This window comes from Pezoporus wallicus, unplaced genomic scaffold (genome assembly GCF_028554395.1).
Source record: "Pezoporus wallicus isolate ANWC-B61680 ecotype Strahan unplaced genomic scaffold, APGP_CSIRO_Pwel_v1 scaffold_7107, whole genome shotgun sequence".
Lineage (NCBI taxonomy): Eukaryota > Metazoa > Chordata > Aves > Psittaciformes > Psittacidae > Pezoporus > Pezoporus wallicus.
In genome coordinates this window covers 497,558-565,003 of record NW_026642114.1, presented here as the reverse complement: position 1 = coordinate 565,003, position 67,446 = coordinate 497,558, and the positions used below count along the sequence as shown (strand labels likewise).

Below are 67,446 nucleotides of genomic sequence, written 5' to 3'. Positions count from 1 at the left end.
GACTTGCCATCAGCCTGAGCTCTGGAGCAGTGTGGGTTCCACATGCTGTGCTCAGCACAGAAACAGACAGAGGGGCTGCTGGCTATGAGACACAGGGAAGGAATGGGAGGAAAGTGTATGGGGCACCTTCTGACACAGTCAGAAGAGGAAGGTGATGGTGTTCAAAATAAAGTGTATGGTGGGCAACAGGAGACCTGAGAGGTGTAAAGGAGCAGCTGTACTTTCCAGAAGTCTGGAAAGTACTGGGGTAAGGAAGGATCAAGGGCTTGTCTGGCTGGCCTGTGGGTGAGAAAATACAAGAGCTCAGGAGTTCAGCTGTGGTAATTACTATTTCTCATGAGCTTCTGGGTTACAATACTGAAAGTTTTACAATGCTGTTGAGCTGTGTGTTGAAAAAACAATCCTTCAGCTTTCAACTAATTTAGTTACCATCTGTAAGCTGTTTAAGTAATTCCCTTCGTTTCACTTTCCTCATTTAATTTTGCTACGTATACCTTTTCTTCATTACATGCCCTACATATGTATCTGTATGGGCACAGAGTAGGACATAGGTGTGTAACTCTGGATTTTCCTTAGAACTGGAAGACACAATTGTCACTGATGTGCTTTGTGGGCAGAACAGGATAATGCTAGTTTTCTGTAGCCCATCCACAGATTGTAGGCATTTTGCTGTGGGGACCTGTGGTCTGTTCCTCACATGTGTATTTTAGACAGACACAGAAACTGTGAAACACATAAATAAAAAGTGATTTCTCCTACAAAATTTCAACATCGGCATTTGTGTAGATGTTCAAGTTTTATTTTGTGCCTTCTGTATGTAACTCAATTTGCTATTGGATTTCCAGTTTCAAAGTTAAGATACTGAAGTTGTCCTTAGTTCACCCAGCCCCAGCTAAGTATTCCATCTCATATGGTTCATGGGATTTCTCTGGAACCCAGGAGCATATCAATTGTCATGGCAAGGCACAGCGAGGTGAATTAATTAATAGCATTCCAACATATCCTTGGTTTATTGGCTAGTGGTGAAGAATCCCAGAAGAAGAAAAGCACTGTAATTGTGCCAGGTCCATCCAGTGTTTCCTATATTTCCTTTCTTGAAGTTTTTTCATATACGTTATATAGTCTCAATGCCAGTGCTCATGGTCTCTGAAATTAAAAGCATTACTCATAAAGGGGATTATGAGATTAAAAATATTGCTCATAAAGAACACATTGATCCTCACTGGGAGGATGATAGACATAAAAACATCAAATTACTGATGTCACCAAATAAAACTAATTTAGGAGATAACAGTGCATTTTTTAAGAAATAATGGGGATGTGTTAGATTTACAAACTGCAAGAACTTTCCTTCCCAGCATGCTCATTCTTCATTTATCATTTTTTAATAAGAAAACCCCTTAAACTTAGTCTCATACAAATGTCACTTGCTAGCTTTCTTGCTAATCCAGAGGAAATATTATCCTAGTGGTCCCTGAGGTCCAATGTCTAGGTGTTGGATACATGATAAACTTACTTGAAGCTTTCTTAGTGAGATATAGCCCTCTGGAGACAGCTGTGGATTTAATTTTTCAAGCTTTAGTACAGCCAAACCCCCTAAAAATAAGATTTAAGTTTCCCTTGTCAGGTCGTTTAAGAGTTTCTTCTTTTACTTTATTCTTTCTTTTTTTTTTTCCCCCTCCTTTGCTACTTGCCCAGACTTCTAATCTGCAGCCTCTGGAGGAAACATTTAACCATCTCAAACTTTTCATGTCTTGATTATTTTTTGGTTCCAAAGGACAGCACACATGCATTTGGCTTTTGAAAGGTTCTAGTCTGAGAGCTCAGATAGAAATTGTTCATGCAAAGCAAATAGTTTCCAGCCTTGGTAATTTAGGGTTCTACTTTCAGTACAGAGTGAAGTGTTTTTGAAAATTTTGAGCCACTCCACTGTGTAAGAGCAGTATTTCACAAGAAGTGTGTTTATAATCTCTGCAACCCATGTCCCTGTGTGTTTGTGCTGTCCAGGAGTTGGACCTAATCTAGTTTTCTTGCCTCTTGGTACTTACCACTTAGTTTTCCAGAAACTGAGTTGAATGTTCCAAGGCATGCACTGAATTTAATGCATAATTCCTGGTATTGCGAACTCCATGCAAATCAGAGACAAATTAAGGGTGAAGGCTATCGAAGTAAGCAATGTCACAGATAAACTGTATCTGAAATGCAGGGGGTAGTATACTTGTGATACTTACACTGATCCACTGAAAATGCTGCTTACAGATCTGACCTCCTGCAATTTCTCTGATGGGCAACCTCACACTTCCAGTTTCTACCAGACCATTTGTTGTCAGGAGCTAAAGGTGGAAGAGGCCTTTTGAGGTCACTTGTCAGATTTGTACCCTAGAGTCAACATCTCTTTTTCATATCACTTTGTTTTCCTCTGGCTTCCTCAGGAAATTAGTTTTAACTTGCCTTGCCTCTCCATGCATTCATCAGGTCTCTTCTTCCTCCCTCTAATAACTTTATGACATGCACACCAAGTGCAGTCACCATTGAAAGATGTGCACAGAGTTTGAAAGTTAATTGAGTTTCAAGAGGTGGTGTGGTCTGGCTTCCAGGTAGATGAGAGAGACTCATGACGGGGAGTGATGAGGGAGAGTTAAGTAGAGTGCAGCTCACTGGCAACAGGGAGGAGTCAGGCTTTCTGTGCACAGGCTATCCAGACAGCACCGATGAATGGGCTGGCCAAACTGTCCTAGAGCTCCAGACCAGCTGCAGCACAGGCAGTTTCTTGTCCAGTGTGTGTCTTTACCCACCTCACCAACGTGTTTGCCATCCTAGCCAACAGCAAGGAGGGATCCACAGAGCTCGAGATCTGAAAGCCTGGATCTTTACATCTCAGCCTCTCTAATATGAGAGGTATATTGCAGAAGGCTAAATGGTCTCTCTAACCCATGGTCTAACCATATCAATTCTTTCTACAGATCTGGTGTTACCCATTGCACCCTCTACTTCCTCAGAGTGTCTGTTTTGTCTTGATGTTCACACTCCAGAGAAAGGCTGTCCCCTCCTGGCATCATTCCACTTGCATGTCACATCATTAGTGTGTGCCCCTGTATGCTCAGGATGGGGGCCTTCATGTCTGGGCCTTCAAAGAGTTCAAGAAAATACCTGGTCTGTCTCTGTGTGGGAGCAGTATGTAAGTGCAAAGAACTAGCCAAAGCACATTTCCTAGCTAAAGGGTTTAGAATGTTTATTGCAGCTCTTTGCTGTCAGACACAAGATAACTGGGCAGGATATTTTTGGTCTGAGCAGATGGGTCAATCATATGCGTTAGGTAGTAAGAATCCAGCTGAGAGGAAGTGGAAAGGCATGTTTTTCTGGCAGTGTTGTGTGCAGAAGGAGCTTTGATGGTGTGAGTTGCCATCTTTCTTTTGCTTTGGAATTACAAATAAAGCCTTGAAAGACATTTTACCAAAGCATTTCTGGCAGTTGCATGCCAGAGCTGAAAGACATCAAGACTTATCTCCCACTTGCCCAGTTCTCCCACAGGCTTTTCTGTATTGTTTTTCGTGCTGTTTCCTGAGTGTGCAACATCCTCTTTATCCTGGCTCAGCAAACCACTATCCCCTCTGGTCACTCCTTAAAACTCTCTTCTTATGTACAGTCCACAATGACTGAGACAGCCAGTCTCCAGACCCCCTTCCAATTTGGTTAAAGAGCTGTGCCTGCATTCTTTAACACAGAGCTATGGGGGGATATGAACTGTACACATACACATGCGCAATGCTACAGCTAACTTGATCCTGCATTTTTCAAAACCCACAAACTCTGCCACTCAGCCAGAAGGAGAGTTTTGTTAGCTTCCACCTGGAAAGTGAGTTTTACCATGTGCTTGAACCAACAGAGGGCAATATATGCAAAATTCAATATTGAGAAAAAATACAATTAAAAGATGACTCTGAGCAGCCCAGCCCTTACTGTATCTGAAGTCACATATCACGGTGAAAGGCAGCATTCCATGCTGGACCTAAAACCTTCTCAGGCTCCATCAATTAAACCACCACATATGGGGTGGAAGAGACTCAGCAAGGAACTCTCACTAGGGTTCAATGAAAACCAGATGTTGTGGGCACAGCTGTCATGCTTCTTATCAAGAACAACAGAACAGCCCCTTCTGCAGTTTCATCAGGAACCCTGCCCTTCCTTCCCTTCAGCCCCAGCCCTACTGAGAGTCCCTAACTAGGACGAAATAAAATCCTCATGGCCAAAGCATGCAGGAGTCCTCCCCAGATATTGCTATTTACATTAGCATACTATTTATGGATCGCCAAATCAGGGTCCCACTGTGAGTGTCACTGTACTTGAGGCATGATGAGACAGGCTCCCACTCCTACCTAAGAGTGGCTTCACTCACTCAAAAATGTAATTCAGTGTCGGCTTCAGAGCTTGAAGTATTAGAGGGAAAGAACTGTGTATTCCCTCTGTCGGGATAAAGCTCTGGCCAATTTCATTTACATGAATTATAATGTATTTGCCCATAGGGCCCACATGCTATGTTTTGTTGCTTCAGATGGAATTCCAGATTGCTACATTCCATTTGTATAAGTGATAACAGATTGCTGCTATGACTGCACCCGTGAAAGCACAGGGGAATTGTGCAGGATATGCCCTGAAAGACATGAGTCATCCTGACCTACAGACAGTGAACTTTGCTTTGGAAATGTGGCTCAAAGCAGGGTTTCTCATGAGAGATCAGAAGTCCTATCTAAAGGTTGGGTCTTTGCCCAAGGACCTGTTCTGCTCTGCATTTCCTTGGGTCGTTTTGCTGCAGAGGGATTTTGCAAGACTGACTAGCTTACTGGTGACAACAACATTATTGTTGTTTGCACTTGTGAATGAGACACTGAAACCAAATTTACCTAAGTTTAGTTACAAATAAACAAATAAAGAAATGGAAGAAGGGAAATAAATAGCTCTGCAAACAAAACAAAACTTTTTGTTTGGCCTGACACAAAATTTTTTTTCGGGTGAGAAAAGAGAAATATTTCAGTTTCTCGTCAACCCAAAACACTGTTTTTTCTCAATTCCATACTCAACTCAAAACCAAGCTGTTTCCACAGTAATACTTCTAAAGACTGCTGAGTCTAATTAGACCCATGTGCAGAGTTAGGTGGGCGAGGAGTGTAATTAAGAGTTCTGGACTTCAACAAGTCAGACAATTAGTGCACCCATTGTCATATTGCTATTTCTCAGCTTGACACCCAGACACTGCTGCTCTGAATAAGCCACCGAAGCTGCAGTCAGAACAATACAGGCAGTTGCTTTTCTGGCTGCAGCAAAGTCAGTTGTAAAGGTTACCACCTGCCATCCAACCTGCAGCATTTCTTCACTGCCCTCATAACTGTGTATGTGCTCTCAGCCTGTGCCTCTTCTATTAACATGACCCTGTGGTTTTCAGGAACTTTTAAAAACTTGTTGTCAAAGATAAAAATTTCTTGCTTTAACCAGATGTATTCCTGGCAGCATATGCCAGGTGTGAGTGTGAGGGAGAAGAATGAATATAGAAGTCTTTTTAAGATAAAGAGACATCTTACAGCAGTCCTGATGGCTTGTCCATGTGGAATTTAGATTGCATACCAGGTGTTTTCTAAGCAGAACACAGTAATTTAGAGGCAAAACTGACCATCTGTGACCTGCTTGATATGTAGAGCTAGTGCACATGTTTTCGCTCTCTTTGCAGCTGATGTGTTTCAGAAGTAGGGTGTGCAGATCTGATCTGCAGAGAGGTAGTTACCTACTATTATAAAGGTAATCCAAACATTTTTAAATACCTTGATGTTCCAACAAATAGATCTACCTTGGATCTTGCAGTGACTCATTATAAGCCATCTGATACCTTATTTTAAACCTGCTACTCTCAGGTGAAGATCAGCTGCAGGTATTTTAACAAGAAGCCACTCAGGCTGATCCTTCGTTTTATCTATGCTAAATGTGATGTCCTAGAACTGATTTCAAGGAGAAGAATATAAACTATTTGTTTACCCATATAAATTCAAACACATTCTTACTTTAGACCAGAAGCTTTTCGAGGCAATGACTGTGTCTGCTGTAAGTTTAGTGTAGGGCTTCAGTTTACCCAAATGTACAGATTCTCCAGTGTCCCTGCTACCAACAAAAAAGATGGCTAGCTGGCTTCAACTTCAGAAAGATCAGATGGCTGTTTGGGAAAGGAAACTAAAGTTGAGAAGTTGGTTTACTCACATTTCAGCAGTGATCCTGCAAGTAGTATAGGTGCCATTTTGCCAATACTCAAGCTCCATACTTCTTTTCAATGGAGATGTAAGGTATGTAATAGTGCTTGAATTGTCTGCAGCTTCTGGGTAGACCAGTACTACTCCTGTTCAGAAAATGGGGTTAGGAGACAATGTGAAATAGTTGTGAGTTGTACTTAGCAGAAGACATTAAGATGCTGCTGCCAACAGGCAGATAATATACCATCCACTTTTTGGGAAAAACAAACAATAAAACCAACTGGTATTTCTGTGGACTTTTCTAGGCACTTTTGAACACAAGTCTATGTTTTTGCCTAACCTTTGACAGCAATAAGAAGTGCTTTGAAAGTGATTTAAAAGCCTTCATGCTGTTGTTATTCACCCACTTAGCTGCACTAGTATCTGAGGCCTGAGTGTGTGTTCACACTAACTTTTAGGCTATAGAGCTATTTGGAAGAGGGACACAGTCTTGATCATGTGCAAATAGAATAAATAGAATTATGATGCCTTCTGTAGATCTTCACCCTTTTTTCGTGGGGCAGGACTACTGAGTCAAAACCACCACTAAGTTATCAGAGAGCCTGAAAAACTAATCCTGTGGACTGTTGTTTCTGACACATTTGTGTTGGATGGTTGGGAATGGTACCTTGGAAAGACAACTGCATATGTACCCATGCCTGTCTATCCTCATGAGTTTTATGGGGTTTCAGAAGAGCAAAACTGCCTTTGCTGAGTGACACCAGGATGAAACTCTGTCATAGACAGAGACATACACAAAATGACTGCACTTATCTTTTTTCCTAAGGAAAGTGGGCTAAGAGTATGTTATGAAATCACTATCAGGGCATTAAAATGATAGGGAGTGACTCTGAAATATGCTTGGCTTCCCATGTGTATGTATTAATTGTAATTGGCCAGATTCTCAGAGGATGTAAATTGAGAGAGCTTCACTAGAGTCACAGTAACTCAGGCATTTTGTAAGCACTGGGGAACCCAAATGCACAACTTCAAAGAGAGTTAAGCTCCACTTTGTGCACAGAAGGCTGGAGAAACAGTGTTCTTTTCTGCTTTTGCACATCCTCCCATTGAATGTAGAAACCCAGCCCTTGTGGATCTCATGAGTATCAAAGCTATGGGGAGCCCTGGAGCTGTGGTCCCAGCACCCTTCACAGTGCTGTCCCAGCATTTGACTCCACTAGGACACATCAGGGCTTAGGTTTCATCCTTGGAGTCACTGCTACCTCTAAGCAGAGGTCACTTTGCTATACAATGGGCATTGCCAAAACTACAGCCATGACAAATTGAAATGTGGTGACAAATGCAGAACAGGTGGGCTCTGGGTTCCTAGGGGTATCTTTTGTTGGTGGCAAAGTGAGCTTGTGCAATGTCTTTCCAAAGCATTAACTTGCTGTCTTGATGCATCTGTTCCTGGTGCACTAACTGGCAAGTGGCTGAAAATAGATAAGCAAAGAGAAAGGGCCAGATTTGTGAGAAATAATAAGAATTAAACTTGGCTAGAGGTATTAAAGATAACAGGAAGGGATTCTACAGGTACATAGCAAATAAAAAACAGACTAGGGAGAACGTAGGCCCCCTCAGGAAGCTCTCGGGAGAACTGGCTACACAGGATTTGGAGAAGGCTGAGGTTCTGAATGACTTCTTTGCCTCGGTCTTCACTGGCAAAGGCTCTGACCAAACCACTCTTGGAAGGGAGATGCAGGGACTGTGAGAATGAAGACCTTGTGCCCACTGTAGGAGAGGAACTAGTTTGAGACCATCTTAAAAATCTGAACGTGCACAAGTCCGTGGGTCCTGAAGGAGCTGTCAAATGAAGTTGCTAAGCCACTGTCCATCATATTTGAGAAATCATGTCAGTCAGGTGAAGTTCCCAATGACTGGAAAAAGGGAAATATAACCCCCATTTTCAAGAAGGGGAAAATGGATGAGCAAGGGAATTACAGACCAGTCAGTCTCACCTCTGTGCCTGGCAAAATCTTGGAGCAGATTCTCCTGGAAGGCATGCTAAAGCACATGAAAATCAACAAGGTGCTTGGTGACAGCCAGCATGGCTTCACTAAGGGGAAATCCTGCCTGACCAATTTGGTGGCCTTCTATGATGGGGCTACGGAACTGATGGACAGGGGTAGAGCAGTTGATGTCATCTACCTGGACTTGTGTAAAGCATTCGACACAGTCCCACACGACATCCCTGTCTCTAAATTGGAGAAACATCAATTTGATGGATGGACCACTCGGTGGATAAAGAACTGGCTGGATGGCCGCATACAAAGAGTTGTGGTCAATGGCTCAGTGTCCGGCTGGAACTAGTAATGAGTGGCGTCCCTCAGGGATCGGTGTTGGGACCGGTCTTGTTTAACATCTTTGTCACTGACATGGACAGTGGGATTGAGTGCGCCCGCAGCAAGTTTGCCGATGACACCAAGTTGTGTGGTTCGGTTGATACGCTGGAGGGAAGGAATGCCATCCAGAGGGACCTTGACATGCTTGTGAGGTGGGCTGATGCCAACCTCATGAAGTTTAACCATGCCAAGTGCAAGGTCCTACACCTGGGTTGGAGCAATCCCAGGCACAGCTACAGGTTGGGCAGAGAAGAGATTCAGAGCAGCCCTGCAGAGAAGGACTTGAGGGTGTTGGTTGATGAGAAAATGAACATGAGCTGGCTGCAGTGTGTGCTTGCAGCCCAGAAAGCCAACTGTATCCTGGGCTGCATCAAAAGGAGCATGACCAGCAGGTCGAAGGAGGTGATCCTGCCCCTCTATTCTGCTCTTGTGAGGCCTCACCTGGAGTATTGTGTGCAGTTCTGGTGTCCTCAACATAAAAAGGACATGGAACTGTTGGAACAAGTCCAGAGGAGGGCCACGAGGATGATCAGGGGACTGGAGCACCTCCTGTGTGAAGATAGGCTGAGAAAGTTGGGGCTGTTCAGCGTGGAGAAGAGAAGGCTGCGTGGAGACCTCATAGCAGCCTTCCAGTATCTGAAGGGGCCTATAGGGATGCTGGAGAGGGACTCTTCATTAGAGACTGTAGTGATAGGACAAGGGGTAACGGGTTAAAACTTAAACAGGGGAAGTTTAGGTTGGATATAAGGAGGAAATTCTTTCCTGTTAGGGTGGTGAGGCACTGGAATAGGTTGCCCAGGGAGGTTGTGAATGCTCCATCCCTGGCAGTGTTCAAGTCCAGGTTGGACGAGGCCTTGGGTAATGTGATTTAGCATAAGGTGTCCCTGCCCAGGTAGGGGGGTTGGAACTAGATGATCTTAAGGTCCTTTCCAACCCTAATGATTCTATGATTCTATGAAAACCAAGACATACCCCAGGATTGTATATGGGCCCAGATATTGCAAAATTAGTTGGAGAGAGCCTGGTGTTTCTCTGGTAAACCAGGAAGAAATCTGAAACCAAGTTATTTCAAGGGATGGCTGAAATGTCTAAGGTTGCATGAAGAATATTGCCCTCTGTTGAAAGAAGGGCTCAAACTTTGGCAGTAGAACTGATCTAACCATTGCCATGATCCCACTCACCCCAACCCATCCTCAACTTCGCATTTCTGCCTCCTTTCCTGCACTTCTCTGGCAGTTGTTAAGCTCTGCGCTGAACTGGTTCACATTGCTGGCCAGACAGAAAAAGCCAACTTATGTATCAAGCTGAAATAGCTCTGCAGAGACCCCAGAAGGGGGAATGCATGAGCAGGGAGGGGTGGAAGTGTAGAAATGTATTTTTTAGTACTTAGATTACTTTTGGCTCTCATGGAACCCACTGTAGCACAGTTCTCTGACAGGAGACAGGGAGGAGGTCTGCATTATTGGTAAGGCCACTGTGTATTGTGACTGTATGGCTACGTCCTCCACACTGCCATCTCAGGAAGCTGTTCCAGCCCCTGTACTGTAGCACATGAAAAATTCCCTTATGTCAGCTGTGGGCTGGACTGGGGAACTGGTCCAACTCGAAAGAAAAATAAGTATATTTTTCTGAGTAAGATTTATTCACTGATATGTTCACCAGCACGTTTGCATAGTCATGTAGATTGGAACCTCTGGGGAAGCAGTGTGCCAGTGCAGTTAGGTGAGAATGAGTAGTACAGGATGGTAGTTGGGGAAACAAAAAAGGCAGTAATACCCAGGAATGTTTTTTTCCCCTGAGTACTTTTAATAAGTAATATCAAAGTAGAGATAAAGAGATTGACTGCTCCAAGGAAGCGAGTGATGTTGGAAAATATGCTTTAATTGATGCATTTCTCAATGTTGCTTAGCCTCATGTGTAGCTGAAGTACTAGTGATTTTCCTCAGTGGAGGCTAGGTCATCTTTGTTCTGCTCTCAGAAACTTAATCAGATGTTTATTGGGAGTTTCAGTACTGCTCAAGACATATGGCAGCCCTTTTGTTTTGGAAACATCCAACTTTCTGATCATGCATTGCTGCGTTATAGTGTGCTTACACTGCAGACAGCTGGAATAAAGAGCTTGTAAAGCAGATACTGTCATGGGCACAGTGTGTGGAGGTCAGTGAAGTTGATACAAAGCCTCCGTCCCCTTGCCGGGTACCTTTGTAATTCAGGAGGCTTGAAGTTGTACCACACCGAATGCCTGACCTACCAAGGGGCAGAAAAGGTTTTGAAGCAGTACCTGTCTCTCCTTGTCCCTTGAGAGCCTGATAATCCTCAGGGATGGGGTATACTTAGGATATACATCCTCCTTCATGTAGTGGTCTGAACCGCCTTCTCTTTGCCAGCCAATATGTTTGTCCAAATTTGTTAAGGGCAGTTTACCTCATTTTGTTCTTCTGTATATTTTATTAGCTGAAGCAAAAAGCTGTTACCCTTCCCTGGCTTTATCGTTCCTGTGCCCTCAGACAGTAATTTCTTCAAACTAGCCTTTGCTGATGAGATAGTCTGTACCATTTAAACAGATTAAATGAACCTGGTATATAGAGTGGTGTGCCCTGGCCATAGACAGTGGCAAAGCATGAAACTGAATCTATTGCTTTCTCTTTGCTTGCTATAATCACAGTTTATTAGGACATACGGTAGTGTATATGTAGAGGCATGTCCATGTTCTGTCTTCTGGCCTTCCTCTTGAGTGCCCCAGACTGAAAAACAAATAGCAAGGGAGAGACAGAGAAACAAAATCACCCTGTGAGATATAAAAGAAGGAGATGGGAGATCCTGGATAATATCAGAGTTCCTTTGAAGTGAAGGCTGAATAGATTAGGAAAAGTGTAATTGAATTAAAGCCACTTTCTTGGAATAGATATACTTTTACCCTGGCTGAGCAATTTCCTGCTTGAGTTCTTTATCACTATCAGCACCTGCTTGTTTCAGAAGGCGACACTCCAGAGATTACTCTGAGCCAGTGCCAACAGCCAGCATTTCTCACTCCCCTCTCTCCCTCCTCCACCCCCTGCACTGCTCTGGACACACACCCTGATATAGAATGACAGCGCACTGCCACAATTTAAACAACGCTGCCTCTGCCTCTTCGGAAGGACAGGTCCTCCAGAGAGCACCAGCCACAGCAGCTGTCCACCCTTGCAAAAAACATCTTCATCATGGCATATAAAGCAGCACATTTAGCTTTTAAGTCACGCTGGCATAAGACAGACGAAGAACTCTGTCGGCACAGTATGTCCTTTGTCTTGCATAAAGCAATCCAAAATGACTTCTTTCAGAGTTACCTTTATCTGCTGGAAAAGCTTCCTCTGGGTGAGTAGCTGGTGTGTAGGAGTGTCTGTGTACGTGTGTGACTGTGCTCTAGAAATGTGTATAATGTTAGATGGTAGAGTGCAGGCACATTAATGACAATCAGTAGTCGTTTTGAGAAGCCTGGCTAGAGAGACGACAGTGCTAGCTAAACCATTTGGTAGTCTCTCTCAGCCCTGACTCATTCAGTACCCTGCTGTTTTACTTAAATACTCCCCAGATTGTTAGAGGAGGGCAAGGGAAAGACCACAAGAGTGAAATAAAGTTGGGTTTCTAGCTGATGGTTCCTTTTTTTCTGACCATTTAATTAAAACTTTCATTGACCTGTTTGGAACTTGGAAGGACAAATACAAAACTAGCAGAGCTGACATGCCTTACTTTCTGTTGCCAGATAACTGATTTTGTTATCATTCAGTGTGTCCTTAGCCTTGCCTTTTGCATTGTTTTGGACAAGTGCTTGAAAGGTAATGATTTAATTTTTTTTTCAGGTGTTGTTGCAATCCTTATTTCCACAGCAGGCTGTCTAACCTCCTGTTTGTTAACTGGAAGGAAAATGCTTCCAAAATGTTTGCTTATAGCTGAATTTCAGTGACAGCCTCTGGTCCAGGATGCCAAGACAATTTTTTTTAGATGCAGAAAATGAATGTTTATTTCTCATGAAAATTTAGTCCTGAATAAGAAACAAAATTTCCCCAGGACAATATAGCTAAAATGCAGATTTGACTTGAGTCTGTATTACATTAGCATGTCACTTTTTAAGCAGAATTGTTCAGCCTACAGTCAATATTAGAACTGTAGGAATTTAAGATGGAAAGGATATGTCAGTGGAACCTGTTAAACTACTCTTCTCAGTGAATTCTTGAGGCCTCCTTCCTATTTGAATGATCTATTTAGGCGAGTGGATTGTTTTATCTGATTGTTTAAAGTTACACAGACCCCAGTGAGAACTCTGCTCAGGAAGGTAAAATTCGTAAGTTCTGTAAAGAAAAAACATTTTTGTGTTATCTAAGTTTTTGATGTGGTTTTTCAAATGAAGCAATATCTGCAGCTATTTAAAATGAAACATGGAAGATAAATACTCCTATCCCTAGTGGTAGGTAGCTGTGAACAATGGAAAGGAAAGAAAGATGGAAAGGAAGGGAAGTCAATTATAGGTTGATGGAATCTCAAGAAGTTTGTGAAAATGTTATTCTTTCGTTTGTTTTGAAAATAAACACAACATATTAGAAACTGAGCAGGATTTCTTACAGTGTTAACTGTTAGTGTAAGTACTAATGGATCATTTTAAAGCTAGAAGGTACCAGTATGAACATCTAGCTTAGAATTTCATGTAAAAGTTCGTGCAATGTGCTTATAATGTATGACTGGATCACAGTGTATGTTTATGAAGGCAAAAATGCCTTGGTTTAAGGACTGCAAATTACTGAGAATCCATCAGTCCAGCATTAAGCTGTTTCCAGGCCTAATTGCTTTATTCTTGTAAAAATATATTTTTTCTTTGTAGTCTGAATTTTAATTGAATTTCCATTCCCAGCCAACAAACATTGTAAAATGGTCTTATCAGATTAAAGTTCCCCCCTCTGCCAGGCTCTTCATGACCCACATCATTAAAACTTAGCTAAATAGCTTCCAAGCTTGTTGCAATCTTAGAATCATAGAATCATAGAATAGTTAGGGTTGGAAAGGACCTTAAGATCATCTAGTTCCACCCCCCTGCCATGGACAGGGACACCTCACACTAAACCATATCACCCAAGGATCTGCCCAGCCTGGACTTGAGTACCACCAGGGATGGAGCATTCACAGCTTACCTGGGCAACCCATTCCAGTACCTCACCAAATTATCCAAATTATCTTTTTATCCAAATTAGTTTGACTCAATGGAAAACATACTGTAAATCCAGCTTTCATGTGAGCATACAGCATGTCTGTTACTCCATGCTTGTTGTCATGAAGTAAAAGTGTTCATAAGGACAGGTACTGTGGAGTAGCTTGCACACTGTGAATACACACGCAAGAAATTTCACAGCATGCTAGGATGTCATGGTCTAGAGGGGTGGACAATCAGGTGTTTAAAATGCTGTTGGGTGATCAGACTCATAAAGTCATGGTCAAATCTTGAGGTCAGAAGAATACTGCAAGAGTCTGTCCTGCGACCTGTCCTGTTTAACATCTTTATCAATAACCTGGGGGAGGTAAAGGACTGCTTGCTCATCCCATTGGCATATTGCGGCCAACTGGCAGGACTTGTCTACAAATTCTAGGTCAGGGTTACCATCCAGAGGCACCTAAACAGGCTGGAGGAAAGAGACAGTTGGAACCTAGTGAAATTTTAATTCACCAAAATTCAAAGATAAATTCCAAGTCCTGTACCTGGAAAGGAAGAATCTTTGGCAACAAGAACATGAGTGAGGCAGTGGCTGGCCAGGGAGCAGCCCTACTATTAGGGCTTTGGTAGATAGCAACTGAACATGAACTAGCAGTGTGTCCTGGCAGCAAAGGTGGCTGTATTAACAAAAGCATAGCTAGTTGATCAAGAGTAATAATGATCACCTTTTATGCAACAGTCATTAGACCATATGCATGTACAATTGAACTCCCAATGCAGGAAATGACACAGAGCGAGTTGAAAGACCTCCAGGGTGGTGAGGGAACTGAAGCACATGCCTTATGAAGAGACAGAAATAGAATGGGGCATGTTCAGCCAGAAGAGACAGTTTCAGGGAGACCAAGTATCAGTCTGCCAATACCTACAAGACCATGAAGAAGATGGAGCTGAGCTCTGTACAGTGGCGTGAGGCAAGAGGACAAGACACAGTGGCCATAAATGGAATCAAACGAGGTTCAGCCTGGCTCTAAGGAAAAACTCTTTCCCCATGAGGACAGTCAGGCATTGGAACAGTTGCCCAAGGGGGGTTGTGCAATTCTCCATCACCTAACTGAATAAAGTCCTGATGAACCTCCTCTGACCTCATGTCTGTCCCTGCTTTAAGCATGAATTTAGACTACAGCCCTCCTTAAATCTCTTCCAACCTGAATTATACTGTGAACCAGTACTTTCTCTGACGTAGAGAACAGAATGTGGCAGGTCTGAACATCTCTGCAGAATGACATTTACCAGTTCAGTTCAGAGTGGAACTGAGCAGAAATGAACTGGACTTCTCAAGCTTCAGGACTACATCTGGATAACTCTGTGTAAACAGCATTAAACCAAAGCAACAGCAAGACTGTGACTAGTCAGGTAGTTAAGAGCGTGCTTAACCCTGAATGTGAATAAGAGCACTGAAATCAAGCCTCACATTGAAACTTGCAGTGCTGTCCAGGGCCAGCAAGGTAGAAAGCTTGCTTCAAGCTATGTTAGCTCCATACTTCCCCCATTCCATTGCTAGGCTCAGTGGTGAAGCACTATCAGGCATGTTTACTTATGTGCTGAGCATATCTGGTATCACAGCCTGTTAGGAGAAACATGTCGCTTTTACAGACCAGGGTAACATTTATAAATAAAAGACATGAGTAACTTTAGGCACTGATCCAATAATGTACTTAAATGTTTGTGAATACCATTAGGCCCAGTGGACTTTAATGGAGCTACTGAGATGTTGGAAATTATGCATGTGTTTACATGGGCTATGGGACTTGGTGCCAGTGGGGTGAGATTTGTGGTGGAAAACTTAGATGATCGGTCCATAGAGATAAATATTCCCATGTGTGAGGCACATGCCTTTAAGTAATATCTGCTTTGGGGGTTAGCTAATGTTCATTCTCTATAAAACAGAATTTAAATGGTTCTTGGACCACAGCAGAGAGGTGAATTCTGCCCTGCACCCAGATAACTGTTTTTCAACTAATGCACAAAGCAGATGTTGCATGTGAAAGGGAATACTCATCAAGACTGAAATTAGTTCAGTATCTTGCAGAAAGTATTTGGAGCCACAAAATAATGTTTACAAATAAAAACTCAAAAAAAATTATTTGCAGCCCAAAAAAATTATTTGCAGCATTTACTTCTGCCAGGGAAATTTAGCTGAGTAAACCGCACAACCAAGACAGTTTACTGCAGGTTGGGGTTGCACCCAGCCTCATGTAGTAAGTGGTCTCTCTAGAGTTTTAGACCAGATGCACTGGGAAACAAAATTTTGAACAGATCCGTTACAAAATATCAGAGATAACATTTTGGACTTTGCAGGGCAAAAGGTCTTACGTAGATAACTCTCTGTCTAGTCCAGGGGTTGGCATTCAGCTATAGATCACCACTCTGCATCCTGACTGTGTTGGCAGAGACTTAAAATTAATATCTCATGACTGTGAAGTGACCTTTAGGGAGCCAGTTCATGTTCTGAGCCTGCTTTTGCAGTGCATTTGTTTTAGCCATCTCCACTTGGCGGACTTGCCAGCAGATCATCTGAGAACAAGTGTACCGTGAAAAAGTTTCTTCTTGCTTTACTAAAAACACATTTCTAACCTTAAATCTTACAAGTTACCTGCCTTAACACTGAAAACTTTGTGAAAGACAGCTGCCCTCTGCAATGTCTGAAAGACTTGCAGTCTCCATCATCCTATCCTGCCTATGCCCTACTTTCCAAAGTTTGCTGAAATCAGACTGTATATCCGTAACAGACCTTACAAGTATTTCCTGATGCAAGAGGTAGTCCCACATGGGTCATGGGAAGGGAGATGCCTCAGGCCAGACAGGTCCTGTGATGAGAGGGAGGTACAATGGAGCAGAGCTGCAACACTCACTGCCACCAAGGACATGTGCCTCCTCACACTTCTCTTTTAGGGTAGGTTCCTGCAAGCTGGAAAACCTCCCTCTCCCTCTGGTCCTGCTGCTACATTCAGCCAGGCACAGCTGCAAGGCACATCAGAGTTGAGGTTAACTGGCTGTATCCAGAAAATTGGGTTGTGAACTGGGAGGATAGGCAGTATTGCAAATTCATTAGAGGGAGGAGTAACCCTGAGGGAGCACGAGTGAGACTGTGGGTCCGCAGGAGATGTTGGGTACATTGCTACTCTTTACATTATTTGCATGCCCTCAGGTGGGAGACTTGCATAAAAAGATCTTGGCAAAGATTGATGCATAGAGAAGACCCTCTGGGATGCTAAGCCCAGAGCTGGTTTTGAATGCCAGCACGTAAGGCAGAGCTGTGGGGCCCCAGCAAGCCCAGGAGGAGCTGCAGTCAGCTGGTGTGTGCACGCAAGTCCCGGCAGGCATTCTGCAACCCTGATACTAGTTCTGAGTGAGAAATATGAGAGCACACACTACAGATCTGATATCCTGAATAGCATATCGTCCCCATGTGTTGCCTCAGGTCAGGCTCATGTTTTCAGTAGAAGGACTCTGACTATTTGTTGTTCATGCTGCCAGCTGCCTGCAGACAGCCTGTAAATGTCTTTCCCTTCAATGTAGTAAAACAGGATAAATCACTGTCCCTTGATTGGTCCATTAAACAAGGCTTAGAAATAATCACTGGACTCTTACATAGAAGATCTAGCAAATCTAACATGCAGTGATTCAGTTCTGTTCACCAGACAGGCTGGCATCTGAAACAGAGAATAGAGGCACAGAGAAAACAAGATGGTGCCATTCCCAGGGGGAAGATGGAGATCATGTACTGGAAGAATCACAGCCACTGATGGAGTCTTTTTCCCAGGCTCTGGGAGTCACCCTAGCCAAGTTGTGCTGGGGATTGGTTGCTGCCCCCTTTGTATTAATTTCTCCAACTAAATGGTTTATTCTAAGTACGTGAATATAATCAGTAGAGTGTGTAAAACTCCCAGGTTTGACCCTTGCTGGGCTCAGTGCTTCTTGTGGTATAAATTTTAGGCATAACATAAATGTGTAATGGATTAAAGCTTTAATAGTATCCGTTCAGCAGTTGACTTAAGCAGGTGATGACAAGAGGGGCTGGTAATGCTGCTTTTGTTGGATGAAGGATATGCCAGGCATGCTGCTTATGCGTAACCCAATAGCACTATTCTGTACCGAGTGGTCCTTGGTGGTAATTATTCCCCATCCTACTTCCTTTGTCCTCCCCTCTCTTGCCTCCAAAGTGTCATTCTCCTGCTGAGGATGGGCAGGCACACACTTATCATTCCCTGCTGAGCTTGCTTGCCCTCAATAAATACATTCCAGGTTTATATTCAGGGTCTCTGGCCCAGCTCTCTTCCTCTCTGTGGAGGGCATAATTCCTGTCCCCAGCCATTGTAAGCAAGGCATGGCCTGTTCCCAGCAGCAACCGGCAGTGCTCCTGTGAAAGTTAAAAGGTGCAGTGACAAAAGTACTGCTTCCCGGTCCTTCTGTGTAGGCAGCCAGTAGGGAGCTCTCCCTTTTTACTGTTATTAACCCAAAAGGTGTTTGCTACTGGATCATTTCCAGTTCTTTGAGCACAGTGGGAATCTGCAGCAGAGCTGGTCTCACACTGCAAGATTGTGCTTGCAAAGACTTGTTCCCAGTATGACTCCATCCCTCCTTATTGCTTAGCTTTTACAAGCAAGCCTGTGATTGTGTTTTTGTTGGAAGGTCTGTCATACACACAGGAAAATGCCTGGACACTTGCATGTGCACAGGATAGTCAAGGGTGCTGGTTTCCAAGCAAACTGTTTATGGGCTGCCTCTATCCAGACTTTTAAGCTGCAAAACTAACTGGTTTTGATATGCTGATGCACATGGAGTATAGAAAAATCCAGGATGTGGACAGGCATCAGTTTTTTAAAGAGTAATATATAATAATCTTTTACCCAGCAAAGCTGGCAGGTTTTAATAAAACAGCTTCAAACTTACGATTGCTGTATATTACCAGCAAAATAGACAACCAATGAAAAGAAACATCCAAGCTCTGGCACACAGGAACTTTCCAGTGTATCACCAACTGATTATCTTGCTCCTTGATCTAACAGATGAAAATTTAGTTCTGTCTCTTCTGAATGGTCTCCCCATCTCTATACTCATGTAGGCCTGAGACTACCATCTGCTCTTTGGTTCGTCTTACTTGCAGTGCCACAGATTGTACAGTATCACTAAAAATAAACCAGAGGGAGTGCCTCATTCATACACTCTCTTGATGTGCTCTCCATGCAGCTGTCAGTGGCTAGAAAGCATATATGGAAATCTGCACAACAGTTAGGTTTGTGATAGCAGAAATGATGACCCTGTCGAGCAATAAATGCCATCCACAGCTTTTCTGGGAGCAAATCAAGCCCCTTGCTTGCATTTTCACTTCAAACTTGAGATGATTTTTCCCTGACATGAAAGGTAGTGTGATGACAGAAATTATGTCTGAGCCTGAGAGGCACGGAATTTGCCCAAGGAGGACTGTGTCTCTTCAAGGTATTGCAGGATTAAATCCAACACCTTTCCTTCCACCTTTGCTTTAGAAACAGAGGTTTGGTGGTTTGAAGGCTCAATTTAAGTTTATAGATCTTCACCATTGTGTCTCCAGAGCAATAAACTAAACCAGAAATGTCTTTCATTAACAGTAATATAGTGATTTATCTGCTTGCAGTGAAACTTTACGCTTTGACAAGTCAAGTTATCAATGGGGAGATGCAGTTCTATGCCAGGGCCAAACACTTCTACCAGGAGGTGCCAGCCACAGAAGAGGGCATGATGGGAGACTACATTGAGCTCTCCAATACAGACATTGAATCTTCCAAGGAGTTTCTCAGGAAGTTTGTTGGGGTGAGTCATTTAATCCCATCTTCTGCAAGAAACAGTAGTGATGTGTCATAAGTGACATGCATTATGCCCAATCAGATATATTTTAAATGGTACCATATGTCAGTCATATTTGATGTGCAATCACAGGTTATAACTGACTGTCACTGGGTCAAGTAATGTGTTCTGCCAGATCATGCATCATCAGGAATATACATTTTGCCTGGCCTTATGTCATTATTTACCTGTTTTGCATCCTTTTCTTGAACTCCAAAGCTGCAAAGAGGATTGGACAAGTTCTTTTATCTGCGTTTGGGTGGGAGACTAATTTTCAGTGCAGGACTGGGACCTTTCATGATAAAATCCTTGTTGGCTTCAGTGGGAGATTTGTCTGTGGAAATTCCTGCAGTCCATTTGGGAAAGTAGCTGAGAATAAATGCCAAGTTTCTGCTGTGCCTATTTATAGATATTTCTGAGAATGCTGCAACAAAACCCAGCCCCCCTGTGCCACCCCTCCCCACCCTAAACATGAGCAGTGTATAGAATAAGCTACCCATTAAGAAAATCTCTTTTCTTTAGTGTTTCAGTATCACTGGGGACCTTTGCAAGCAGTTTTCTAAAGTTCTGTAAACATTTTCAGAGGTCTGCTTTGACCTGTGATCTAGAGAGATGCCAAGTGGGATTTTAAAATCACCTACAATAGCAATAGCACTTTGGCACTTAGGTTTCTGAAAACCCTGTTGATGTCTTTGGGAATCTGCAAATTTTTAAAGCTGTGATCTGATGATTTTCTGACTGGTTTTTCCTCTTCCCAGGGGAAAAGCCTACTAAATTAGCTCAACAACAGTATTAGATGCTAAAGAATCCACAAAGCCACAGGAAAACAAATTTCTTATGTTCTCCTGTTCACAAAATGACTAGTTCTTTATAATGCTACCATAAATCTTTCATTTTCTGCTCAAATGTACAAATTTGGGATAGCCAGATGACCTTTTTTTAGTCTCAATGATCCACTATGGAAAAAAAGCTCAATAGCTTTATTAGATGTTATATACACAAAAGGGCACAGTTTAAATGGATTGAGATGGAAAATGAGTGTGGCTTAACAACAGATAGAAATCCTGTATAGCAGTGAAGAGCAACTGTTGGCAAAGTTTCCTGTACCTGATAGAGGGAGGCTTTTGGCACAGTGAGCCAGCAAAACACGAATGAACAGCTACATTTTTTCATTTACAGTGATTTGTATTAATGCCAATGCAAAAAGGCTTCACAACATTTTAAAGCCTAACTGTATCGGGCTTTTTACAAGCAGAAAATACAAAAATACAAAGGAAGTTCAGCAAGGCAGCTGAACCTGATGGTAAAATGGCATTTTCAGAAAAAATAAAATGCAACTTTTCAGTTGCTGGCTTAAGGCATATTCCTTAAATATTACTTAAGTCTTGTTTTAAGGACATTTTGTGGAATGCAAATGGTGCATAAGATTGTACTCAGGGAAGCATTTTACACTTCTGAGACATCATACAGATGCCATTTCCTGAATGGAAGGTTTATACCACACTGTTATTATGCTTTCTCATCTTCAAGACCCAAAAAGGAAAGAAGTACAGTCTGTAGCAGTTTCACATGCCAAAGAGAAGTTGTACCCAATGCATCAGGTGTGATGACAGATACAGAATACTCCAGAGCAGAGTTCCTACTCCTATTATTAGCCAGGGATAGAAAGGATACTCTGAATGGCCAAGATCAAACAAGAAAAAAAAAACCCAAACCCAGAAAGGAATCTGTATGTTTTGCTAATTCTGATTTAATATGTTAAATTCTGTCCTCTGTTGAGATACAGTCAATTGGTTATGTTATTTATGGTTTATTTTCCTTTCTTACTACTGCAATTTGGATTCTACTCAATCAGACTCAGATATTTGCTGGCTTTCTGTAGTAGTGACTTTATTGTAAAGATAATTTGAGTTATGTCTTCCCAAGTTGATGGCTCTATGAATTTTTTTTTTTCCAATAAGGTGATCAAGGTAGAAAAAAGCAGTTTGTTTCACCTATAATATATAAACTATACTTTCTTCTTAAAAGAGAAGTTTAACAAAATCAGAAAAAGAAAAATTAGTTTCAGATCAACTGAACGTATTTAATTTAAGTTTTAATTGTTTTTCCCTATGAAAAACTTCTCCCTTTTTTTTTTCAAGAGTTCAAGTCAGTTCTAAAATGAAAAATGCTCTTTAGAAATGAAAAGTTGACAAGTTTTGTGTTTTTTTTTCCTTGAAAGCTGTGAAATAGAAGTATCTTGACATTTTTGACATTCTTTCTCATGTGTTTTGGCTATAACTCTTCTCTAGATTTGAAATACCAATTTTGCAGAGAGTTTTATTCTTCCAAAACTCGATTTTCTGGCAAAATTAGTGCTCCTTGAAAAACGGTTGCCCAGTTCCACTCAAATTACCCGTCTTGAGTTTGGCTGGTATGGAAATGCCACACAGTGACATTTCCCTTACATGACTGATGTTGCATACCTTCAGGTGTGGAATTTCTTATCATGATTTCTTAGCACCACTGTAAATTGAGCTACAGATTTCTTTATGATTGGAGAATTTATCTTGCATAGGTACATGGAAGGAACTACAGAGAGGACTAAGGACTTCACATGCTCTGATTGTAGGATTGGAGAGGACTTGTATTTTAGCCTGTCTCCTTCCCAGGCAAGTCAAACTGAGTTAAAAGTGCCACTGTGCTCAAGCTAAGAGGTTTTATGTGTGTGTGGGCAGAACTCAAACCAAGAGCAACATTACTTGAGCTAGCAGTGCTGTACAGACAAGCTATAGGCTGTCTTAGGTACAGACATACTTGAAGGGTTATCAGCAGATAAATATTATGCAATGAACATTGCATATTTATGGCAATGTGTCCATTCCAGTTAAAGCCTTGATATCCACATAGTGTGTTTTCAAGTGCCTAATCCAGAGGTAATGTGTAAAAAAGGAAATAAAGAAAACAAAGAAACCATTAATTCAGAAACAGTTGTGAGCTGTAGGTTTGTGAAATAATACAGATTATATTAACTTTATAGCTCTGTTTCTGCCCTAAACCCTTTCTCCCTTTCTGCCCTCAGTTCACCTGCCTGATTGGTTACTTACTGAATGAAAAGCTTCTTGAGAGTGATTTTCTTCTGTTTGATCAGGGAGATGGAAGAGGTGTTGTTGAAAACCTGATTTTTAATTTTTTTTTTAATAGAAGGAAAACCACTGTGATTTTTATTGATTTCTTGAACTCTGATTTATTTTTTATCCTGAATATCTACACTGCCTTCCTGCCCTTCCAAGACTTGAAGTAGCATCAGGAACATATTCTGCAGCTCTCTTATCCCTAAGGAAATTTGTGAGTGCCCTATTTAAGCATACAGAAGAATTTTTGAGTGTGTATGTGTCCTAAATGCTAGTGATTCTGAGTAATGGGAAGCAGGTAATCAGAGGAGCAGTCAATGTTAAATTTTGAAGCCTGTTCTGGCTTAAATTTTCACTTACACTGTTTTTTAAAATAAGGAGTCTGATTTTCAGCTCAATTAGGCTTTTGAGAATATGATTGCCTTCCAAAGAAAATTTTAATACCCTGTCAAAGCTCTGAGCACTTTCAAACCGGGAATGTGAACATGGACTTGTGTCAACATTTTCATTACAGAGCTGTAGTGCTTCACAGGGCTTCTCAACTGACTGCTTGATGCTCTTGCTCCCTTTCAGCAAAGTGTGGAATCAAGCTTCATCTCCCATGATTGTTCCTTTTCCTCCTCCTCCATGGCAAATGGAGATGTGTTATCAGAGGTCCTTGCTGTGACGCATCATGGGAGATGAATTCCCTGTTTTGAGTGAGGTACTGTGACTATAGGTTCTCTGAAACACAAATGTCAAAGAAGTTCTGTGGCTTTTTGTTTAATTCTGTTAATTGTTTTGGTAGATCAACTCAGTCTTCTCACCAGCTTTCTCAAAGATTTTTACTTCATCACATCAGTGTAGGCCTGTATGTATCTGCCAGCAAACAATAAGGAAATCCAAATGATCCAGACACAGTTCCTTCTCCTTTCATAAAATCCTTGTTACAGCTTAGTAACTTACTGGTCATCAGTAAAAACCACATGCTTCTAAGTGCAGCCTATGAATGAAGAATGGCTCACATTTTCTGGCTAACTGCAAACAGGTAGTCTCCAGAATCCAGCAGGGTTAAGGTCTTAAGGACTCTTCCGCATCAGGAGATTAATCTTCCTAGGTATACAAATTGGGACCAGCAGCCCTAGAGATTGGTGAAAGCCTTTGAGGTCCTTGTGCTCTTTCTACAGTTACTTTATGTAATCAGATGCTCAGCCAGGCTATTCATAGTCATGTCATTGATGGTACTGTCCTTTGACCTTAATAATCTACTGAATTATCCAGTGAAGCAAGGCCAAAAACCGTGGTGAGTTACATGATTTATGCTTGATCATCAGAGAGGAGGTCTCCCAGTAAACAGGAAGAGCAAGACTCTACCTAAGCTTATTTCCTTTAAGAGCAGTGGAGTTGCAGCAGGGACTTTGGCCCATAGCTTTCACTTCAACACTCAGTTCCAGGGGACAGGGAAAAGGTGTTTACATTTGCTTTTAATATATTTGTTTAACAGATAACTTTGGCCAGGGGAGCTCCAATCCCACAATCAGTGCATGTACAGACTTAAAATTTTTGCTTTAAGGAACCTCAGCAGGCTCTTAAGAGACTTTTTATAGCTAGAATGGAAGCCTTAGGGGTGAAATACAGCTGTCATTATAAAGATCTTTTTACAGTGACTCATTATTTTTTCATAGACATAGCCTTTATGCCACATTTTTTTCATGCCTGATCTCTGTCCAGAGATTGTATTTATGAAGAAAAAAAGAACAGTTATATTCAATCATCTTTCTTGTCTCTATGCTTAAGAAAGAAATTCTGTATATGCTCCAGTCCAAACTTTCTGAGTTGTAATAACTTACCTACAACTTCAACATCTTCATTCAAACACAGCTTATTTTGAAAACTGCACTCTGGTCACAAGGATGCTGTGAATCTGCAGCAATGTCCATGGGTACCTCGGGAGTTCTTTGCTGCAGAAATTACTTCTTGCATGCAGTATCTGGTATATGCTTACTTTTTTGTTAGGCCTTTACAGGGCTCAAAATGAGGCTTATCTGGCCATGTATTTGATCGTGAGGTGTGAATATTTGATAGATAAAGTTGCAAGGACTTTACAAATACCAGTGGATCTTCTGAGAAAGCTAGGAGTTTGTGACAGATTGTGTCATTTCTTATACCAAGTAAAATCTTATTGTGCAGTAATAAATGTATGGCTGTAGTGAGGAAGTCCCATCAACAGCAGCCTGGAGCACATAGAAGCCCAGTTTGATTCAAACATAGGTACCCAAAGCTGTATTGTTACTGTCCCAGGTTTTTATCAGTCTTGCAACAGCTCTGCACAAATAAGGAAACAAGACACTAGGCTTGGTGTACTAAAGGCCATAGCAGTTAACATAGTTTCTATGATCTTTCACGTGGTATTTTTCAGATTTCAACTGATTTTCTTGTATCCCACAGGGGGTGGGGAAAGCTGGCACCAACCGCGCCCTGGACTGTGGCTCTGGAATAGGTCGTATCAGCAAGCATGTCCTGTTACCAGTTTTTAAGAGTGTGGAATTGGTGGATATGATGGAGAATTTTCTGGCTGAGGTCCCGAACTACTTGCAGGGCAAGGAGGACAGAGTAGAGATGTATTACTGCAAAAGCCTCCAGGAATTCACTCCAGCCCCACAAAGATATGATGTCATCTGGATTCAGTGGGTTTCAGGTTAGTTCAGCATGATTCATCCAGCCCAGCATCTGAGAGAACTGTACAGCCTGTGCTAAAGTGTAAGTTAAAAGAATGATGCAGCAGTAAAAGGAGATTCAGTTCTTTGGGACTGCTTCCTAAAACTCACAGAGACTCCTGAGAGCTCTCCCCAGCCACATGCACAGTTTGTACAAATCAAGTTGGTTTTCTTAAGGTCACTTACTGGAGGAACGTACATGCTCTTGGCAAGCAGCCTGCATGCTAAGGTACATCTGAGGAATAGGCCTTACCTGTGGGTTTTCTTGAACAGGAATGCCCCTTCTTTGTTGCCAGTGCTGCCAACATGGAGTTGGTCTCACCAACAGGGATTTCATAGTCTGATGTCTTGGGGGTATTTCAGGAAACAATCTGAAAAAAGACACAGTTAAAATCACCAATATCTATAAACAAGATCATGTCTTATACATGCATTGATGCTTATCAAACAGGTTTACTTAGCTCTGTGTCACAGTACCCCTCATATGAGAAGTATCTGCTTCCAAGCCAACACAACCACTCCCAATTTTTTCTAGAAAACCTGCAGCAGTACCTAGCTGTCCTTCCAAAAAGAAGGTTTTCTCTTAATATGTGAACCTAAATGTCCACGGTGGAGTTTCAGCTGGCAAGAAGTCATTATTCTGAAGTGTAAGAGGAGGCCCAAACAGCTCCGTCTCTTCTAAAAGCCTGGAGAAAGTTTCTTGCTGGGCAAAAATAAAAAAAAAATAAAAAAAAAATTGAGAGATTCGCATAGAAGGAGGTTTTATTCAAGAACACTTTCTTGTCCTCTGCACATCGTCTTAAAAAGTAATGAAACTGAGATTCTTAGAACAGGTCTTCATAGCTGTAGTTGCTTCAGAACAGTATCATTTTCCTTTGTATTTTTGCTTTTCTTGAATAACCAATCACTGCAGTAAATGTAGCTCCTGCCTTATATTTTGAGCAAATCCAAGTCAACATGAGCCAAGACTTGTCTGAGGCTGTGCTTATCAGCTATGCAGCTGCTACCAAAGGGAGCATACGCCTTTTCTTTAGCATAGAAATAGATCTGAATCTGCTTCCTCCATCAATTTCAGTGAAATACATAGTGATCTAAATATTAATTAAACTTCTACCTCTATCTTGAATTTGGCTGGAATATGCCAACAAGCTCAATGCTTTCTGGTGGGGCAAGGGCAGGACTGTCTTGTAGAGAGCAGCACCATGAAGATCTCATTTTGTTAGGAAAGCAGGCTAAAAGCTAAGTTAAGAGAACATTAAGTTCCAAATTAGGTGTACAAGAGCTTCAATGAATATTGCTGATGCAATCTTGATTTATCTTATGTATGAATAAGTTTTTGAGCCCCGGCTGTTATTTTATGAAAAAATAAGAATGCAGGTTTACATTTCATACAGAAATCACTATTTTCCTTTAGCTTGAAAGGTATTCAGTTTTAGGCTTTGGGGATTTCTTCTTTTTTTTGGGGTGGGTGGTTAAAGAAACTTGACATGCTATGTCAAAATGTGGTTTTGAAATGACAACTTCCATTTATAAAAGTTTAAATCTTCCATCAAGAGACCTAAATATTTTGACTAGAAAATGCAAACAATTACTTAAAAAAAAAAAATCAAAAAATCATTCCGTTTCTGACCACCTGTCCTTGTCAATTCGTTTTAGATGTTTCACATGTGAGAGTTCTCATTTTGCTTTTCTCAGAGCCCTGCACTACTGTTCTCAATGTAACAGAACTTTTGATCTTTGGGCAGGAAAGATAAAAACCACAATCCCAATAACATACTGAAAAATTTATTATTTTTAAGTGTATATGGTATATGCAGAAATCACAACAGTAGAGGGTAATATAAAGAGTTTATTTGGCCATTTGGATTCCACATTGGATCTTTGATCAAGAACTCCTTTGAATACATAATGTTACACAAAGTTATAGAGATTTGTAGCATTAAAAGACAGAAGGGATTGTTACATTATCTAGTTGGACCTACTCTGTATCACAAGTGGTTATAGTCATTCCTTCACCCTTGTACTGAGCCCAGTAGTTTGTGTTCAATTAAAACACGTATTGAGAAATTCAGCCACGCTTGATTTGAGGACTTCAAGAAGTGGTAAACATCACTTCTGTTGGTAGTTTCCAATGGGTAATTACTTACACTGTCAAACAGTTGTCACTTATTTCCAATATGAATTTCTTTGGTTCCAGCTTCCTGCCACTGATTCTTATTATGACTTTAACCACTAGATTAAAGAACCGTTCAGCACACAGTATTTTCTCCACTATTCCGCTTGACTTCTGTCCACATCTGGTGCTACTACTAATATGGATCCTAAATGCTGGTTTGAGCTTTTAATGGTTGATCTCATTAATTTGCCCAAGATTTCATAATTAAATCTGTCAGGACTAGAATTTCTCTTGCAATAAATAGGGTATGGAGACTCAGAATAAGGCATCATTCTGATATGTAAAGTGGGAATTTAAATGGTTAATAGTGATCTATGTTCCATCTTTTATCTGTAGGATATCTGACAGATAAAGATCTCCTGGAGTTTCTTATCCGGTGCCAGAATGGCTTGAAGGATAATGGTGTTATCATTCTCAAGGACAATGTAGCCAGGGAGGGCTGTATCCTGGACTGTCTGGATAGTAGTGTGATCCGAGACCTGAACATCCTCCACAGCCTCATTGAAATGAGTGGACTCACCATCCTGCAAGAGGAGAGGCAGGAGGGATTCCCTGAGCAGTGTGTCCCTGTCTGGATGCTGGCCATGCAGAAAGGCCCTGGCCATTCCTGATTGCATAGTGAGACTGCAGAGACTGGACTATGGATGAACCACAGGACTGGGAAGGAGAAAAGCATCTGCTAGAAACCACCTAACCACGCATTGCTACTACTACAACTCTATAGCAGCAACTCTTAAAGGGTCAGGAGAGAATTACAATTGAGCCAGCTTCTCCAGCAAATAGTCTACTTCTAAATCCTGTCTCCTTCATCATTCTCTCCATTTTTAAAAGCCTTTCTAAGAGCTTCTTGTCAGATCTCTCTTTCATTAAGAAGTTAATACTGGACAAAACGAATTGAAAAGAATTAGGTCTGAAGTCTCTGTAGTGGCTAATGCCTTTTGGAGTGTTCTGTATGAGGTGTTAACAAATGAGCCTGATTTTTACTATGGCATTTTAATCTTCTTGGAGTTTAAGAAGGATCTATCAGATCACTGAAGCAAGAAATTCAAATACTTCTGGAAAACCTAATCCAAATTTTGACTATCATCACTATCTCTAAATTATTTAGACAAAAAATATAAGAAAAGTTTTATCCATTTGTTGGCATCAGCTATCCATTTGGGGGGAGTTTCGTTTGGTTGATTTTTTGCATTTCTGTCAGTTTGGACAATAGGACAGCCTGGCTAATTTTCCATTAACCTGATTAATTTTCCATTTTAGTTCCATTTAGGAACTACTTTATTTTCCTGAGGTTTCTGCCATAGAACAATAGTGGCACATAACGGTTTTTACACTCCAGGATAAAACTTAGATGACAAATATATGCATGTTTGCATTGAAATTTTGTGAAAAGATTTTCCCACAAATTACATTCTGGAAAATATTTTTTCAAAATGTTCACAGTGGAAACCACTTGAAAGCTTCTCTGTATTATACATACCACTGTAAATTTCTTGCTTTCCCACATTCAGAACAAGTCTGGCACCATATGCAGCTAACGGGATTTCATGGGGCGTTACTAGTAAGACTGTAAGAATAACTAATACAGTATTGTATTAATTAACAACTCTACTAAACTGCAGAGGGTGTTAGTGTAACCCAGAAACATCTATGATTTATATTCAAACAGCAGCTCTAGAAGCCTGGATTTGAAAATACTAACACAAATACTATCTCCTTATGGTTCACAGAAATTACACATTAAGCTTCTCATCCTTCTCATAGAGGCACAGAAAGTGCTGTGGGAGGGCAGAAGTTCATCTTGCAAATAAAATCGGAATTTGAAATTCTGCTTCATTCTGAGTGGGGACAAGAAGGGAGAATTTTGAAGGAAAACCACACAACCGCAGACTTTTCCATTCAGACAAAATCAAATGTTTATCTTGAATTGGGCTTTTAAAATAATTTGCACTTTAAATGTCATTAAATGCAGTAAAAAACAAATTAAATATGGCTTGTTCAAAATTCTGGAAATTGAATTATGACATTAGAATAGACTTTTTTGACTCTGTCAGAATTTTTATCATGTTTTATTTTCCTGAAATGCTATTCTGGCAAAACTAACCAGCCTTTATGTGTTGCATTATGACAAACCTCCACGTTCTGATGGAAAGGGGTTCTATAAAACATCCTCCACATGACTGTAGGCACAGATGTCTGTCTTAAATATTGTCATCTGTGTTAGATTAATTCACGTAGAAGCTTGAAGATAACGAGATCAAGGAACCTCTCAGCTGGATTTTGAACACTCTGCCATCCTTTGATAACAAATCTCCAGTTTTGGTTTTAATTGCATAACTCATCTTCTCTAGCAGTATGGTTGCATATGTTGAGAATTTCCAGTTTATGGCAGAGGGCTTCCTGCCATCAAATCTTATCCAGTGATTGTCCTCTTAATGTGGCATCACTAATTGTAGCATTAAGGAAGACAACCCTAGTGATTTGGTGAATATTCTGGTGTGTCATATAACCATGAAACCTATAGTTCCCATGACACAGATGTGTCTGGAATGTTTTGTCTAATCTTTCCATTCTAATCAACTGGTAATGGATGTAAATTTAGTATTTAACATTGATAAAAACCTTAGGTGAACACTTACATTCTGGAATTGTCCCCAGAACTAAGTACTTCAAATTCCCTTTAAGCTACTGTAATACTTTTATTCTGCTGAGGCTGCTAAAATCTGGTGTGGTCTTTGTGTACATTTGAGTATGTGCAGAGATTTGAAGGAAATCCAGTCATTTGGTTTACAGGAAAGAGGAATCAGTCCTATAGTTAGTAACACTGGTTAGCAATAGCAGGAGAATATTTAAAAGGCCTTTACATGGATTACAAATTAATTTGCCCTTAATAATTTTTTATTGCAGCCAGAGTCATCTGTCATGGTACAGAATACTTGGGGATTGCTGGAGATCATAGTACAATCGTGCCTGTGCCAGGCATGTCTGAATGATGTTGATCACTACAATGGTGAGAGAATGGCATTGTGGAAGTAGGAAGTAAACAATTTTATGCAAATTTAAACAGCTGCCACATCTCAGAGGGCAGAATATATCAGATGTTCACTTACACACCAGTGTGGGTGCCGTTCTGTCAAGAGAGATACGGTTCCAAGATGAATATAGGAATGTAAAAGGGTTTAGGATGAAACGTAGAATATAAATGGCTGGTACTGTTATCAGTGAAATACAATTTTCAAGGCAAAAATGGTCTTCCTGTGTTTTGTACATCTTTCCTATGCGTATTTCCAAAATACATATATTTAAGCATATAATGAAAATTGGTTCCCTTAATTGTGTGAGAACAGAGACAAATAAAGTGGCAATTTACTAGAAAAACACATATTTCATGGTTCCCACATTCCTGGAAATTAATGTTTCATGGCTACGTTGCTTCCACAGTAAAATATTAAAGCTTTTCTGGTGACATGATGAACCTCAAAAGTAAAGACACACCAGCCCTCCGGGGCTTACATGCATGAGATTGCTGCAAACTGAATAATATTTTGTTTCCCACTTTTCCAAGATACATTTTTCATTGAAGAACTCCTAGTCAACCAGTGTAGGCCACCCTTAGATGTTGGGTAAGTGTCATGCTTGGCTTAAAAAATCAGGGCTTTCTGGACTTTACCATAGTACATAATAACAGTAATAATGATAATGTATCACAGATTTCAGGGAGAGGATCTTGCTTAGAAATCATGTATATATCAGTTGATCTTTCATGTTCAAAGACTGGATAATCAACTCAGTTGCTCTGCCTCAACTTCCAGGTTATTTAAACTATGCACTTAAAGAAGTCTTTAGCTGATCAGGTTGCAGTGGGAGTCTGAATCCCATTTGTTTGGTGCTCATTTAGGATGTTCCCAATCTCAAGTACCAGAAATTTAATCCAAGATTGAGACCCTGGCTGAAGGAAGGTTCACAGAACACTTAGGGTCCTCCAAGCTCAAGTCCTCATTCACCACTGACAGGTAATTAGTAAAATACGTAATTACTCCTTCAATCAGAAGTTTCTCCTGGGCAACCACTGCTCAAGTAAATCCTCAGCCAAAGTGCAGAAAAGCCTGCTTCTGCACCAAAACTCTTGGTAATGCTCAGTTTTCCTGTGTTAGGTCCAGTGCATCTATCCTGTTTGACTGAAGGCCTTTATTATATGAATGTGATGTTCCTTGCAAAAGAGATCCTCATATCCTGACAGTAGACCCCCAAATGCTACTGCAACCCAAATGAAACATAACAAAGTGATTATTACAGCAGGCTGAACAGTGATTCCAACTGTGCATCCTGCAACCATCAAAGTTCATGCTGTTCGGGTTCCAAAAGCAACTCAGATGTTACCAATGTCCTCTCATTCCTGATTGGAAGTCATCATTTTTAGACATATTGCTGAACAGGTGTTCTAAAATATTTTGCTTCAGAAATACCAAATTGATCATATCAATTTTCATTTGACTTTCTTGTTTGGATGTTTATATAATCTAGCCTAAACTGACATTTTATGTAAGATGATAATACATTATATGGTATTGCAGTAGTTGAAGTACAACATTTGTTTCCTACAGAATGTGCTAATAAAATCAGTACCTTTGCTGCACCCAAATATAGCAAAACAAGTCATTAGTTTCCAGAGGAAACAGTCATTTCAAGAGGAACAGTACTGTCAAGAATTATTTGCCCAAGCTCTTTTTCTCCAGATGTATCCCACCCATGCAGGCAGCCAGCAGTGTGCCTGGTCTAGGGGGCAGCCACCTTAGGCTCTTTGACAGCAAGGAGAAGAAACTGGTACCTCCAAAGCAATTCGGACCACCTCAGAGCTGAACTGGCTTGAAATATGAGAGTCTCTCTTCTCCTTGGTGGTTGTACAGTGGGAATGAAAATACATCCTTGTTATAACCAAATCAGCATCTTCATTGTTAATGTCAAACAGAAGTGCAGTGTGATCTGAGGCATGGACTTGGATAACCAAGCACCCATTAAAAATCAAAGTCATGGTCCCAGGGCACTATATTAATGGGAGCACTATATCACTGCATAATGCCAACTGACAAAAGCTTTGCCAATTGTTCCACTGAGTGTCCTGAGTACCTTCATGCCATTCACCTGTTTTTCCATTCCCTTAGTCCAGGCTCCCCAGGGCATTTACAATGACATATCAGACAGTAGGCCTGTCCAGAGGAACTTGACTGTTACGTGTGATTAAAACCAGTTGCGTTGCATCCCTTTTCTCTTCCTGTGATGCTTCTCCCAACTTGCCAAGAAAATCCCTCCTCCACTTGCTAAAAATGATTTGTTCTCTGTGGACATCACCACATCTCACTGAAGTAAAACAGATTACCTTTGATCTTAAGAGGAGGTAATTCTGTTTATCTGAGAGCAATAACAACAGGCTGTATTTCAAACATACAGGTTAATACCTGTCTTTTTCAATTGATGTCAAGTAGGCGTTCCCAGACTTTTGTTCCAAACAAAGCTCACATTCTTATCATCACCGTAAATGACAATATCTGTATAATACTATACATCCCTAAACCTTGAAGCATGCATTATCCTTGTGTTCTGGATAAGGAAACTGAGGCACAGAAGTGTGATCTGGCTCACATTACAGCTTTACCTAAGTGGTAGCTGTGGGTGATTAACACCTCCACAAATGAGGCCATGACAGGAACTAGAGTGTTTTGTAGGCAGACATAAACTTATTCTGATTGTGCTTGGAGCAGATTGAAACAGCATGGTTGTGGTTAGCTTGCTTATTAGGCCAACCCAATATGTCCTGCAAAGAGAGGGCTCAAGCTGAACATTGTGCTCATGAACATACAGCTTCTGTTCCTTTCAAAGCACTAAGTGCTGGTGTGTGCAAAAAGACAGAAAACTGGTGGAAAGACCCTCTTCCCTGTAGCTCTCTTTCAAAAGATGTTGAATTTAAAAGCATTTTAACCTGTTGCATTATTTTGAGGCTCTTGAAGCTAAGGATTTTAGAGGCATTTGAAGTTGTAGAAGTCCTGTAAGTGTGCTTGTGGCTTAGCAGATACGTATTGGTGTCTTTACATGCCTGTAAGTCTCTGAAGGTTTGGCTTGTAGGAACCTCAGCTTCACACATGACTACATTTTCAGAATTATCTAGGAGACCAAATTTGAAAGCATTTAAGTGCCTGTCAGTGGAGGTTGGCATCTAGAGGGATTTCTAAAGCATTTGGCCAATTCAATCAAATTTTGGCATCAGCATGTCTTTGTAAATCCCTCAGGGAGATGTAGACATCTTAAGTACAAATAATCTCACTTGATTTGAAACACTTAAATATAGATGTCTCATGTAAGATAATTGTATAGCCTCTCTTTGCAGGTAGTGGAGAAAAAACGGCCCATGCAGGAGACATTCATGGCCCATGCATTCATCTCATTCTAAATACATATATTAAGATCCGAGCAATAGAGAAGTCCTTCTGATAGCTACATTCAGTCGTGCCACTTTACAGTGACTTGAACTGATTTGTTGGTATGTTATGACTAATTGTTCCCCTCTCCCTAACTTCTGACAGTGATCTGTGAATGTAAAATCCTGATTCAGAGACTGTCTCTTCCAGATCTGTAGCAGAGATTCCCAAACTGTGGTACATGCCACAAGTGCTGATAAGCCTCCACAAAGTAGTATGCAACATTTTCTGAGCAGCCTTCTATGTACACATACAGCCTGCTGGTAGCAATTTCAGTTCCCGCTGCCACTGCTGCTGGGGAAATGCTCCAGCATGGAAGTCCTCCCACCCTCCTCCAGTAATAGAATAGCAAACATAGAGCATCATCAACTCCAGAAAAATCAAAAATCACAGCTCTAGCTTCAAAATCTTTGTTTGGAAGATTTCTCTCTTTGTGTTCACATATGATTAACAGTTTCACAGATGTATACACATACATGTGATGTGGAATATATGCTGCTTGTATTGGCCAAGGTGACCTGTGGTACTTGGAATATGTGTGGCTTGCCACCTTTTCTCAAGGCATCTACTGCAGTGGAACAGCAGCTGCTCTGTAATCTGGATACCCAGCCACGCAAAGAAATGTCCAGCACCAGTTTGCAAGGGAACTGTTGCTGGATCAGCATTGGATGTCATCTGCTCAACCTGGCTCTATCCCAGTACTCAATGGCAGGATCCCTTGGGTGACACCTGGCATGTCTCACTTGTAAAACCCACTCAGATCTGCCCCACCCTCTTTGATTGTTGCTTATATCTTAAGCCTCTCAGTCATGGGAGGATTTTGTAATGTGGTACACAGGATCAGGTAAGATGTCCAAATGATTTTGTGTCTCACTTCTCTATGGCTGCACATGATCACAGGGGACACAAGACATGCTTCTCACCTAATCTGTACATCTAAGAGATACTTGTCTGAGGTTAAGGTAATTGTCAAGACTTTCCATGATCACCACTAAGGAGACATCAGCTCCTTCCAGAAAGCTTCTTCCCTCTGTGATGGTTATCCCATAATCTCAACTGTAGAAGGACCCTACATGACCGTTTCAGGCTCAGACAAGTAATTTTTAGGTGTTTAAGTGAGGTAGGATGAATTCCAGTTTAAGGAATTCATAGACCCTACTGAGAGACCAGTCTCCAGTGCATTCAAGTCTGTTCTTTCTCCCACAGATGAGGAGCTTTGATGCTCAGCTCCAGCTGAAGAAATCTTACAACTCTGAAAACCTCTACTAAGGACCAAAGTGAAGGTTGCTGGAAATTATGCCACCTTTAAGCATTTTCCTTTCAGAAGGTACGGGCATGTATACTCCTGAAAACCCACTGGAGTACAAAATTACACTGATGTTTGGCTCACCCCTCCCCAGATAGCCATGACAAGTTTCCTGAGGGGTGCTTTTTGCACTCTGGATTGATTGGTTTACCAATGAGCCAGGGTTGACCCTCTGTTGAGTCTTATTAGATAACACACTAGTTTTATTTATGGATCAGTATGTGAGTGAATTGCTAAATAAACAAGTGGCTTCTCAGGGTACCACTGGCAAACTCTTAAAAATCAAACCCATAAAATAAACAGACTCCAGGAGTTACCTGTGACTCCCACCACTGCAGTAACTTCAAGGTAACAAGAAGTCAATAAACCCCTATCAACAAAATCCCCACTGGGATCCAGCAACTGAGACTCCAAAGCAGCTGTCATCAAAAGAAACTAAGTGATTCAGTAAAACATTAAAGTTCCCAGAGGAACCACATTTGGGCTGCCTTGATTTGGTGAGAGAGACAGCCCTGACCACTTACCAAAAGCAAAACATAGGCCATTGAAGTGTCTCTTGTTTGGATAGTGTCTGTAGAGCCACTCTGCTGTCTGACTTGCTCCCTGGCCATGATTAGGCTATGTATCATCCCTAGCTGTCTACATGTCAAGGCAGAAGGACCTGAGTGAGTACTTTTTCACACTCCAAGGAGTCAGTTCACTGCTGAGGTAGGATTTAGTCCCCATCATTCTGTTCTTCTCAGTCTTGCAGATTCACAAGCTGCTGTTTTATAGGGCCTTCAGTTCTGATTTCAGTGGTCAGAGCAAGCCCTGCCTTTGCCCTTATTAGCTGAGATCAGTAACTAATTATTTCGTTTCCTGGGCTCTTTCAGCACAGGCAGTTTTTTCAGACAGACATAGCCCGTCTCCCCCAACAGACTGCATTCTCTACTGCAAGGAGAGAAATACCACCTCACAAAAGATGGCTGAGCACACTGCAGGGATCCAAACCAGCCCATGAAACCACTAGGACAGGTACACATACACGAACAGAAAGGATTTAGGAGCCCATAGACTACCTTCCATTGCTGCCTTCTCAGGTAAACAGATCTGCTTACACTCAGCTTTTTATGACCTCCAGAATCTCAGCATGTGATAATAATTACAACATTGATCCATTCCATCCCACTGTCAGGTGGGCAAGGACTAGTTAGTTTCATTGTGTGTCTGGGACCCCCAGAAAGCAAAACTACATTGATCTTGTCTTCATCTATTTAGTCCAAGTAGTTATTACAATTGCTAATACTCAGGCAAGCAAGGCCAGCACCTCTGCAAGACTTCTCAGTACATCCAATGCTATTGGGCTAACCTGAAATTAGGAATATCCTCTCTCTGCTGATTAGCCATTTGGTCTTCAGCTGGGACCATATACCTAATGTTAAACGAGCTGAATCTCACCTTGAGGGAAGAGCGGTCTAAGAGAGTTGTATGCATTAGAGCAGGGAACAAACCCAGCTCCCCTTAGTCACAGCCATATGCTCATACCACTGAGCCATTTTCTTTCTTGTTTGTGTAAACTGTGGGGATATGGGTTTCCAGCATGGTAAACAAGGATTTAACTACTTCCTCCCTCCTCCCAAATGACTTTCCCTGAAATTAACAAGGTAAACAGAGCTCCTGCTCTCAAAAAGCCTTTCTGCTTAGTGTTGTTTTTGTAACTGATCCTCTTCTGGAAAACAAGCAACTCACATTTCTGCTAAAACCAACCCAATAGAACCTTTTAACAATAACATTACAAGCAGGACCTTCCTTCACCGGGTGCTGTGACAGAAGAGTGGACACCTACCTATAGATGGGTTTGTAATCCTGTGTGATAAAGAAAATCTAAGGCAGCTGGTAGCACACAGAGAGATGCATAGAGTGCCTTACTCCACTCTAGCTTTGTGCCCTGCTTGTCAGACAAGAGTGCACAGGGCAGCATCTAGCAGCTGGGATCAGGAGCCACAAAGAAGCTGTGGCCTCATGCTGGCCATGTGTTGAGTTGCAAAGGTGGTGGCAGGAAAGGAGAGGATGTCTGACATAGAAAGCAGGAGACTTGAAAGGCTGGAGTGTTTTCATCCTCAAAAACCTGACTGGGAGACTGTCTTTCAAGTAGTGACATTTTAGGAAATAATAATCTTATTTGTCGCTAACACCCTTTAAGGCTTAACTGTACCGTGAACGTTAGGAAGTTCTCTCAAAATGAAAATTCTCACATAACTAGAGAATGTAGAAGTGAGTCTAACCTGCCTGTCAGATTGTCCTTCCTTTCTGTCCCATAATAATGACTGCACACAGATAGCCTGATGTATCCATAGATGCAGAGTGGCAGAAATCAAAGATCAAGACAAAGATGATTAGTAAGGATGAGGCAGAGTCACAGACAGGAGAAAAACAGGGATTGTGATCCTCCTTTTGGTTGGGGAATAGTGAGAAACCTGCTGCCATAGTATATGTGTTGGAACTGTGCCTTCTGAATGTGTTTACTTAAGGTTAGGCCTAAAAGCACAAAAGAGCTTACAGCACTTTCATTCATAGGTCTCCAAGGGTGCAGTGCAGAGAGGAGCATATGGTAATCCCTACTGTAGAAGGGAAGACAATGGCTGAGAGTATTGTATCACTGAGTAGCCAAGTTGGGAATCCCACCTGAATCAATCCTGTCTCTGGACAAAGCTGCCGCTTCACTGTGAGTGCAACAAGTAAGTTTTTCCACAGGCTGAGGCTTGGGTTTCGTTGGCATGCTCTGTACCTTTCCTTCACAAGGGAGCTTAGAATGACAGCTATCAGCCAGCCCTCACTGCTGGTAGAAGCAGAGCAGGGCCTGCAAGGAGAGTGTCTTGGTACAGTAGGACAGGAATTTCAGCCAGGACAGCTGAAGTGAAAATCCTGCACAAATCCATATGAGACACCCTTGCAGCTCAAGACATCCATCAGCTAATCCTTCCTTTGGCAATCTCCCCACTTACCCCTTCCATCAAAGGAGCTTGGATTACTACGGCTGCTGTCTTAATGACTGAGACTCTGAAGGAGGCTGGTTTCTCCAGGACAAAGCTAAAGCACTTTGTACTGTCTGGATCACCTTGCCTCTTAAAAGAACCAGGCATTTATCAAACTGTTACTGAGCCTACAGAGGGAGGCAAGTATTAACCCAGGGAGCTGTGCACACAGACCAGTATGGGCTGAGAGAAGCTAGGTGCCTTGTCTCCTGTCATGAAGTAATCATGACCTGACCTGGGCATAAAATATGCATGTTCCATCTTGCAGGTTTTTGAGCAGATCATGAGGCCAAATCCTTGGCCATTCACTGTCACTACAGACCTGGTAGTGTTCTTTGGCAGATGAAAGGTGCTCTCATGTTTCCTGGCTGCACTCCGATTTGGCTGACTATATTCTTGGTTTCTTAAATTCCTGCCCCACCCACCCAGTTTTGACTGTTTGCTGATGCCCCAAATTGCTTGTCGCTGTTGGTTGTGGAATGGCCCTTTTTTCACCCTGGAGCTCACAATAAGCACTGTGTTGCTTAAATGATCTCAGGTTGTAAGGTTATCTACCCTACCATGACATTCCCTGTTCTGGGGAAGCATGTTTGCAAGATGGGTATCCCACTGCTCCTTTCCCACCCTCAGAAGTGTGGCTGTCACAAGAAGGATTGTGAAGTAGTGTGGTCTTACATGCTGTTGTAAAGTGGATGTGCTTAAAGAGGGCTTTCCAGTTTCTCAGTTCTTCCTATCACTGTTTTCTCTGTAACTATCAGAACAAACTGCTCATAGCCCTCTAATCAAAGAAATTTGAAGTTAGCGAGAGGCCCCAAATACATTTCCTGGCAACAAGACAAAAGTAAGTCTACTGAGAAGTTATGCTAAGAGAATATTTCTAGTAAATACAGTTCTGTCGTGTTCTCAAATGCCCATACCAAAGTAATTACTGTATGGGAGATGCCAACTGTCTGGAAGAACCTGTTCATTCTGGGTCTGCAATGGAGTCTATAAGAAGTTCAGCTTCCTGATGTGGAAGAAGGTAAGTGTGTGTGAGGAAGGGAGACTGGGACGTGTTTATTTGGGAGGGTAACCTTTCTGGGCTTAGAGCCTACTTTTAATTTATTTGGTGGTCCGGGAAAATTCGTCACATCACATTCTTCAGCTCCTATTTCCAATGAGGCGATTACATCACCCTGGAGTCTTAGCTAACAGGGATGCAGCTGTATAAAGTGCAGGCTGTCCATTTCATGATGGCAGCAATGAGGTTTGTCCCTAAGACAAACAAAATTGCACATGAGAGGTAGAAGTCTGGGTCCATCCAGCAAAATGCAGATCCAAGGCCAACTCTGAACTTCAAGCCAGCTCACGAATGGTTTTTTCCATGACTAGTTTTATCCCATCCTTTAGCTTCTCACATCAGATCCAGAGACTCATGTGGCCTCCACAGTCCTATAAGCACAACAGCTGCTGTTTCTGGGTTCCCAGGAAAAATGCCCAGAATGAGTACCAGGGCTCTCCAAGTGATAACTCCAATGGTCTGAGAAGCATTTTTATGGTCTGAAGTTGTAGGATAAGTTGGCTTCTTGATAGGACCATGTTTTGCAAAACAAGGATGAGGGAGCAAGGCCTGTAGGAGTTGAGGTAAAGACTGAGACACAGGGTTGTATCAAAGTGCTGAGAGCTGAGGAAGGTGGAATGGGAGAGCTCTGGAGTGTAAGGTTTCCATGGTAGAAAAGCAGTGGCTGTCCCACTCCCATACTCACTTTTTGGTGTCATCCCATATGCTAATGTGAATACAGGAGTTCATGTCTGCTGAGTCACAACCCCTTGCCGTGGTGTGCCTTCATTCAGACTCTCAGTATTCAAAGGGACTTTGAGGTATTTACTCATGGAGTCTCACAGCACCTCTGAGAGGTGTCCAAGTACTTTACCACCATGTTGCTCACAGCAGTGGTGAAGCAGTGCAGGGAATCATCTTTCACATCAAGTGAATGTGGTAGTGTCAAAGCCAGAAGGAGAAAACCTGGGGCTACCTGGTGCTCAGCAGACTGTGTTCTCCTCCAGACCCCGCTGTTTTCTCTGTGGAATCCTGAATCTGCTTTTGACCCCCATGTCTCACGTTTCTAGTCTATCTTTACACCAAAATCTTAACAGCAGTTTAAAGCTGGTGTAATTGATTTTGATAAAATGAATCTCAAAGCTCATGCAGGCAGGGATTCTATTTTCAAAAGCTGAAATCTTCCTCCTGCAAGGCACCACAACCATACTCTCAGAAGAGTTAATAAATCCATGCGTGTCCTTTAAAGGAAGAAAACAGGAGGATTTTTTAGACATTTTTAGGCAAAGGTTCTTTTTTCATTCCTTTTTTTCAGGCATCCTCCTTGGTAACCAGTTAAAACAAATTCCTCTAGACTGTAAACTAGAGATAATGGATTTCGCCTTTAATCTCGGTCCACTGCAGATCAAGTTACCTCTTAGAAATTACTTATCCTGGCCAAGCAAATGAATTGGAATTGATGTTCTTAATTGTTTTCTAAATTGCTGTTCCCCACTCCCTTCCTCCCCTTCTCTCCATACAGCTGTTTTGCATCAGAGTCTAGTCTAATGGGTACTGTCACTCACACGAGGGGGTGAAGTCATGTGGTCATAAAAGAGAAAGATTGGGGGAAGAGAAGGAAATACCACCCAGTGCATTATCTGGCTGTGACACACACAAGCTGAATAGAAATAATTCCTCCTAGGGGGTTAGTCCCAACAATGGACACAGTTCTGTCTTGGGCTAGAAAAATGTGGAGACTCACTCTGTTCTCTGATACTCGTTTCTCCCTCACAGAGAAGGAAGATGATTAAAGTGTTAGTTTGCGACACAGGAAACCTGAGTTGAAACTGCTGACTTTGTGGCAACCTCCTTTGCCTGGTTTTGTGCAAGTTGCTTTGTTTATGCCTTAGTGGCTGCATTTGTAATACATAAATAATGTAATTCCCTTCCTTTCTCCTCAGGGCAACAATGGTCTTTCATTAGCTGCATCTTACAAAACAACTTAACCTGCTCTCCATCTCCAGAAAGTGCTTCAGTACTCCTTGTGTTTACATATATTATTCTCCAGCATATTTGGAACTTGAGTTGCAAAGCCTTTGGGCTCTGGGAGCATAAAGCCAGGACTTAACACCAGAGTCCTGTCCCTCCACGTTCTCTAAAGTGGGGACAGATCTCAAGTCTTAAGCAGGAACCATCTCCTGAGGATATTTTGCTCATGTAAAAATCATTCCTGCATGTGAAGTGTATGCAAATGAATTATTTCACCAACCTCCAAGTCCTGCCACTATGTTCCCTTCCAACCTATAAATGACCAATAATCCCAGTTTTGCTGCATGCAGCTTTCCAGAACTCAAGTGTTCCCTTCCAGACCTCGTGCTTCCATGGACTGGCAACTGTCTTCTGCTCATCTGTTCATTCAGAGTACAACCTAAAAGAGCAGAGGTTATCCTCTATTTAACCTCTGCCAGGTCTTTCTTGACAAACAACAGTCTGTCACTTACTTTCATTACACTGGCGATTTAGTTTTTTGAGGGAGACCAGGGAAACTGAATTTGCTGCCACATAAAATCTGTAAATGCCTGGAGGAAAAGCAGCAGAGTCTTGGATACCTCTTTGGAATATCTGAGAACACTCTGTAGAGTAAGTCTAAGAAAAACTGGCAGGAAAGAAGTCGTTTTATACAAATTGGTTAAAAAGTCATCCTAACTCCTCGAAGTGGTGAGGAAAGCTGACTATCATAAGTGTGGAGACTTTCTGCCTCCTTATTGGTAAAGGGAACATGGATTGTTTGGGCTCACTGCAGCACTGCACACAACTACCAGGTACCATTGTTGATGCTAGCAAATCATGTGTATTTATTTTGCAAATCCTAACCTGCTGGAGCTGCACTTTTAGCATTCTTTGTAACTCGAAGGAGACTCTTAACACTGTCTGGCCTGTCCTTACAGACACAGCTACTCTGTGTAAGCAGCCTTGTTTCTTAGGGAGTATAATGCAAATAGTTATGAGGATTTATACTAACATCGCAGTCAAATACCCTTACCTCCCTGGAAGAAGGATAAGAAAATCTACCTGAGACAAGCTTTAGTTATGTGAGTGGGAGGTAACCTGATGGAGAAAATGGTGTCAGAATCCAGAGGGGACAGAGTTTGCTTTGCTTTGCTCTTCTGCAGTTAGTCTTCCCTGAAACAGGTAGGGCCAAGAGCTGGTCACTGTCCTGGAGGGAAGAAAGGCAAATGTTCAGGTATCAGGTGTTTCCAATTCATGTGAATCAGGTACACTTATTTGTCTAAATCTGGGATTTTTTCAGCTCTCTAATAGTCTAAGTGCCTAGTTCAAAGCTGGTTTTCAGACATTTCTCGGAACTCAGGCTAGCAAGACAGGAAATTCGTGATGCTTATATGTGCTATCCATCACAGGCACAATGCTAGAAAGCTAGCTGCCTTTATCGACAGTCACAGGAGTGATCCCTTACCTGGTTCTGTCAAAGTGATCCAAAACAGTAGACTTAATATCTAAAGTGGCTCATAAGAGAGTGACTTCTAGGAAGCGATGGCTACAAAAAGGTGTAGGTAGGCAGTAGCGTCTTTCTACCTTCGCATCCAGGCATTATTTTTCAGTCTGGAAGGGGAAGCAGACAAAAGATGATCAGAGCAATGCTTAGGAAGGAGCTCTGACCACCTGATCACAGCTTCCTTTTTATTATAGGAATATTTTTCTAGCTGTTAGAGCTGTAAGCTGAGCTCCTGCACTTTTTGCTTCTTACCACATTACCAGTAAGGAAGAATCTCCATCTCTTTGCTGAAGAGATGCCAGGAAGAAGGGAACCCAATGTGCTTTTTCTGTAGGTGTGTGCTAAGAGCAGGAAGAAGAAAACAACTTGTATGTCAATGAAGCAAACAGATGTGACCCTTAAATGGTGCTACCCTTGCTAACACTAGGTACTTGCTGACTTCTTGAATAGCCCTATTCAAATCAATGTGACTGTTCTTGGAGCAAAGTTCTGCTCAGCGTTAATGAAGATGTCAGAATCTGGCCCATGGGGAATAAATCCATTGAGTAAGAAGGGGCTTTTTTATAACCTATTTCCTAGAACATGTTCGGAGGCCTACATTTGCAGCTGGTTCCTATCTCAAAGCCAGGCCAAACCAAGCCCCACTTACCAGAAGACGCAAGTGTGCCCAGACTTTCGGAAGTTCAGCTTAAGATACAAACTTTAGGCCTGATTCAAAGTCAATAGACTCCCACTGACATAAACAGGCATTTGGTCTGAGCCTCTGTGACTTGGGCCCATCAGGACAAAAAACAATACACCATACACCAATGCTACTGGTGTGTCCGGGCTCATGTCTGTAAGAATATGATCCCTTTTCTTTTTTTTTTTCCTCTTGCTTTTACATTTTTTTAGGGAAGGGATTGGTCTCAGGGAGGCATAAACTCCCTTCTTTTCCATCCCTGACTGAGTATCAAACTCCTCCGCTGAGATTTCTCCGTGGAGACATTGGGTTTTCCTGGCAGGCAGGGTTGCAAACTACTCAGCGGAATGTCTACAGCTCTGCAACTCCAGAGGAGCCAGGAGGCTGGGCATCCCAGCCAAGGGAAATACTGCTGTCGTCCCAAGAACACTTTCATGGAGACTGAGGTGCATACTGGATTAGAGGCGGCTAAGATGGGTTCTTGGGGTTTTTTGTTGGTTTCCTTTTTCCCCTCGAAAATCTAAAGCCACGGGGAAAAGAAATCCACAGATGAGAAATCTGGGGATCCTTGTGGATGTTTCAAAATGTGGTTTGTTAATGGATCTTTTTACTTCTGGTACTTCTGGCTTGTTTGACACATACGCACACATACACACATACAGAGAATAACTTGGCAAGCTCATGTTTTCATGGCACAGCACCAGGAAATGGGAGTTCCCCTCCCAACAGAGAAGATCAGGGCAATGAGGCAAAGGTGGGGAATCAAACCCAGCCTGAGCCTCAGTGGAGTGCTGGCCCGGACAACTCTTACACAAATAATCTCCAGGAGCTCTGAACCCGTGCTGCATTGTGGACACAGACAGTGCTGTAGAAAAAACAGACCAACATTGCTTCTCTTTCATGGCATCTGTAGTGTAAAAATGGTTTTCGTCCAAGACATTTGTGGTTGGAAAATCCTGACACCTCATAAATTATCTTAGAGGCGCAACAAAGCTTCAAAAAGATGAAGCTCAGTGCTGAGGTCAGCAGGAATTTTTTTGCATCTTCTGCAGTGGAAGAGTGTTTTCAGTCTCAGGAAAACCACCACAAAAAGACACAGCAAGAAGCGAGAATACTTCTTGGCACAAGCACCTCAGTGCTCAAGGGAGTAAGGCGTCTTCTATTATTTATTTTTGGCCACCTCTGTGTTCACACATCATCCGAACATGATCCAAGCAACCAGGAGCAGCCTGATAGAGAGGTGACACTTGCAGGTCCACCCAAACATTCAGGGTAATTACCCCTGCATAGTGCTTGGGGCTACATGGGTTTGAGCACCTTCCAGGACTGGTCAGACAACACTATAGGTGAGGTGGGTGCCGGATAGGTGTGAAGTACTGCAAAACCACAGTAGGCTTCAGTGAGAGTTTGCAGAGAGCAAAGAACTGTGTTGTGAAGAATGGCTTATGGTCTCTATCAGCTCATACCCACAAGCAATCAGTTGGCATTTGTTAAAGCTATTTTCCTATTCCTCTTGACTGCAAATGCAAGCCTGCTGGTGGAGCTCTGGCTGCCCTGCTGTGTGAGGCTAAGCAAACTGCTTAATCCATCACACGTTCCCATAATCGTAGATAGTCTGAACAAGGACAACTGCCTGGCAGTTTCCCTTGCCCTCTTCTTGAATATATCTTCTTTGCTATATAGAGGACAGTTTCCTTCTTCCAGATAAGAACATGGTGGAGAAAGGGGACCCTGAGGGTGACGTCACAAATAGCCCTTTTTAACACAAGAACCTCTGCGGGTTCTTAGTTGCCATCTGTGGGTATTGGGGTGACAACCAACTGTCCTCTGCAGCACATTAAACCCTGTGTTGCTCGAAACAGAGGGAAATTGAGGTGGTGGTGCTTGAAAGGACACCTGGTGTCCAGGATAGCCTGTGGTTCCCCTGTTGCAGTGTGTAGCAGGAAGGACCTAGCCAAAGCCAGTTCAGGGAAGTTTTTTCTTGTGGGCTGAAGAGCTTAAGAGATGTTACGAAGAAGGCAGAGACTCTTGTCTTTGCCAGGAGGAAATAATTTATCCTATAGCAGGCCCTGTTGCTGTTCCTACCAGCATGCCGCCTTACATAACTGCTGCCATCCTGATCCATGCTTGGTTTTGCTCTTCAGTGTGCTCATGGCAGGAGGTCTGGTGTCCTGCACGATGCTGGAGTTGTGCCTGCAGCCTGCTGAGGGCTGCTTGAGAAAGGCAATACCCGGGATGTGACAGCTAGCCCTCCTGCAGGGTCACAGCACAAGGGGGATGCTGCCAACGCAAAGCAAGTTTTGCAGTCAGGGGCAATCCCCCCTGGGACAGAGAGTGGGGTTTAGGGTCGTTATTTATCCCTTTTACTGAGCGATCAACAAAATGGCTCCATTTTAATCAGTAGCATTGCCTGTTGCTTTTATGTGTCTTAGTTTGCAGAGTGAAGCTACAGTGTAAGATACAAACTACTTTCCATTTCTCTGGGTGGACAAAACTTTTAGATTTAAAAGTTCTCTGCATATGTTCAGCCCTCCTAGCAGGATCTGACCTCCCTGCCCACTTAGTAAATCAATGGTTGTTGCTAAGGCATATAGAACCAGTTTTATGGCAGCAAGATGCATTTCACTAGATTTATGTTATTAAAGTGGGGGGGGGGGGGGAAGTCTCCTTTTATTTGGGGCAGTCCTTGAGTTTTACAGGCTTGTTTGAGTAAGTAATTATTTTGGTAATGCTGGGGCCTCCTTTATTGAATCGTAAATGCATCCTGAACAGCTCTCAGAATAACAAGCAGACCTTTCCATGAAAGTCTATGGACTGCCCTGATTAGCAAATCTGAACATTAGTAGTTTACTGTCCGATTAGCTCTGCTGCTGAGGGCTACCTTGGTTCACTTCTCTGGGGCTACTCACAGGATTAAATGTGCATGTAAAGGTTTGCAGGATCAGTGCCACAGAGGGAAAAAAACCCAACCCAAAAGCCGTTTCTTTGGAAACATCCTCTCTGACCATGTTAGGAAAAAGGATCAGATAATTGGGATCTTTATGATGCTTATTATAAAAAATGTTCTGGAACTAGTTCAAGCACCAATCAGAAACCACATTGTTCAACTAAATCACTTTCAGATGCCATTTCAGATACAGAATACAATTACTCCTAGTTTAAAAATATAAATGTTCCCTTCATAAAACACACACACACAACTATTTTAATTTCTTTTATTTTTATCTGTCTTGGCTGCAGTTCAAGCCTTCCACAGATGATTTATCAACAGATTTTGTGTCATTTCATTCTGACAGGCATTGTGCAGAGCCCACTGTACAGTGCAGATGAGCTCTGCAACATGGACATTAGGACTTTACATACAAAAGAGCTCTTGAAGAAGTTGGGGGGCCGGAGGCCCAGGCTTGGATGTGTATGTGCCTAAGAAATCAACTCGAAGCAAAACCTGGAACAAAGATTCTGCCTGAATGTTGCATTAAAAACCCACGCGAGGTGCCTGGAGGAGTTCCTGGCCTGTCACTTTTTGTTATTGGAGATCTATTGGTTTTGTGAAGCAAAGTACTTGCCCTACGTGGTGGCTGCTGCCCACATGCTCTCCTTGTTAGGAGAGCGTGGAAGCCATCTGTGATGAGCTCAAACTGTGAGTCTGGCCCTGTTTGTAATCGGGGGACCCACCCACCCTCCCTCAGTGCTGTTTATGTGCGAGCACATGCTGAGGTGCAGGAAAACGGGGAGGTGTGAAAAAGGCGGAGGTCGGAAAAGCTGTTATGCTATGGGCTGGATGAGCTGGGCACCCAAGGCTCGCCTGGGGTCAACACAGTGTGAGCCTGCTGCCCCAACAGAGTCCCTGGTTAAGACATTTTGTGTTACCCATGCAATCTCTTTCTTTATGAGTCAGCACACAGGCACCTCTGGAAGGTTTCTCAGCCTCTCTGTAAGGTGTGATTCATTTCCTAGGAGGGAGCATCTCTGCCCAGAGGTATGGGGAGAGCCAGGATAACTCCGTAGTTAACCCCAGGCCTTTGACAGGCAGTAGGCTCGTTGGGAAGAGTCACAGTCTGCCCAGTAGCAGCCCTGGGGCAGGTTCCTCAGCCTTGTGCTTTCATGGTGTAGCTGCTGGGCTGTGCAGAGGACATTTCCATCTCACCAGAGCACCATGCTGCCTCTGGGTTGGGACTGTCTGGGACATTTCTAATGGATAGATTTCCTTGTTGTCAGGAAATCATCCCTCATCACTGCTGAAATCCTCAAGAGTAGTTCTGTTTTGGTGAGCCCAGTCCAGCCACGGGTCCGCAGGAGTGCAGCCTGCTCTCCTGCCAGCTGGCTGTGTTATTCTCCAGGGCTTGGGGTCCGTGTGCTGTGTTCAGTCGTGCTGTCGGACAGGAAGCCCACAAACACCTGGAGTGTTGCCCCAGAATCCAGACAAAACCCCTAGAGATGCCAGACCCCCGGCAACCTGGCAAGAAGCCCTAGGAACCTGGGATAAAACCAGGAATAACATGGCTTGGCTTTCTACCCCAAGGCTAGGGATGCTTGAGGATGCTGCCATCTTTCAGACACTCCACGGGCCATCTTTCCGTCTTTTTTTTTTTTTCCCTTTTTCTGGGATGAGCAGAGGATTTCTCAGCACCAGGGCAATGTAAGAATCCTGAGAGCTGCATTTTGGAAAAAAATTATATGGAAGCATTTTCATACTTTCCAAAACAAAGGATGCTAAGGGGTTTGTTACTAAGGGAAAATTCCTCCGCTAGATTTGCAAAGGCTGAGATTTCTCAGTTTCCCTAGCGCTGCTCATGGCTTCTTTAGGAGGGCTTTAGTCCTAATATTGACAGGAATGGCCTTTGAACTCAGTGGTAGTTTAAATACAATGTGTTAAATCCTGGCCCTGAGGAGGGCAGTGGACTTCCAGTGACTTACTTAGACCAGCAAGAAAGATCAGAGACTCAGGCATGGTGCATTAACTGACATTGCTTGGCCTTAATGGTGGAGTAAGGAATCTGCTCTGAGCCAAAGTCTTGGCTGAGATGCCCAAAGACCACTTTGGTCCTGTGTCTCCAACAGCTGGGAAACAAAGTTTGAATGGAGAACAAAGCCTTTCTGAAGAATGGATGTTTAGGCTGATGCATGAGTTGAAGAAACATCTTATAGCAGTCTGAAATAAATCCGAGAGGGGATTTTCAGAAGCAAAGCCTGTTTTTCCCACCACCAGTGACTGACTTAGCAGTGTGAGCAGAGTCAGGCTGATGCAAGGTGACTGTGGAAATTTGATCTTGGCACTCAGGATTTTTAGCGTTTCTGGCCAGAAGACTAGAGCTCTTGCTGAGGTGTGATTAGTCTGTGATGTTTCGTTGCTACCACACAGTCATAGAGCCTCATTCAAAGGCCAGGACCCCCTGTCCCTTGCTGTATCCCTAAAGAACATCCCAGAGATTTTCAATCCAACTGGGCAATTTCTTACACTAGTCAAGAACAGTTCACAATCCCCTTCAATAAGTATTTTTTAATTATTACATATTACTGTCATTAATCACTTTGATTTTCAGCAAGATGGTTGTGGCTTTTGCTGCAACATGCTGATTTCTATTTAAAACAGAGGTTACTGACAAATGTTTCAGAACTCTTGTGTTATGATGTGCTGTTTATCTCAGAGATGTAAGTTCGCTCTGCAAACAAGAAAGATTTTTCACTGATGTGATTGGGAAATGTTATATCCTGATGTTGCTAACTAGAGATGCATTATCATGTTTGGGGCTCTTTGTGAGGCACCAGTCATTGGTAGTATGTGATTGTTCAAAGCTCTCAGGTGTCCCATCTCTTTGCATGGGGCTTGGACTAGATGACCTTTGAAGGTCCCTTCCAACCCGAACCGTTCTATGATTCTATGATTACATATATGAGTCTATAATTATATTCCTAGTGCTTTTGATTACAGAAAACATTCCAACACAATGAGACAACTGTACCTGAAAGCCTAAAAACCCCTAGAATACCAGTAAAACCATGTCACATTTCTTGTTCTTTTCTGTCTTTTTTTCTTTCTTCCTTTCCATGCCTGGCTCCTGATTCAATACTGAGGTTTGGCAGCATGGAAGACTGCAATGTGAGAAAAGCTAAGATTGTTTGTGCAGATGGCTTTAAGCTGTGGTATCAAAGGTGAAGCTCCAGCCTTGGATCCAAATATCACCAGAATTTGTTTTCTGTTTGTTTGGGTGGTTGGGCTTGAGCTCTTCTGTGCAACAAAGAAAGCTTAATTCACCTATGTGGAGGTGTGGAAAACCAAGTGTCAATAGTTATTAGCAGCACCAGGACAAGAGGTAGGTGCCTCTTCTGGGGCTCACTCCTCATTCCATGGTAACACTGAAAATCCTAGAGGAAGCAGAAGCAGCAGGAATAGAGGTAATGGGCTCAAAATGGTGCCAGAATGCCACGGGTGAGTTTCCTTGCAATCTGCCCACAGAGAGGGCCCGTCAGCCTGCACCAACAGAGCCATATTTCATTTGCACATAAGAACCCAGGAGTGTCCTAGGAGACCGTGTAACAAATGAGGTTATGGTTGGTGTGTAACAAATGAGGTTATGGTTGGTGTGAAACAAATAACAAATACCACGCTGCCTCCTACCAACAGATCAGGGTGCAGTGGGGTGCCTGCAATGGAGGAAAGCTGGGACAAGCACAAACCAGCAAGGACGATTGTTAGTTCTTCATTGTATCTCTTACCAAGCACAACTAACCTCACCACCATCAGTAGGGATTATGACCATGGAATGAAGCCAGCTCTGGGACCTACTGGACATTTTTCATTAGAAGATTTTTAAACAAGACATGTTATTTTTTTGTGCAAACACTAAAAAGTACCTGTTTTGAGTATTTTTACTGGAGAACAGAAAAACAAAGAAAAACCAGTCTTTCGCAAAATTAAACATTTTTATAATGTGAGAAATTTCTGTTTCTACAGGTTTTGAATGTTCTGAAATTTCATATTTTCTAACATGAAATGTATTTGGTTACATTTTTGGCATGTTTCAAAATCAGTGTCAAAGTGGAACATGTGTGCTCATATATCTGTCCATATAGTTTGACTATAAGAAGTTAATTTTCAAAATATTACCTTATCACCAATATAAAATGTTTCTACCCCCTCTGGAAGAGCAAAGGAATTCAAAATCATAAAAAAGCTCATGAAATGGAAGACAAGAAAGAAGAGGAAGGATAGTGGCAATGAAAAGAAAGAGTTGTTAGGAAGGAAACAGAGGGCATTCAGTGAAGAACCACCAAGGTTAAAAATGGAGACAAGCAGGATGAAGCTGCCTGCAGGATAGATTTCCTCGTATGGAGTCCTGCATAAAAGGATGACTGTATAGTCCACAGGCCTTGACCCAAGTTCAAGAGGTTGTACAAGAATGGTGATGGTAAGGAAGATGGGGATGTGCTGAACACTGTATTATCATAGAATCATAGAATGGTTTGGGTTGGAAGGGACCTTAAAGGTCATCTAGTTGCTTTGTCTGGAACTATCTGTAAGTTTATGCAACCTACCATAAAAAGTAATGGTGCTAAAAATTTTGCAAAGCCTGCATTTCATGGGCTTTGACTGTCATCTGTTAGCAAAGAAATGATCCCTAACTTAGAGCTTCTGCAAGGCTGCAGGGGTGGGGACATGTGTCCTTTGATTAGTAGTGCAAACAAGACATAGAGGTCTTGTTTCCATGGAGTGGTATCAGGGCTCCCCCGTTCAGGATGGGCAGGGAGGGCCCCTGAAGGAGGCAGCCCTGTAGGCTCAGGAAACTTAAAGAGCACTGTTCCTGTGCACTGCTGGAGATCATCCAGAATAGGGGCAGAGCCTAGCTTAAAGCACAACGACTTTTCCACAGCCAAATACCAGAGCAGGACCAACAAAGGAGGAGGATGAAGATGACGCGCTTTACACCCGGCACCTCTCCATCACTAGCAGGCAAACCTGTCCCCAGGGGTAAATTCTGCAGAGCCAGCTGCAGCCATCCCGCTCTGCAACACACGCTACACGGTGTGGGGTTTCAGAGGCTTGTGGGGGCCTTGAAAACCACCTCTTGGGTGCTCTCCAATCTTAAGTAAACACTTCAAGGACACTACCGAGGTCCCCTGCCTCTCAGGCAGCACGAGCCAAAGTGATAAAAATTGAAATAAAAACCCCAAAACAAAGACAGAGGAAAGAGCAAGAAAATGCAGTGAGGCCCGAAGGGCTAAGGATGTGGGTACTGCTGGGCTTAATTGTCTTCTTCCTTGCTCTGTAAGGAATGTTGCTGGGAGAACACTGCTGTCTTTTGGATTGTTACTGGGCTGGGTTTTTTTTTTGGTATCTTTTCTTCCCCCAAAGCAAACAGGCAAGTGACGTAAAGCACATGGAATTGCGGTTCTGAAGCTGGGAAAGTCAGAGATGATCCCAGGCTGCAATATCCAAATCTGGGTTTTGAACTCCGTGTGTAGCACCAGGCCATGGAAGCCTTCAGCTGGGCTAGGTGTGCCTCATGGAAGAGGGGGTGAGTGGCCAAATTCAGTGTCAGGTTCAGGTTTAGATTCTTGAACCTCCTTCACTGAAAGTTCAGGCTCATTCCCAGAGGCTCAGGAGGGAAATGCCAGTTCTGTCCCTTTCCTCTGACAGGTCTTAGACTTATTGTGACAATTCATCTGAGCACCTAATAAGGAAAGCTGTCTTCTTTGTGATGACAGTTAAGTATGTGCTGAGGCCCATTCCTCATTTAAAGGTTTACATTGTATTAGGTTTAAATTATTTCTGTACTGTGGGTGCACACAGATTTCAGAAACCTTGCAGGCTTTTCTGGTTTGGAAAACGTGGAGGACCTCTAAAGACTATTGAATTAAAACAGGTAAATGTCTTCCCACAACCTGTGACCTTATTTCCATTATCAGCCTGGAATCCACACCACTGGCTTGTTCTACAGGGATTTAAGAGGGTGGAAACATCTGGGAACAACACATAAAGAAAAAGCCTCGAGCTCCAATAGTCACTGCAAGTCTCCGATTGCACCTTGGGTTGAAAGCTGGAATTCTCCCCAAACTCACTGGACTGTCCATTGGACAGCTGGGAAGGAAGCAGCTATGATCTGATCACTATTTCAAGCCAATCAGTGAAGTTAATTAAAAGTGAGCTCTGAGAGTATGTTCACATTGTGGGTTAGGCACAAAAGAGGTTGCTTCAGCTCATCAGCCAGGAGAAAGCATTATAAGTCAATCACGCCTCCTCATCCTCATAGCCTCCATAGGCACAAAGTTGAAGGGCAGTTCAAGGAGATGGAGCTGGTATGCACAAAGTAACCCCAGAGTCTGTGATTGACTCGGGTCGGTGAAAGAGGAGTAAAGGGAGTGCAGTTACTGGGTAGGAAATAGGGTTCGTGAAGCATGCAGGGATTTTAGACACTGGGATTTTTTGCAACATTTATTGGAACAGACAGGCTAAGAGTGCTGAGGGATAAAGGATCCCAAATCAAACAGCCTAATTGGTCTCAAATGGAGTGAATAAGGAACTCTCTCTATTCCAAAATGGGTCAAATTGCATTTTAGAAGGAGATCTCTGAAATTTGAGTGGGAGGCCTGGACAGAAAAACGAATGGATGAACTCATAATTGACATGGATTCCATTATGGCTAATACCTGTGTCAGAGCTGCCACCGAATATGGCCTGCAAATTCAGTCTGGGGAAAATCCCTTTAGAGATGTGACCCAGGTGAAGCAGACTATTTGCCATGAGCCTGTGAGGAACTGAGACTTTAATTGCAAACATATGGCTGGGTAACTTTCCAGCAAGTGAAAACTGGGGGATAGATAGAGACCTGCTCTGAAACAGATGATTCAGAAGGATTTTCACTATCTCCAATCCTTGTAATGGATTTCTGTGCTCTCCTATCACTTTATGCTGAACAGAAAAATGTAAAGAAAGGAAACATGATGTCAAAATATGTTGGCACAAAGAGTCCAGTGATTTTAGGAAGAATGAGGCTGAAATTAAGTTCCTTGTGACTTTACTTTGACATGGCTCCTCGTTTGTGTCTTCTAAAAGGTCCTGGAGATGATATAAGGTGGCTTGTGCTGTGAACAGTTCTGCCTGTAGTCAGTTCTAATCTGAGAAAATGGCCTGAAGGACAAGGTCATCACTCTTTTGTGATGGGGACCAGTGTGGCTGCTTAATTTTCCCATCCTGGCATTCAGCAAGCAGGGTAAGCACACTGCAGGAGGAGGACCTAGGCACCAGCTCCTGGATCTGATTTCTTCCATGGGTGATAGGGAACATCTCTGCCCTCCTACATCCAGGATCAGGATCAACAAGACGTACAAGCAGAGTCAGACCTACGAGGTAGATGAGGCAAAGACCTCTGTTTTTTCACATAGAATCGTAGAATGGTTAGGGTTGGAAAGGACCTTAAGATCATCTAGTTCCAACCCCCCTGCCATGGGCAGGGACACCTCATATGAGACCATGTCACCCAAGGCTCTGTCCAACCTGGCCTTGAACACTGCCAGGGATGGAGCATTCACAACTTCCCTGGGCAACCCATTCCAGTGCCTCACCACCCTTACAGTAAAGAACATTTTTTGTTACAGCAGTGACAAAGTTTTTGTTTGTCAGGTGACCTTGACAGGACAAGAACTTAATAAGGTAAGATCTATCTTGTGGTAGCTAGACAGAAATGAAGCTGGGTGAGTCAAGTTTTGTCAGGTTGCACAGCATCTTCTGGGTCCTGGGTTGGGAGAGGTAACTCCTTGATGTCACAGAACACCATTCCACAGGGAACTTTGGGCTTTTTCAGCACTGGTTGTGTTTGACTCCTGAGTGTTGGAGGCTCAAGTTCTGGAGTGAATTGAAGGAGGCCTGTGATTGCTGTGGAAAAGGAATTTCTCCTTCCTTGAGAAGGCATCTTGGTACAATGAGCAGCCATGGGAGGCTGGCTTTTGGGAGAGAACCAAAAATTAGTTTGAACAAATAAGGCAACCTGTGAGTGCTGTTTTTGTGTCCAAAACTGCATTCTTCCATGTGACCTAAAATTAAGATTTGAAGAGGCAAAGATTGTAAGTAACTTAGAGCCTAATTGCTGCTTTGTGATGATGTTTAGCAGTTCGCACAAGCCAAGGCACCAATTTTGGTCAGGATAATTTTTTAAGAGCAGCGTCTGGGACATCTGTTGCAAAGGCACTGATTATGCTGAGTAGTGCTGAGAATGAAACCAAGAGAAGTTGGGTCTGCAAAAACTGAGGCATTTAACAGCAAATATTCCCTAAACCAGTGACCACATGTCTGAAAAAGAAGATTTATGCAAAATGGGAAGGGTAGTTTCATAACAGCACTCTGCAATAAAACAACAACAGTGACGTACGCACACATGTACACACACACTCATTCCAGATAACATCAAATCTCCAACACCCCAAAGATGAAACACTTTTCTATTTATTTTTCTCTTTCTGACTATAAAATATATTTTTTCTTGGACAGACTATTCTATGCAGAAATGTTGTCGAGAATTATTTCAGCCATTGCTGGGGGCGAGCTCTCCTGTACCAGTGTATGTACCCCAGGCCTTTCCTGCCTGTAACTCTTCTTGAAATCTCATTCCTCATCCTCCTCAAGTCTTGCTCTCTTTGCACTATGCATCCCTTTCCAGGACACTGGAATACATCTCCCCTTAGATGTTCTGTTCTAAGTGATTTTAGCAAATAACATAGAGGTAGGGATTGGAGTGGAGCCATGGAGCTGAATCTGTTGGACGGGAGGAAATGCAGAAAGGAGAAAAGGAGGTAAAAAGAAGTGGAAGAGAAGTGAAAAGGGGAAGGTGGAGAAGGAAGAAAAGAAAAGGTTAGAAAAAGTAAGGATCCCTAAGAATGACAAATTACTCCTCTGAGCCATGTTATATACTGCATAATTCATAGTGAATTGAAATACTGTTAATCTGTAAAGGCTGTATTGTTCTCTTTTTCTCTTGGCCAACTACTGCTGACGTAAGCAGGAACTCTGCTCTGGGTGAAGAAGTTAAGAGCCTAGCAAGCAAGCCTGGCATCCAGAATGGAGCTGGAAGTGGGATTTGGCCTCTGCTACAGAAAGACTTTGAGGACTCAGACTTAGAGGAACCCAGGGAATGTGAAGTTGTTGGGCTAGCTTCAGATAGGAGCTTTTAGTCAGTCTTTCTTCTACAAATGCTAATAAAAATACATCTTTAAATCTCTTCCAGGACGACGTCAGAGCTCTCCTGCAGAGTTAATATGCCCAAGACAGAGACCAGCTTTGTCATTATAGGATAAGGCATAGGGGTTTAAGTCCTACTAGGAGTTCATATATCCTGCAAGCTTACTACAGGAGGTGCTGCTCATTCCATGATGTGTATAAATGTATGTGTGTGGGTGTATATATATATACATGTATGTATGTATCACTGTGTATAAGCTTATGCAGCTATCTGTTTTCTCCCCATAATTCAGTAATTCTGCCTTCAGCTTTGCAGACTCCAGGATCCTGGCCAGCTGGAGCAGGAGAGGTTGCCAAGTCCATCAGGTTGATGGAGCCAGCAGGCTGCTCCACCTGACTGTCTGGAAGCATTCTTTTGCTCTCTTGGGAGGTTCCCAGCGCATCTCCATTTCCTCTGAAAGAAGGTTCACCCATGACTGCCAGCATCTGTGTCGGGTATTATTTCCATGGGTGCTGCAACTGCAAAACCCAGAGACCACAGCCCTTCCCAGCACTGTTTTAGCCATCTCCTAGCTGAACAAGCCTTGAAAATTCCTAAAATTTAGCTTATGAAGCAGATGAAAAGTCACAAGCTCTTGGCTAGTGCTGTAGCTGCTTTATAGCTATACAGATAGAGGGGATGATCTTCTCAGGAATTCTTTCTATCTTACAACATGATGAAGACAGTAACAAACCATATTTTTCTGCTCTTTTAAAGGAGAAGAACTTCTTTGTTAACAGCTGAGAAGATTCTGAAGAATCCTGAAGTGCATGAGGAGGTAACAAAGGGACAGCTGAAATTTATGTTATTGTTAATTTTCTATGCTAGCCTAAAGAATGATCATGCTGAGAAAGTAAATCTTTTGCAAATGTTCATGACTCTCTGGCATTCAGGTACCCTGCAGGAGTGATGCAGACACAGAAAAGATTTTCACCACTTGATCTCAGCAGGTGACTCTCATCTGGTGCTGTGGTCTGCCTGCTCCTTGTCTGGGACAGTGTTCAGAACAAGTGGGAATTTCAAAAGTGATCCATACAGGGGAGAGCAAGAATATTTCTGTCTTCCTCCCTGCCCAGGCTAAACAGATTTCTCCATCTGCACCCCCCCTTCTTTGTCGTTCTTCCAAGTACAGGTGAATAATGGTTCTTCACAAGACTTGGAAGCAGAGGCTTGCACATCACTTTCATGGACAATGCTGTTACCCATCTGTAGTCATGTCCTGCAATTGCACTGCCTAATGGATAATGTCATCTATTCCTGTGTTTCAGGCTCATCTTCCTATGAGGAAGTGAATACTTATCCTAAGTGTGTACACAGCAGTGAGGTGGAGCCCCAAAACAGGAGAGAGGGTCAGCAGAAAGAAAGGAGAAGTGGAAAAAAGCTCCAGCAACAAGCCCAGAAAGTTCAGTGAATGCATAAGCAGTACCATTGGTGTGCACTTGTGAAATATGTAGCAGTGAGTAGCCTTACTATTTCTTGCTGACTCAAACAGTAGGTCTCTTTTACCTGTCATTAACATGTGGGATACTCACCCTGGTGAGGAAATCCATCACTTTTTGTTCAGCTCACTGTAGCTTATCACACAGAGAAAAGACATACAACTCTTTCTCTCTTCCTTAACACAGAGGTTCCCAAATCATGGCAAAGATTCCTGTCAACCTTCTTTATGTCTTTTGGAGCACTTACATTTTTATTGTTCAACTTTGAATAGAGAGTTTTTAAAAATAGTTGGTTCTTCAGACCAACTAGAACTTTTGTAACCTTGCCAGCCACCCATAGATCAAGAGTGGGAAGTGCTGTTTTGGCCAAAAAGCTGCTGATATTTATTGTTTTCTCTTTGATGTTTTTTTACATGTAACAAGAATTCTGGTGAAGAAGAACTGCATCTAAAAAGGAGCTGGGGGTTAATGAAGAAGCAAATGGGATACTTTTTTTTTGCTTATGTGGAAAGAGAGAGAAAACAAAACAGCTGCTTATAGAAACATGGAAGGTCTCCAGTATCATGAATAATAAGAATAATTTCAAATATATTTTCTGAGATCTGAGCAGTATTTATATGCAAATACTATCTGAGAAGGTAGTGGAAAAAATCAACATTGGCTGGGAAACAGAATTTGCAGTTCTGGAAGACTTGTGATTTCCATAGGAACCATATGGGATGAAGTAGAAAGACTTAACAGAGGTGATTAAAAAGTATTTTGTACTGAAAACAAATTTTCTAGCTGAATGATATAAATTACATTGGCTTTCTAGTAAGCTTAAAAAAACATGCCAGTATCTGCCCTTTGGTAACTCTGTGCTAGAGAGCAGAGAGCTGAAGTGCATAGCATAACCTCAGAGGGAGGAAGGGCACATCTTTGGGGTGGCACACTGAACTGGTGTAAATCTAGTTTATGCTACCGGAATTTTGACATCCTCTTAATATTCAAATACATTAAAAAAAAAAGTGAATTTTTTTGAAACTGTGCTTCATAAGTCAAGCAGGGTTCTTCACTATTTTCCTTGTTTTGAACAGAGGTTGGAGGTGAGTGATGTGGGCAGAACTTCATCCTCACTGTCCAGTGTTCGGGAATTTTAACAAGCAAGAGAATTATGGATGATATCCTGCATTAAATATTTGCCTAATTTTGTGTTTCAATTATTTTTGCAGTAATAATTTTGTGGTTTCTGTATTCACCTTTCCAAAGAAAGGAGCCATCCCAAAGAAGCAAGCTACCTCCTCTCCAGTGCTATTTATCTTTTGTTTTATTTGTGAGCTAAAAAAAAGCTTTGCTCTACCCCCCCCGCCTGATATGTAATGAGATATTTTCATCAAACTCTGCTCTTGATTGAACTCAAATTAATCTCAGCAGATTAATGCAGATACATGTTCTGGGCTTCTGGACAGTCAGGTGGGATCTTGCAGTTAGACTTTGCTGATGTGAGTTCAGTGGATACTACTGTAGGGAGAGAGATCTTTCAACAGAGATCTTTCTATAGAAAATTCATTGCAGGATAGGGTCACAAAAGCCAATGCATTTGGCCTGAAGCACAATTAATTCATATGTGGCTAAAGCTTGCTTATATGTGTTGGTCCTTCTCCCATTGAAGTTGATGGCAAAGCTCACATGGAGTTCAGCAAAGTGGGACGCAATCTATACATTATTTTTCCCAGAACAACTTTGCAATAACCAGTGGATTTGCAAACTCCTCACTCTGACACATTGAAATAATTTGGGACTTTCATTCCATTCTGCTTTAATTGGACTTATACTACATCTGAGTCTTCCTAAGTGGGTTGCTGTGCCTAAAATATGTGCAGGCATGTTTGCACTCTCTGAGGGAACATGGAGGCTAAACTAGAAGGTGAGGTTATGTAGGCAAGGATATTTTCCTTTTATACTGCTTCCAAAGGCAACCCTGTTTTGGGCTACCACTCTGCCTTGACTGCTCTGTGCTTCTCCTTACCAAATCACGCTGGGATTTGATGATAAAGCACATCCTCTTTCCAGGAGCCAAGCCATCTCCTGCGTCCTAACTCACTGTTGTTCTGGTACCTTAGGCACTTTGTGGTCAAGAGAGAGACTGCAAATACAGGTATTAGCCATGGTGATGCTGGAATGTCCAAACCCTCTGTAGGAAGAGAAGAAATTTCTGACAGAGCTGCTGTTGCTGATTTGATTCTCAGTTCTTTTATTTTTGTGTTTCTTGGACTGTGCCAGGTGAGATGATAGCTCTGAGCTCGGAACTAGATGATCTTAAGGTCCTTTCCAACCCTAATTATGATACCAGCACTTTCAGGGCCTGATTTGGTTTATGTCTTCCATAAAACTTTTCCATCTCTGACCAAGGTATTTCAGATCAGGGTAAAAATGTGAGTAAATCAGAACTGGCATCTATCCCAGACATAGCAATTCCCTTAATTCCATTTTTCCTGTGGCTTTGGGACAATCAAGATAGGGAACATTTCCATTGCTATACCTTTACGAAAGTACAATACGTGAATGCCGTATCCTGAGTGCATTTAGTATGTTTCCTTACCTTAGTTGTTACCAACTGCACAGCTTTCTCTGGCAATTATGTGAAATGGAGCACTGCAGTGGAGTAAATCTTCTGGCAGAACTTGGCTCCAGGGAAGATCAAAACCCCCAGTGTGACAGTTAATGAAACAAGGAGAAAGAAGATGGAAGCTACCAGTCCCAGCCAGCCAACACTAACAGAGTCTGAAGGCAACTGGAGGTGCCAAGGTGTCTGCTTGCAAAATTTGGAGAGAGCTGCGAGGGTCGTAGAGAGAGCTTCACTGCGGCCAGCTTTCCTGGCAAGAAAAGCTGCTTATGGTAACAAAGTAGCAGTGGAGACAGCTCATCCACTCCAAGAGGACGCATACTGTCTTTTTTAAGATGCAGAATAGGCTGGCATTATTCTGCATCCCTTGAGCAATGGTACTTTGCCATGGTGCTGACCTGGGTGGAGTACATGGAGCACGGGGTGGATCCAGGGGTATAAACTGAATGCACAGTAATTACTAGGACAGGACAGCACGAACTGAGCAGTGCAGAGCACCCGGTCCACAGGGGGAACAGCCAGTGTCCTTTGGTGGGCAAGGTAAAGGAACTGAAGACAAAATGACACAGTGTGCTACAGCATGAGCCAGAAAGCAGAGCAGAGAGCAAGGGGCCTCCTGTGATGAGCCTATTTATCTCTAAAGCAGTGTTTCTCAGACTGTGATCCATGGGCCTTTGGTGGTCTATAAAACATTCAGTGGTGGCTCACGAAACAATAGTAAATCCTCTTTCCTCCCCTCCGACAGCCACAGAAGCAAGCACACAAACAAAATGGGGGGAAATAAAAGCTACTATAGATTAATTTCCAAATTTTAGTCTTTTGTTTATTTGATTTGCTATATGAAAAATATACAAGATGGTCTTTGGATATTTTTTTTTCCCTGAAAAAATGCTAATCCTTGGACTTGAGAAGTTTAAGAAATGTGTCTCTGAATGTGCTATTTTTGGAGCCAATTACAACAGCATCGAAATGTTGAAAGATTCCTTTTGTTTGTTGAAAGATTAGGCTGAAGCCCTTCGGTCTATAAAAGAATAATAAACCCTAGTGGGATGAAATACTTCATTGCAATGAGGATACAAAAGCCACCTCGGAGTGGTATGTGGGCTGGATGGAGGCACAGGGCTGTATGAGCTGTCACTGGTAATTGCTAGAGCTATCAGTGTCCATAAAAAAAGAAGACTGTGAGCTCTCATTTTATTCAAGTTATACAATTTCATCCTCCACCTCCTTCCATCATCTAGAGTTCATTTGGTAGCATCTGCAAAATGGTGCAACAGTTTACACAGTGTTCCCAGTCCCTGTAATTATTCTTCAGTCTTGTATGATCTACTCTGAAATGAGTTGTTAGAATGGAAGGATTGGCAAATTCATGTCTCGTGAAATCTTGGAGTGAAAACAAACTGACTTTTTCTTCCTTGCCAGTATTGTCATCTGGAATGTTCCTGGTTAGGGGACCAGGCACTGTACATCTTGCAACTGTGTGGAGTTTGCTTTTCAGATAATCCCACTTTGACAATAGTTTCGGGGTTATTTGTAAACCACCTTGAGCTTCATCAGTAGTGAGGATTTATGTAGCTTTGCCTGCCTCTGATGTTGTGCAATTGAGGTTCAAGTGCAGCTTACTGGAGGGTATTGCGGAGCTGAGGACCTTTCTAAAGTAGGTTCAAGGCAGTTCAAGGTGCAGAGGTTACATGAGAGAACAAAATTGCATGTAAAGACTTCATCTTGTCTGCCTGAAACAACATAGATTCAGCAGCAGGAAGGCAAAGGGTGCAAGGGGTGGGGATGTGTGACATGAACAGCAGGTGACAACAGTATCATGCGTTATGGGCTGACAGCCACATGTCTCTGCCCCCACAAGGAGAAGAATTTCACAGCTGGTGAATCAGTAAAGATGCTGCACTCAGGCATCCGTCTGAGGCTTGATGGGCATCAGTGGGTCATGTCCAACAACCCCAATCACACTGTTGTCTTTGGAAGTTTTTCCCAGCCCTTCCCTTCCCAAGCTGAGTACTGATCCTACCACCACGTCCCATTCTCCTGGGGTGCTGTATTACCTGTCACACTGGCGTACAAATAGAGCACTAACAGAGCCTGATAGAAATCACATTGCGCCTTTTGCCGTTGTCTTAGCCAAGTTTCAGTGTGATTAATCATACTGTTCCTGCCTGAAGTTCCTCTCATTCACCACGATTTTAATTCATTTCTGACTGGTGCGTTATGTTGAGCAGCACTGTTCTCATCTGTTAAATACTTGTTTCACGCCAGAAAGTGCACCCTCTCCATAGCAAATGAGGTGATTGTGATTCCCCCGTGTCTCTTATTTCTTCCCGGAACCGTGGTGAGGATTAATAAGTAAGCATTTGCAAACCACTTTGTGATCCTCTGAGTAAAGGGTCTACACAAGGGTGAAATGTTGCTGACCTTGTGCTTGTGACCAGGTCAGATTGCAACTGTGCGCGCCTTTTGGTCTGTAAGTGTGTACAATGGGTCATGAGCACAGAAAGGGGAAGCTGTCTTCATTCCTCAACCATGACCCAAACCAGAATTATTTCACATGTCCTTGGCATCAAAGCTTGGCTTGGCATGCCAACAGGGATGAATCTCAGGGTGCGTGACAAGCAGCTGGGATCCATGGCGTGTTGAGGTCTCACAAAACCAATATCAGTGGGGTTTGCAAGGTGGAAGGAAATCCACCTGCCCTTGGTGCCATGAGTTTGACATCAGAGTGGAGCCTTTGGGAAATGTGGGAAGCAAAAGAAGAACTCCAGACAAACTGATTTCTATCCCAGGTGTTTCCAGCAGAAATGGAAAACAAGCCTAAAGAAAGATCCCACAAACTAAAAAAAACGAATGTGCCGCAGGCATGACTGGCTCCTGCTCACGTAGCGTCCCTGCCTTTTATTGGGTTTAGTTCATCAGGCTTGCACTGAGTCGACGACATCGACTTGGAAAGCAGTGTAGACCCCTGGACAGGATTAAGATCAGGGGACTGCTGGCTCCCAGCACCAAGAGCTGCCCTGAGCAGAGTTGCTCCCTGGGCTTGTACATCTGCTCCTGGACCACTCTGGGGTGGCTGCCAGGAGGACAGCCCAGAAGGGGATACATCCCTGTGTCTGTGTGACTTGGGTAGCTCTTGGCCAGACCCATAGGAAGCTCTGACTCCTTCCCTGATGAGCTTAGGGTTGGAATAACAATGATACAACATGCCTAATCCACACTTACCAATTTGGTTAAATTTTGAAACGCAGCCTACCCTTTGCACTGAAGCAAAGCTATAAAAGCAAGTGGGTCTGTGAAATCGATGAAGCCAGCTTTTCCTATGTCTACCTGTTGGTGTCTAATGCAAGTGAGGTTATTCTTCATCCCTTAACATGGGCCCCCAGTTTGGATCTCTTTCCCTCGTTTGGTATTTTATTGTCATTAATTTACTGCTCCTGAGATGTCTGCCCCTTTGACCCAATGGGTTTCAAAACTTAACCAACCAATTCAAATGTGATTAGGAAACCCAGGAGAGGGTTAGAGCATCAGTGGTGTTTCTGTAGGAAACTGGCCTGAAAAGCCATCCAGCCACTTACCACCTGCCCAGTTTCAGCTTTGTTTTGGCTCAGCATTGAAGCTCCTTGGTGAGCAGCAGTTCCCATGAGCAGCAGAGACCGTCTCCACCATGTACACCCATCACGAGCTTCCAGCCAGTGCAGCATTTGCTCCAGCTGTCCAGTATTGAATGTCTGTATTGGGCAGCCGTTCCCACCTTCCTTCTTCTCACCACCAAGCTGATGATGAACCTGGGCTAAGCAGGTGACATTTGGATGGCTGAAGTTTTTTGGACGCATCCTACTTTTATCAGGTTGCATGAATGGTGCTCCAGGGGCAGCACTAGGAGCACCTAATTCTCTAATCACTTGTCTAATTCTGACCTGTCAGATTTAGAGGATTTGGGATTTCAAAGTGGTCTGATGAATAAGAGCAGATTGTAACTTCAGGCCACCTCTCCTCCCAGTGCCAGCTCAGCATAAAAGCACATGAAAACACGCAGGCACACACAGACCCTGAGATGCAAAGATGGGGCTGTTGGATGGACCCTCTTGATGACAGCAAAGCAGACCTCCCTGGGTGACAGAGTCAGTCATTTTGGTACAGAAGAGAAGTGATGAAAGAGATGACTTAGACACTTTGCTGGGGGCTGGGAAATCAGGGAGGAAATCAGGGGTTTCCAGGACTTGAATTAATTCCAGGGAGGGGGGATTTCATGGAGGGAGGAGAGGTCAGTTATGCTGGAAAATGCCTTGGCTTCAACTTTTCTAGGAAGCTGTAGCCCAGAAGACATCTCTTCCCTGCCAGCAAGGGCCAGTACAATGACACCCTTCCCCCAGGCCTCCACCCTCTGTAATGCAATAACTGAAAAGGAAGATTATTTTTTTCTGTGCCATGCATTAACACTGCAGCTGCTGGAGCAGTGTTGCTGTGCTGGATCCATGTTGCCATGGCACACTGGCAGCACTGTAGGAGAATGCGCCTGTTGCTTCAACTCTGCTCCCTGCTCCATGGTTGCAGGGTTGAGTGAATGGGACAGTGCTCTGTTGGCCTCCAGAAACCACTGCTGTGCTGGAGGCAGCAGCAAAGGGTGGGAGCTGCCTCTCTGCAGCTCACTTTTCTGTCCCTTTAGCTCATAGCTGCTGAGCTCTGAGCTTGCACAGAAAGGCCTCTGCCTTTTCCACTGTGTTTCTTCCTCCCCTGTTGCCTTCCATGTCCTTGTTATCACTGCAGTGGGTCCCAGCAGCATGGATCAGACTGTGAATCTGCTCGGAATTAAAACCACCCCATGGCTGCAGCTTATCCCTAGGCAGAGACAGGCTTGTGGGGCAGTGAAGTTTGAGTTTCTGTCTAATAGGACTTCCAAAGATAGAAGCCAAGCCCAGCTCCCAGTAACCAGCCACGGGCTCCCAACAGAGGATGGAAAATCCACCCCTAGGGTCTGCAGCCTGGCAGGGGGCTCTCTGGAGAAGCCCACTCTCCTGTCTGGGGGAGGGCCCTGGATAGCCAGCAGAGAAGATGCCTTTTGGGCAGCAGGGAAGCATCACTCAGTGACACCATGTGTCTTGAACTTCTCCACTGTATCCTGGCACTCTGTTTAGGGAGCCTAGGAGAGGTGTATGGCTGGGAGGCTGCTACTTTTCTTCCCTCAAAGAGCAGCTGTGCTTGCTAGTCCTCATGTTTTATTCCCAAGCGAGCTCCTCTACAGGATGCTCTCTGGGCATGTGAAAATAACCTAAAGCCTGTAGCTATGGCAAATCACAAACACGACTACTGTGCAAGCCCTGCACAAAGAAATTAGTTTCATCCCTGACCACTGCCTCTGCAGAGAGCTCCTCAAAAACATTGCTGGGTTTCACCAACGCCTCCAAGGCAAAGCCGCTGCAATTGTTAACCCTGTGCCCAGAGGAACCCAGGGCACCAGCTGCACAGTCCAAGTGTTGCCCATTTCTTTGTGTGCCATCCATCACACTGGAAGAATGGGCAATAATGTCATTGCGGACATCCCTGGTGTGTCACAGCCACTGGGATTCGTTCCATGTGGCTTCTTGGGTCCCACTGTGGGACAGGCAAGGGTGGGAGCTAGCTCTGCAGCTGCTTATGGCAAATGATGTTACTTTCATCATCAAAGCAGGACCCCTGGCAGCATGTGTTGGGATAAGCGTCAGATCCTTTGTTTGGACCAGAAGTTCCGAGGCCTCCCAGCTCCACCCCATCACCTTCACCAGCCATGTTTGCCCAAGCTCTGCTACTGCTTCTCAAAAATGAAGCAGGGTGGCTGCAGGCTTCCTGGGCACAACCACCAAGATGCACGAGGCAATAAGGACCCTGTCCCCCATCTCCAAGCAGGAGGAGCCGGCGGTGCGAAAGAGTTAAGCATGTTGTTGATTGTCACATGGTGCTGGGAATGCAAAGGGAGCGAGAGGCTAGGGAGCCCAGAGCAGCAGCACATCTTGACTGCACATGTGGCCTCTACCACAAACACTTCAAAGTGCTTCCCTCAGACTGACGGAACAGCCTGACGCCGACTGTAAATGCCCTTGACACGCAGAGTGGAAAATATCAAACGCTTCAGCGTTCCCCCCGAAATGCAGCCTGTTTTCGCTGGGGAAAGCCTTAATGAACCTGCGCGGGAGAGGAGGAGGGAGGACAGGAGGTGCTACGGGTGGTTCTCATTTAGCCCGTGTATGGGTATGCACCAGCCTGGGCAACTGGACTTAATCTGAGGCAAATCCAAGTGCTCCAGGACATTTTAAGGGAGGCTGGGATATCAGCTCCAGGCGGCTCTGTGTCAAGACCCCCCCACGCCTTCCCCCCACCACCACTGCCTGGCCCAAACTGTGCCAGCAGGAACAAAAATGTTTCCAAGCTGGAGGTTTCTCCCTTTCCTCGAGGGAACCCCATTTCCTCCCATCCCCGTGCTGCCTCTGCTCCACCATCCCCAGCCTTGAAATGTTCACCCTGACCAGGTGCTTTTGTGACACTGAAATGCTCTCTAACCCTGGCACAAAGCAAACACTGGAGGAAACCTCATTGTGGCCTCATCCCTTTCCTGGGGCTGTGAGATAGTGCATCTGCTCTCAGCAGCAAAAGCCTCTCCTGGGACACAGTCTTGCTCCAGTGAGGACAAAAGCCTTGAGGAGTGCAAGGATGTATCTCCATCACTGGTAATATCAAAGATTCACTGCAGTCCCTCTGCCATAACCATGCCTGGAGGCAGCATCTGCTCCCAGTTACCCTTGATGTTCCAGGACATGCACTCCTGGTTAGGGATTCTCATGGCAGGGTTTTATCTCATACCTGCTTGTTGGGTGATGCCTGCCAGGTTCACTGCTCTGTGGTGGGGCAGGCAGGCAGCCTCCAGCCATGAGAACAAACTCCATGCCCATCCCACAAGACATGACCCCCATCTTGTGATAGAGGGCACCAGCCTCCTGGTTGCATGAGGAACACGCAGAGACACAAAACCCAGGGTAAGGGCAGCAGCTACAGTGTTTGGTTCCCAAAGCAACCAGTGTTGCCCACAAGCTGTGCCTTCTCCTAGCCAAGTAAGGAGAGGGACAGAGAGCTTGGCAGAAAGCAGGCATGGCCAGGTAGGCCACCCCTGTTGGGCCAGTAAGTCTCTCCAGCCCACACCCACATGGCCTCGAGATGCAAATACAATGTTGGCAGTCTAACTGCAGCAAGGCAGGGGATGACCCATCTCAGCTGGTGGCTCTGGCTCCTGTGGCTGCATAAATGTCATCAGCCAAGCAGTGCAAGGGAGCAGGGGAACATGCTCAAAGCTTTGAGGCCATTTCCCCAGGATGGGGGATGAGCAGGGACTCCCATCCAGGGAAACACACCATGTCCTCCCTGCTGCACGGAAACCTGCGGGCAGAGGCCAAGGCACTGCCTGCGCTGGTTTGTGGGGGACAGGAGGTACTGAAGTGTGGTTCTGGGGACTGAACCAGCATCAGAAAAACACTGTCTCAAACGG

General features: G+C 43.1%; 1 protein-coding gene across 3 annotated transcripts; it reads left to right on the top strand.

Annotated features, from left to right (window-relative positions):
* The first annotated feature begins 11,656 nt into the window (after positions 1 to 11,656).
* On the top strand, positions 11,657 to 31,182 carry NTMT2 (N-terminal Xaa-Pro-Lys N-methyltransferase 2). Of its 3 annotated transcripts, XM_057427377.1 has the most exons (4): positions 11,657 to 11,971; positions 19,471 to 19,646; positions 25,220 to 25,469; positions 28,001 to 31,182. In XM_057427377.1, exons 1-4 carry the CDS (start codon positions 11,818 to 11,820, stop codon positions 28,273 to 28,275), a joined length of 855 nt encoding a protein of 284 aa, XP_057283360.1. In that variant the 5' UTR covers positions 11,657 to 11,817; the 3' UTR covers positions 28,276 to 31,182. The 3 variants fall into 3 exon arrangements, with proteins under 3 accessions (XP_057283360.1, XP_057283361.1, XP_057283363.1); XM_057427378.1 differs by lacking the exon at positions 19,471 to 19,646 and having other exon boundaries at positions 11,788 to 11,971; XM_057427380.1 differs by lacking the exons at positions 11,657 to 11,971; positions 19,471 to 19,646 and adding an exon at positions 23,381 to 23,495.
* The last annotated feature ends 36,264 nt before the right edge of the window (positions 31,183 to 67,446 follow it).

Bases quoted from the DNA above. Each gene is read 5' to 3' on its own strand.
- NTMT2 (XM_057427377.1), top strand. From the start codon at position 11,818: ATGGCATATAAAGCAGCACATTTAGCTTTTAAGTCACGCTGGCATAAG. The intron at 11,972-19,470 runs GTGAGTAGCTGG...ATCTGCTTGCAG, and splicing joins GCTGGAAAAGCTTCCTCTGG to TGAAACTTTACGCTTTGACA. The intron at 25,470-28,000 runs GTTAGTTCAGCA...TTTTATCTGTAG, and splicing joins CTGGATTCAGTGGGTTTCAG to GATATCTGACAGATAAAGAT.